This window comes from Schistocerca serialis, chromosome 3, assembly GCF_023864345.2.
Source record: "Schistocerca serialis cubense isolate TAMUIC-IGC-003099 chromosome 3, iqSchSeri2.2, whole genome shotgun sequence".
Lineage (NCBI taxonomy): Eukaryota > Metazoa > Arthropoda > Insecta > Orthoptera > Acrididae > Schistocerca > Schistocerca serialis.
The window spans coordinates 1,062,404,894-1,062,476,982 of NC_064640.1; positions in this window are offsets into that span (position 1 = coordinate 1,062,404,894).

The window sequence follows — 72,089 nt, forward strand, 5'->3', positions numbered from 1 at the left end:
CGCAATTTCTGTGTCAATTCGTCAATGTGAGGGTGCGAGAGATGCAGTAAAGAAGGAATAGTGCACAGGAAAGGAGATATTCGCCTCCCAAAAGAAAATCATATCGGTTACATAGAAACGTTACTCGATTTAGAAGGAGAAGTCATAGAAACCATAGTTTTTCATAGCGACGCAGTATCAGTGTTAATTCGTCAATGTGTGAGCAAGGGATGCAGTAAAGAAGGAATAGTGCATGGCAAAGGAGATACTCGAATCCGAAGAGAAAATCCTGTCGTATCCATAGAAACGTTACACGAATTAGAAGGAGAAGTCATAGAACACATAGTATTTAATAGCGACGCAATTTCTGTGTTAATTCGTCAATGTGAGGGAGCGAGGGATGCAGTAAAGAAGGAATAGTGCATCGGAAAGGAGATACTCGCCTCCCAAAAGAAAATACTGTCGTTGCCATAGAAACGTTACTCGATTTTGAATGAGAAGACATAGAACCCATAGTAGTTCATAGCGACGCAATTTCTGTGTTAATTTGTCAATGTTAGGGAGCCAGGGATGCAGTAAAGGAGGAATAGTGCATCGGAACGGATATACTCGCCTCCCATAAGAAAATCCTTTCGTTTCTATAAAACGCAACTCGATTTAAAAGGAGAAGTCATACAACCCATAGTATTACATAGCAACGCAATTTCTATGTAAATTTGTCAATGTGAGGGAGCGAGGGATGCTGTAAAGAAGGAATAGTGCATCGGAACGGAGATACTCACCTCCCTAAAGAAAATCCTGTCATTTCCATCGAAACGTTACTCGATATAGAAGGAGAAGTCACATTACACATAGTATTTCATGGCGACGCAAGTTCAGTTTTAATTCGACAAAGTGAGGGAGCGAGGAATGCAGTTAAGAAGGTATAGTGCATCGCAAAGGACATACTCGCCTCCCAAACGAAAATCCTTTCGTTTCCATAGAAACGTTACTCGATTTAGAAGGAGAAGTCATAGGAACCACAGTAGTTCATAGCGACTCAATTTCAGTGTTAATTCGTCAATGTGAGGGAGCTAGGGACGCAGTAATGAAGGAATAATGCATCGGAAAGGAGATATTCGCTTCCCAAACGAAAATTCTGTCGTTTCCATAGAAACGTTACTCGATTTTGAAGGAGAAGTCATATAACCCATAGTATTTGATAGCGACGCAATCTCAGTGTTAATTCGTCAATGTGAGGGTGCGAGGGATGCAGTAAAGAAAGAATAGTGCTTCGGAAAGGAGATACTCGCCTCACAAAAGACAATCTTCGCGTTTCCATAGAAACGTTACTTAATTTAGAAGGTGAAGTCATAGAACGCATAGTTTTTCATAGCGACGCAGTTTCTGTGTTAATTCGTCAATGTGACGGAGCGAGGGATGAGGTAAAGAAGGAATAAAGCATCGGAAAGGAGATACTCGCCTCTCAAAAGAAAATCCTGTTATTTCCATAGAAGCGTTACTTGATTTAGAAGGAGTGGTCATAGAACCTATAGTAATCCAAAGCGACGTAATTTCTGTGTTAATTCGTCAATGTGAGGGAGCGAGGGATGCAGTAAAGAAGGAATAGTGCACCGGAAAGGAGATACTTGTATCCCAAAAAAAAATCCTGTCGTTTCCATAGAAACGTTACTCGATTTAGAACGAGGAGTCATAGAACCCATAGTATTTCATAGCGACGCAATTTCTGTGTTAATTCGTCAATTTGAGGGAGCGAGGGATGCAGTAAAGAAGGAATAGTGCATCGGAAAGGAGATACTCGCCTCCAAAAAGAAAATCCTGTCGTTTCCATAGAAACGTTACTTGATTTAGAAGGAGAAGTCACATAACCCACAGTATATCATAGCGCGCTATTTCAGTTTTAATTCGACAAAAAGAGGGAACGAGGGATGCAGTAAAGAAGGAATAGTGCATCGCAAAGGAAATACACGCCTCCCAAAAGAAAATACTGTCGTTTCCATAGCAACGTTACTCGATTTGGAAGGAGAAGTCATAGTACCCAAAGTATTCCATAGCGACGCAATTTCTGTGTCAATTCGTCAATGTGAGGGTGCGAGAGATGCAGTAAAGAAGGAATAGTGCACAGGAAAGGAGATATTCGCCTCCCAAAAGAAAATCATATCGGTTACATAGAAACGTTACTCGATTTAGAAGGAGAAGTCATAGAAAACATAGTTTTTCATAGCGACGCAGTATCAGTGTTAATTCGTCAATGTGTGAGCAAGGGATGCAGTAAAGAAGGAATAGTGCATGGCAAAGGAGATACTCGAATCCGAAGAGAAAATCCTGTCGTATCCATAGAAACGTTACACGAATTAGAAGGAGAAGTCATAGAACACATAGTATTTAATAGCGACGCAATTTCTGTGTTAATTCGTCAATGTGAGGGAGCGAGGGATGCAGTAAAGAAGGAATAGTGCATCGGAAAGGAGATACTCGCCTCCCAAAAGAAAATACTGTCGTTGCCATAGAAACGTTACTCGATTTTGAATGAGAAGACATAGAACCCATAGTAGTTCATAGCGACGCAATTTCTATGTTAATTTGTCAATGTTAGGGAGCCAGGGATGCAGTAAAGGAGGAATAGTGCATCGGATCGGATATACTCGCCTCCCATAAGAAAATCCTTTCGTTTCTATAAAACGCAACTCGATTTAAAAGGAGAAGTCATACAACCCATAGTATTACATAGCAACGCAATTTCTATGTAAATTCGTCAATGTGAGGGAGCGAGGGATGCTGTAAAGAAGGAATAGTGCATCGGAAGTGGGATACTCACCTCCCTAAAGGAAATCCTGTCATTTCCATCGAAACGTTACTCGATATAGAAGGAGAAGTCACATTACACATAGTATTTCATGGCGACGCAATTTCAGTTTTAATTCGACAAAGTGAGGGAGCGAGGGATGCAGTTAAGAAGGTATAGTGCATCGCAAAGGAGATACTCGCCTCCCAAACGAAAATCCTTTCGTTTCCATAGAAACGTTACTCGATTTAGAAGGAGAAGTCGTAGGAACCACAGTAGTTCATAGTGACTCAATTTCAGTGTTAATTCGTCAATGTGAGGGAGCGAGGGATGCAGTAAAGAATGAATAGTGCATCGGAAAGGAAATACTCGCTCCCAAAAGACAATCCTGTCGTTTATATAAAAACGTACTCGATTTAGAAGGAGAAGTCAGAGAACACTCAGTATTTCATAGCGACTCAATTTCAGTGTTAATTCGTCAATGTTAGGGAGTGAGGGATGCAGTAAAGAAGGAATAGTGCATCGGAAAGGAGATACTCGCCTCCTAAAAGAGAATCCTCTCGTTTCCATAGAAACGTTACTCGATTTAGAAGGAGAATTAATAAAACCCATAGTATTTCATAACGACGCAATTTCAGTTTTAATTCGACAAAGTGAGGGAGCGAGTGATGCAGTAAAGAAGGAATAGTGCATCGCAAAGGAGATACTCGCCTCCCAAAAGGAAATTCCTGTTGATTCCCTAGAAAAGTTACTCGATTTAGAAGGAGAAGTCATAGAACCCATAGTATTTCATAGCGACGCAATTTTAGTGTTAATTCGTCAATGTGGGGGAGGGAGGGATACTGTAAAGAAGGAATAGTACATCGGAAAGGAAATACTCGCCTCACAAGATAAAATCTTGACGTTTAAATCGAAACGTTACTCCATTTAGAAGGAGAACTCATAGAGCGAATAGTATTTCATAGCGACGCAATTTCTGTGTTAATTCGTCATGTGAGGGAGCGAGGGATGAAATAAAGTAGGAATAGTGCATGGGAAAGGAGATACCCGCATCTCAAAAGATAATCCTGTCATTTCCACATAAATCTTACTCGATTTGGAAGGAGAAGTCATAGAACACATAGTATTTCATAGCGACGCAATTTCTGTGTTAATTCGTCAATGCGAGGGCGCGAGGGATGCAGTAAAGAAAGAATAGTGCTTCGGAAAGGAGATACTCGCCTCACAAAAGAAAATCTTGACATTCCCATCGAAACGTTATTCAATTTAGAAGGAGAAGTCATAGAACGAATAGTATTTTTAGCGACGCAATTTCTGTGTTAAATTGTCAATGTGAGGGAGCGAGGGATGCAGTAAAGAAGGAATAGTGCAGCGGAAACGAGATACTCGCCTCCCAGAAGAAAATCCAATCGGTTCCATAGAAACGTTACTCGATTTGGATGGAGAAGTCATAGAACCCATAGTATATCATAGCGCCGCAATTTCAGATTTAATTCGACAAAGTGAGGGAGCGAGGGATGCAGTAAGGAAGGAATAGTGCATCGCAAAGGTGATATTCGCCTCCCAAAAGAAAATCGAGTCGTTTCCATAGAAACGTTACTCGATTTAGAAGGAGAAGGCATAGAACCCATAGTATTTCATAGCGACGTAATTTCTGTGTTAATTCGTCAATGTGAGGGAGTGAGGGATGCAGATAAAAAGGAATAGTGCATCGGAAAAGTAATACTCGCCTCCAAAAAGAAAATCCTGACTTTTTCTTAGAAACGTTACTCGGTTTAGAAGGAGAAGTAATATAACCCACTGTATATCATAGCGCCGCAATTTCAGATTTAATTCGACAAAAAGAATGAGCGAGGGATGCAGTAAAGAAGGAATAGTGCATCGCAAAGGAAATACACGCTTCCCAAAAGAAAATTCTTGCGTTTCCGTAGCAACGTTACTCGATTTAGAAGGAGAAGTCATAGTACCCAAAGTATTCCATAGCGACCCAATTTCTGTGTCAATTCGTCAATGTGAGGGACCGAGGGATGCAGTAAAGAAGGAACAGTGCATCGGAAAGGAGATACTCGCCTCCAAAAAAAAAATCCTGTCGTTTCCATAGAAACGTTACTCGATTTAGAAGGAGAATTCATAAAACTCATAGTATTTCATAACGACGCAATTTCAGTTTTAATTCGACAAAGTGAGGGAGCGAGGGATGCAGTAAAGAAGGAACAGTGCATCGCAAAGGAAATACTCGCCTCCCAAAAGAAAATCCTTTCGTTTCCATAGAAACGTTACTCGATTTAGAAGGGGAAGTCATAGGAACCACAGTAGTTCATAGCGACACAATTTCAGTGTTAATTCGTCAATGTGAGGGAGCGAGGGATGAAGTAAAGAAGGAATAGTGCATCGGAAAGGAAATACTCGCCTTCCAAAAGACAATCCTGTCGTTTATATAAAAACGTACTCGATTATAAGGAGAACTCATAGAACACACAGTATTTCATAGCGACTAAATTTCAGTGTTACTTCGTCAATGTTAGGAAGCGAGGGATGCAGTAAAGAAGGAATAGTGCATCGGAAAGGAGATACTCGCCTCATAAAAGAGAATCCTTTCGTTTCCATAGAAACGTTACTCGATTTAGAAGGAGAATTCATAAAACCCATAGTATTTCATAGCGACGCAATTTCAGTTTTAATTCGACAAAGTGAGGGAGCGAGGGATGCAGTAAAGTAGGAATAGTGCAATGGAAAGGAGATACTCGCCTCTCAAACGAAAATTCTGTCGTTTCCATAGAAACGTTACTCGATTTAGAAGGAGAAGTCATATAACGAATAGTATTTCATACCGACGGAATTTCTGTGTCAACTAGTCAATGTGAGGGAGCGAGGGATGAAGTAGAGTAGGAATAGTGCATCGGAACGGAGATACTCGTATCCCAAAAGAAAGTCCTTTCGTTTCCATAGAAATGTCACTCGATTTAGAAGGAGAAGTCACAGAACCCATAGTATTTCATAGCGACGCAATTTCTGTGTTAATTCGTCAATGTGAGGGAGCGAGGGATGCAGTAAAGAAAGAATAGTGCATGGCAAAGGAGATACTCGTATCCCAAAAGAAAATCCTGTCGTTTCCATAGAAACGTTATTCGATTTAGAAGGAGAATTCATGAATTCACAGTATTTCGAAGCGACGCAGTTTCTGTGTTAATTCGTCAATGTGAGGAAGCGAGGGATGCAGTAAAGAAGGAATAGTGCATCACAAAGGCGATATACGCCTCCGAAAAAAAATCCTGTCGTTTCCATAGAAACGTTACTCGATTTAGAAGGAGAAGTCATAGAACCCATAGTTTTTCATAACGACGCAGTTTCTGTGTTAATTCGTCAATGTGAGGGAGCGAGGGATGCAGTAAAGAAGGAATAGTGCACCGGAAAGGAGATGCTCCCCTCCCAATAAAAAATCCAGTCGGTTCCATAGAATCGTTACTCGATTTAGGAGGAGATGTCATAGAACCTATAGTAATCCATAGCGACGCAATTTCTGCGTTAATTCGTCAATGTGAGGGAGCGAGGGATGCAGTAAAGAAGGAATAGTGCACCGGAAAGGAGATACTCGCCTCCCAAAAGAAAATCCATTCGGTTCCATAGAAACGTTACTCGATTTAGAAGGAGAAGTCATAGAACCTATAGTAATCCATAGCGACGCAATATCTGTGTTAAATCATCAATGTGAGGGGCGAGGGATGCAGTAAAGAAGGAATACTGCATCGGAAAAGAGATACTCGCCTCCCAAAAGAAAATCCAGTCGGTTCCATAGAAACGTTACTCGATATTGAAGGCGAAGGCATATAACCCATAGTATTTCATAGCGACGCAATTTCAGTTTTAATTCGTAAAAGTGAGGGAGCGAGGGATGCAGTAAAGAAGGAATAGTGCATCGGAAGGGAGCTATTCGCCACCCAAAAGAAAATCCTGTCGTTGCTGTGATACTCGATTGAGAAGGAGAAGTTATAGATCCCAAAGTATTCCATAGCGAAGCAATTTCAGTTTTAATTCGTAAAAGTGAGGGAGCCAGGGAAGCAGAAAAGAAGGAGTAGTGTATCGGAATGGAGATACTTGCCTCCCAAAAGAAAATCCTCTCGTTTACATAGAAACGTAACTCGATTTAGTAGGAGAAGTCATAGAACTCATAGTATTTCATAGCGACGCAATATCTGTGTCAAATCGTCAATGTGAGGGAGCTAGGGACGCAGTAATGAAGGAAAAGTACATTGGAAAGGAGATACTCGTTTCCCAAACGAAAATTCTGTCGTTTCCACAGGAACGTTACTCGATTTTGAAGGAGAAGTCATATAACCCATAGTATTTCTTAGCGACGCAATCTCAGTGTTAATTCGTAAAATGAGGGTGCGAGGGATGCAGTAAAGAAAGAATAGTGCTTCGGAAAGGAGATACTCGCCTCACAAAAGAAAATCTTGACATTTCCATCGAAACGTTATTCAATTTAGAAGGAGAAGACATAGACCGAATAGTATTTCATAGCGACGCAATTTCTGTGTTAATTTGTCAATGTGAGGGAGCCAGGGATGCAGTAAAGAAGGAATACTGCACCGGAAAGGAGATACTCGCCTCCCAAAAGAAAATCCAGTCGGTTCCATAGAAACGTTACTCGATTTCGAAGGAGAAGTCATAAAACCCATAGTATATCATAGCGACGCAATTTCAGATTTAATTCGACAAAGTGAGGGAGCGAGGGATGCAGTAAAGAGGGAATAGTGCATCGCAAAGGAAATATTCGACTCCCAAAAGAAAATCGTGTCGTTTCCATAGAAACGTTTCTCGATTTAGAAGGAGATGTCATAGAACCCATAGTATTTCATAGCGACGGAATTTCTGTGTTAAATCGTCAAGGTGAGGGAGCTAGGGACGCAGTAATGAAGGAATAGTGCATCGGAAAGGAGATACTCTCTTCCCAAACGAAAATTCTGTCGTTTCCATAGAAACGTTAGTCGATTTAGAAGGAGAAGCCATATAACCCATAGTATTTCATAGCGACGTAATCTCAGTGTTAATTCGTCAATGTGAGTGTGCGAGGGATGCAGTAATGAAAGAATAGTGCTTCGGAAAGGAGATACTCGCCTCACAAAAGAAAATCTTGACGTTTCCATCGAAACGTTATTCAATTTAGAAGGAGAAGTCATAGAACGAATAGTATTTCATAGCGACGCAATTTCTGTGTTAATTTGTCTGTGTGAGGGAGCGAGGGATGCAGTAAAGAAGGAATAGTGCATCGTAAAGGTAATACTCGCCTCCAAAAAGAAAATCCTGACTTTTTATTAGAAACGTTACTCGATTTAGAAGGAGAAGTCATATAACCCACAGTATATCATAGCGACGCTATTTCAGTTTTAATTCGACAAAAAGAGGGATCGAGGGATGCAGATAAGAAGGAATAGTGCATCGCAAAGGAGATGTTCACCTCCCAAAAGAAAATCGTGTTGTTTCCATAGAAACGTTACTCGATTTAGGAGAAGTCATAGAACCCATAGTATTTCATAGCGACGTAATTTCTGTGTTAATTCGTCAATGTGAGGGAACGAGGGTTGCAATTAAGAAGTAAGAGTGCATCGGAAAGGAGAAACTCGCCTCTCAAAAGAAAATCCTGTCGTTTCCATAGAAACGATACTTAATTTAGAAGGTGAAGTCATAGAACGCATAGTTTTTCATAGCGACGCAGTTTCTGTGTTAATTCGTCAATGTGAGGGAGCGAGGGATGCAGTAAAGAAGGAATAGTGCATCGTAAAGGTAATACTCGCCTCCAAAAAGAAAATCCTGACTTTTTCTTAGGAACGTTACTCAATTTAGAAGGAGACGTCATATAACCCACAATATATCATAGCGACGCTATTTCAGTTTTAATTCGACAAAAAGAGGGATCGAGGGATGCAGATAAGAAGGAATAGTGCATCGGAAAGGAGATACTCGCCTCCCAAAAGAAAATCCTCTCGTTTCCATAGAAACGTTACTCGATTTTGAAGGAGAAGTCATACAACCCAGAGTATATCATAGCGACGCTATTTCAGTTTTAATTCGACAAAAAGAATGAGCGAGGGATGCAGTAAAGAAGGAATAGTGCATCGCAAAGGAAATACACGCCTCCCAAAAGAAAATTCCGTCGTTACCGTAGCAACGTTACTTGATTTAGAAGGAGAAGTCATAGTACACAAAGTATTCCATAGCGACCCAATTTCTGTGTCAATTCGTCAATGTGAGGGAGCGAGAGATGCAGTAAAGAAGGAATAGTGCACAGTAAAGGAGATATTCGCCTCCCAGAAGAAAATCCATTCGGTTCCATAGAAACGTTACTCGATTTAGAAGGAGAAGCCATAGAAACCATAGTTTTTCATAGCGACGCAGTATCAGTATTAATTCGTCAATGTGTGCGAGCGAGGGATGCAGTAAAGAAGGAATAGTGCATGGCAAAGGAGATACTCGTATCCCAAGAGAAAATCCTGTCGTTTCCATAGAAACGTTACACGACCTAGAAGGAGAAGTGATAAAACACATAGTATTTAATAGCGACGCAATTTCTGTGTTAATTCGTCAATGTGAGGGAGCGAGGGATGCAGTAAAGAAGGAATAGTGCATCGGAAAGGAGATACTCGCCTCCCAAAAGAAAATCCTGTCGTTTCCATAGAAACGTTACTCGATTTTGAATGAGAAGACATAGAACCCATAGTATTTCATAGCGACGCAATTTCTGTGGAAATTCGTCAATGTGAAGGAGCGAAGGATGCTGCAAAGAAGGAATAGTGCATCGGAAGGGAGATACTCGCCTCCCAAAAGAAAATCCTATCGTTTGCATAAAATCGTTACTCCATTTAGAAGAAGATGCCAAAGAACCCATAGTATTCCATAGCGAATAAATTTGGGTTAATTCCTCAATGTGAGGGAGCGAGGGATGCAGTACAGAAGGAATAGTGCATCGGAAAGGAGATACTTGCTTCCCAAATGAAAATCCTGTAGTTTCCATAGAAACGTTACTCGATTTAGAAGGAGAGGTCATAGAACCCACAGTATCTCATAGCGACTCAGTGTCATTGTCAATTCGTCAATGTGAGGGAGCGAGGAATGCAGTAAAGAAGGAATAGTGCATCGGAATGGAGATACTCGCCTCCCAAAAGAAAATCCTGTCGTTTCCATAGAAACGTTACTAGATTTAGAAGGAGAAGTCATAGAAACCACAGTAGTTCATAGCGACTCAATTTCAGTGTTAATTCGTCAATGTGAGGGAGCGAGGGATGCAGTAACGAAGGAATAGAGCATCGGAGAGATATACTCGCCTCCCAAAAGATAATCCTGTCGTTTATATAAAAACGTACTCCATTTAGAATGAGAAGTCATTGAACACACAGTATTTCATAGCGACTCAATTTCAGTGTTACATCGACAATGTTAGGGAGCGAGGGATGCAGGAAACAAGGAATAGTGCATCGGAAAGGAGATTCTCGCCTCCCAAAAGAAATTCTGTTGTTTCCATAGAAACGTTACTAGATTTAGAAGGAGAAGACACAAAACCCATAGTATTTCATAGCGATGCAATTTCAGATTTAATTCGAAAAAGTGAAGGAGCGAGGGATGCAGTAATGAAGTAATAGTGCATCGGAAAGGAGATACTCGCCTCCCAAATGAAAATCCTGTTGTTTCCATTGAAACGTTACTCGATTTAGAAGGAGAAGTCATAGAACACACAGTATTTCATAGCGACTCAATGTCATTGTCAATTCGTCAATGTGAGGGAGCGAGGAATGCAGTAAAGAAGGAATAGTTCATCGGAAAGGATATACGCGCCTCCCAAAAGAAAATCCTGTCGTTTCCATAGAAACGTTACTCGATTTAGAAGGAGAAGCCATACATCCCATAGTATTCCATAGCGACGCGATTTCTGAGTTAATTCGTCAATGTGAGGGAGCAAGGGATGCAGAAAAGAAGGAATAGTGCATCGGAAAGGAGATACTCGCCTCCCAAAAGAAAATTCTGTCGTTTCCATAGAAACGTTACTAGATTTAGAAGGAGAAGACACAAAACCCATAGTATTTCATAGCGATGCAATTTCAGATTTTAATCGACAATGTGAGGGAGCGAGGGATGCAGTAAAGAAGGAATAGTGCATCGTAAAAGAGATACTCGCCTCCCAAAAGAAAATCCAGTCGGTTCCATAGAAACGTTACTCGATTTAGAAGGAGAAGTCATAGAACCCATAGTATATCATAGCGACGCAATTTGAGATTTAATTCGACAAAGTGAGGGAGCGAGGGATGCAGTAAAGAAGGAATAGTGCATCGCAGAAGAGATGTTCGCCTCCCAATAGAAAATAGTGTCGTTTCCATAGAAACGTTACTCGATTTAGAAGGAGAAGTCATAGAACCCATCGTATTTCATAGCGACGTAATTTCTGTGTTAATTCGTCAATGTGAGGGAACGAGGGATGCAGTGAAGAAGTAAGAGTGCATCGGAAAGGAGAAACTCGCCTCTCAAAAGAAAATCTTGTCGTTTCCATAGAATTGTCACTTAATTTAGAAGGTGAAGTCATAGAACGCATAGTTTTTCATAGCGACGCAGTTTCTGTGTTAATTCGTAAATGTGAGGGAGCGAGGTATGGAGTAAAGAAGGAATAGTGCATCGGAAAGGAAAAATGCGCTTCCCAAAAGAAAATCCTAACGCTTCCATAGAAACGTAACTCGATGTAGCAGGAGAAGACATAGAACCCATACAATTTCATAGCGACGCAATTTCTGTGTTAAATCGTCATTGTGAGGGTGCGAGGGATGCAGATAAGAAGGAATAGTACATCGGAAAGGTAATACTCGCCTCCAAAAAGAAAATCATGACTTTTTCTTAGAAACGTTACTCGATTTAGAAGGAGAAGTCATATAACCCACAGTATATCATAGCGACGCTATTTCAGTTTTAATTCGATAAAAAGACGGAGCGAGGGATGCAGATAAGAAGGAATAGTGCATCGGAAAGGAGATACTCGCCTCCCAAAAGAAAATCCTGTCGTTTCCATAGAAACGTTACTCAACTTAGAAGGAGAAGTCATATAACTCACAGTATATCATAGCGACGCTCTTTCAGTTTTTAATCGACAAAAAGAATAAGCGAGGGATGCAGTAAAGAAGGAATAGTGCATCGCAAAGGAAATACACGCCTCCCAAAAAAAAAATTCTGTCGTTTCCGTAGCAACGTTACTCGATTTACAAGGAGAAGTCATAGTACCCAAAGTATTCCATAGCGACCCAATTTCTGTGTCAATTCGTCAATGTGAGTTAGCGAGAGATGCAGTAAAGAAGGAATAGTGCACAGGAAAGGAGATATTCGCCTCCCAAAAGAAAATCCATTCGGTTCCATAGAAACGTTACTTGATTTAGGAGGAGAAGTTATAGAAAACATAATTTTTCATAGCGACGCCGTATCGGTGTTAATTCGTCAATGTGTGCGAGCGAAGGATGCAGTAACGAAGGAATATTGCATGGCAAAGGAAATACTCGTATCCCAAGAGAAAATCCTGTCGTTTCCATAGAAACGTTACACGAATTAGAAGGAGAAGTCATAGAACACATAGTATTTAATAGCGACGCAATTTCTGTGTTAATTCGTGAATGTGAGGGAGCGAGGGATGCAGTAAAGAAGGAATAGTGCATCGGATAGGAGATACTCGCCTCCCAAAAGAAAATCCTGTCGTTTCCATAGAAACGTTACTCGATTTTCAATGAGAAGACATAGAACCCATAGTATTTCATAGCGACGCAATTTCTGTGTTAATTTGTCAATGTGAGGAAGCCAGGGATGCAGTAAAGGAGGAATAGTGCATCGGAACGGATATACTCGCCTCCCATAATAAAATCCTGTCGTTTCTATAAAACGCAACTCGATTTAAATGGAGAAGTCATACAACCCATAGTATTACATAGCAACGCAATTTCTGTGTAAAATCGTCAATGTGAGGGAGCGAGGGATGCTGTAAAGAAGGAATAGTGCATCGGAGGGGAGATACTCACCTCCCAAAATAAAATCCTGTCGTTTGCATAAAATCGTTACTCGATTTAGAAGAAGAAGCCAAAGAACCCATAGTATTCCATGGCGACTCAATTTTGTGTTAATTCCTCAATGTGAGGGAGCGAGGGATGCAGTAAAGAAAGAATAGTGCTTCGGAAGGGAGATACTTGCTTCCCAAATGAAAATCCTGTAGTTTCCGTACAACCTTACTCGATTTAGAAGGAGAAGTCATAGAACCCACAGTATTTCATAGCGACTCAATTTCAGTGTTAAATCGTCAATGTTAGGGAGCGAGGGATGCAGTAAAGAAGGAATAGTGCATCGAAAAGGGGATACTCGCCTCCCAAAAGAAATTCCTGTCGTTTCCACAGAAACGTTACTCGAATTTGAATGAGAAGACATAGAACCCATAGTATTTCATAGCGACGCAATTTCTTTGTTAATTCGTCAATCTGAGGGAGCCAGGGATGCAGTAAGGAAGGAATAGTGCATCGGAAAGGAGATACTCCCCTCCCAAAAGAAAATCCTGTCGTTTCCATAGAAACGTTACTCGATTTTGAATGAGAAGACATAGAACCCATAGTATTTAATAGCGACGCAATTTCACTTTTAATTCGACAAAGTGAGGGAGCGAGGGATGCAGTTAAGAACGAATAGGGCATCGCAAAGGAGATACTCGCCTCCCAAAAGAAAATCCTGTCGTTTCCATATAATCGTTACACGATTTTGAAAGAGACGTCATAGAACCCATAGTATTTCATAGCGACGCAATTTCTGAGTTAATTCGTAAATCTGAGGAAGCGAGGGATGCAGTAAGGAAGGAATAGTGCATCGGAAAGGAGATACTCGCCTCCCAAAAGAAAATCCTGTCGTTTCCATAGAAACGTTACTCGATTTAGAAGGAGAAGTCATAGAAACCACAGTAGCTCATAGCGACTCAATTTCAGTGTTAATTCGTCAAAGTGAGGGAGCGAGGGATGCAGTAAAGAAGGAATAGAGCATCGGAAAGAAATACTCGCCTTCCAAAAGATAATCCTGTCGTTTATATAAAAACGTACTCGATTTAGAATGAGAAGTCATTGAACACACAGTATTTCATAGCGACTCAATTTCAGTGTTAAATCGACAATGTTAGGGAGCGAGGGATGGAGTAAACAAGGAATAGTGCATCGCAAAGGAGATACTCTCCTCCCAAAAGAAAATCCAGCCGTTTGCATAAAATCGTTACTCGATTTAGAAGAAGAAGCCAAAGAACCCATAGTATTCCATAGCGACTCAATTTCTGTGTTAATTCGACAATGTGAGGGAACGAAGGATGCAGTAAAGAAGGAATATTACATCGGAAAGGAGATACTCGCCTCCGAAATGAAAATCCTGTCGTTTCCATAGAAACGTTACTCGATTTAGAAGGAGAAGACACAAAACCCGTAGTATTTCATAGCGATGCAATTTCAGTTTTAATTCGACAAAGTGAGGGAGCGTGGGATGCAGTAAAGAAGCAATAGTGCATCGCATAGGACATACTCGCCTCCCAAAAGATAATCCTGTCGTTTCCATAGAAACATTACTCGATTTAGAAGGAGAAGCCATAGAACGCATAGTATTACATAGCGGCGCAATTTCTGTGTTAATTCGTCAATGTGAGGGAGCGAGGGATGCAGAAAAGAAGGAATAGTGCATCGGAAAAGAGATACTGGCCTCCCAAAAGTAAAAATCCTGTCGCTTCCATAGAAACGTTACTCGATTTAGAAGGAGAAGTCATAGAACCCACAGAATTTCATAGCGTCGCAATCTCAGTTTTAATTCGAAAAAGTGAGGGAGCGAGGGATGCTGTAAAGAAGGAATAGTGCATCGTAAAGGAGATACTCGCCTCCCAAAGGAAAATCCTGTCGTTTCCAGAGAAACGTTACTCGATTTACAAGGAGAAGTCATAGAACGAGTAGTATTTCAAAGCGACGCAATTTCTGTGTTAATACATCAATGTGAGGGAACGAGAGATGAAGTAAAGAAGGAATAGTGCATCGGAAAGGAAATACTCGTATCTCAAAAGAAAATCCTGTCGTTTCCATAGAAACGTTACTCGATTAAGAAGGAGAAGTCATAGAACCCATAGTATTCCATAGCGACGCAATTTCTGTGTTAATTGGTCAATGTGAGGGATCGAGGGATGAAGTAAAGAAGGAATAGTGCATCGTAAAGGAGATACTCGCCTCCCAAAGGAAAATCCTGTCGTTTCCAGAGAAACGTTACTCGATTTAGAAGGAGAAGTCATAGAACCCACAGTATTTCATAGCGACGAAATTTCTGTGTTAATTCGACAATGTGAGGGAGCGAGGGATGCAGCAAAGAAGGAATAGTGCATCGGAAAGGGGATACTCGACTACCAAAAGAAAATCCTCTCGTTTCCATAGAAACGTTACTCAATGTAGAAGGAGAAGTCATACAACCCACAGTAGTTCATAGCGACACAATTTCAGTGTTAATTTGTCAATGTGATGGAGCGAGGGATGCAGTAAAGAAGGAATAATGCATCGCAAAGGAGATACTCGCCTCCCAAAAGAAAATCCTGTAGTTTCCATTGAAACGTTACTCGATTTAGAAGGAGAAGTCATAGAACCCACAGTATTTCATAGCGACGAAATTTCAGTTTTAATTCGACAAAGTGTGGGAGCGAGGGATGCAGAAAAGAAGGAATAGTGCTTCGTAAAGGCGATACTGTCCTCCCAAAGAAAAACATTTCGTTTCCATAGGAAAGTTACTCGATTTAGAAGGAGAAGTCATAGAACCCATTGAATTTCATAGCGACGCAATTTCTGTGTTAAATCGTCAATGTGAGGGAACTGGGGATGCAGTAAAGAAGGAATACTGCATCGGATAGGAGATAGTTGCCTCCCAAAAGAAAATCCTGTCGTCTCCATTGAAACGACACTCGATTTTGAAGGAGAAGTCATAGAACCCAAACTATTTCATGGCGACGCAATTTCTGTGTTAATTCGTCATTGTGAGGGAGCGAGGGATGTAGTAAAGAAGGAATAGTGCATCGGAAAGGTGATACTAGCCACCCAAAAGCAAATCCTGTCGTCTCCATAGATACGTTACTCGATTTAGAAGGAGAAGTCATATAACCCATCGCATTTCATAGCAATGCAATTTCAGTTTTAATTCGACCACGTGGGGGAGCGAAAGATGCAGTAAAGAAGGAATACTGCATTGGAAAGGAGATATTCGCCTCTCAATAGAAAAACCTGTCGTATCCACAGAAACGTTACTCGATTTAGAAGGAGAAGTCATAGAACCCATAGTATTCCATAGCGACTCAATTTATGTGTTAATTCGTCAATGTGAGGGAGCGAGGGATGCAGTAAAGAAGGAATAGTGCATCGGAAAGGAGATACTCGCCTCCCAAAAGAAAATCCTGTCGTTTTCATGAAACGCAACTTGATTTAGAAGGAGAAGTCATAGAGCCCATAGTATTTCACAGCGACGCAATTTCTGTGTATAATTCGTAAATGTGAGGGATCGTGGGATGCAGTAAAGAAGGAATAGTGCATCGGAAGGGAGATACTCGCCTCGCAAAAGAAAATCCTGTCGTATCCATAGAAACGTTACTCGATTTAGAAGGCGAAGACGTAAAACCCAAAGTATTTCATAACGACGCAATTTCGGTTTTAATTCGACGAAGTGACGGAGCGAGGGATGCAGTAAAGAAGGAAAAGCGCATCGCAAAGGAGATAGTCGCCTCCCAAAAGAAAATGCATTCGTTTCCATAGAAACGTTACTCTATCTAGAAGAAGAAGTCATAGAACACATAGTATTCCATAGCGACTCAATTTATGTGTTAATTCGTCAATGTGAGGGAGCGAGGGATACAGTAAAGAAGGAATAGTGCATCGAAAGGGAGATATTCGCCTCCCCAAAGCAAATCCTGTCGTATCCATAGCATCGTTAATCGATTTAGAAGGAGAAGTCATAGAACACATAGTATTTCACAGCGACGCAAATTCTGTGTTAATTCGTCAATGTGAGCTAGCGAGGTATGCAGTAAAGAAGGAATAGTGCATCGGAAGGGAGATACTCGCCTCCCAAAAGAAAATCCTGTAGTTTCCATGGAAACGTTACTCGATTTAGAAGGGGAAGTCCTAAAACCCATAGTATTTCATAGCGATGCAATTTCAGTTTTCATTCGACAAAGTGAGGGAGCGAGGGCTGCAGTAGAGAAGGAATAGTGCATCGCAAAGGAGATACCCGCGTCCCAAAAGAAAATCCTGTCGTTTCCATAGCAACGTTAATCGATTTAGAAGGAGAAGTCATAGAACACATAGTATTTCACAGCGACGCAGTTTCTGTGTTAATTCGTCAATGTGAGGTAGCGAGGGATGCAGTAAAGAAGAAATAGTGCATCGGAAAGGAGATACTCGCCTCCCAAAGGGTAATCCTGTAGTTTCCATAGAAACGTTACTCGATATAGAAGGAGAAGTCGTAAGACCCATAGTATTTCATAGCGATGCAATTTCAGTTTTAATTTGACAAAGTGAGGGAGCGAGGAATGCAGTAAACAAGGAATTGTGCATCGGAAAGGAGATACTCGCCTTCCAAAAGAAAATCCTCTCGTTTCCATAGAAACGTTACTCGATTTTAGAAGGAGAAGTCCTAAAACCCATAGTATTTCATAGCGATGCAATTTCACTTTTCATTCGACAAAATGAGGGAGCAAGGGCTGCAGTAGAGAAGGAATAGTGCATCGCAAAGGAGGTACTCCCATCCCAAAAGAAAATCCTGTCGTTTCCATAGAAACGTTACCCAATTTAGGAGGAGAAGGCATTGAACGCATAGTATTTCATAGCGGCGCAATATCTGTGTTAATTCGTGAATGTGAGGCAGCGAGGTATGCAGAAAAGAAGGAATAGTGCATCGGGAAGGAAATACTCGCCTCCCAAAAGTAAAAATCCTGTCGTTTCCATAGAAACGTTACTCGATTTAGAAGGAGAAGTCATACAACCCACAGAATATCATAGCGACTGAATTTCAGAGTTAATTCGTCAATTTGAGGGAGCAAGGGATTCAGTAAAGAAGGAATATTGCACCGGAAACGAGATATCCGCCTCATAAAAGAAAATCCTGTCGTTTGCATAGAAACGTTACTCGTTTTGGAAGGAGAAGTCATAAAACCATAGTATTTCATAGCGACGCAATTTCAGTTTTAATGCGACAAAGTGAGGGAGTGAGGGATGCAGTGAAGAAGGAATAGTGCATCGCAAAGGAGATACTCGCCTTCCAAAAGAAAATCCTGTCGTTTCCATTGAAACGTTAAGCGATTTAGAAGGAGAAGTCATAGAACCCATACTATTTCATAGCGACGCAATTTCTGGGGTAATTCGTCATTGTGAGGAAGCGAGGGATGCAGTAAAGAAGGAATAGTGCATCGGAAAGGTGATAATCGCCTCCCAAAAGCTAATCCAGTCGTTTCCATAGAAACGTTACTCGATTAAGAAGGACAAGTCATATAACCCATAGTTGTTCATAGCGACGCAATATCAGCTTTAATTCGACGGAGTGAGAGAGCGAGGCATGCTGTAAAGAAGGAATAGCGCATCGCAAAGAAGATACCTGCGTCCCAAAAGAAAATCCTGTCGTTTCCATAGCAACGTTAAGCGATTTAGAAGGAGAAGTCATAGAACACATAGTATTTCACAGCGACGCAAATTCTGTGTTAATTCGTCAATGTGAGCTAGCGAGGTATGCAGTAAAGAAGGAATAGTGCATCGGAAGGGAGATACTCGCCTCCCAAAAGAAAATCCTGTAGTTTCCATGGAAACGTTACTCGATTTAGAAGGGGAAGTCCTAAAACCCATAGTATTTCATAGCGATGCAATTTCAGTTTTCATTCGACAAAGTGAGGGAGCGAGGGCTGCAGTAGAGAAGGAATAGTGCATCGCAAAGGAGATACCCGCGTCCCAAAAGAAAATCCTGTCGTTTCCATAGCAACGTTAATCGATTTAGAAGGAGAAGTCATAGAACACATAGTATTTCACAGCGACGCAGTTTCTGTGTTAATTCGTCAATGTGAGGTAGCGAGGGATGCAGTAAAGAAGAAATAGTGCATCGGAAAGGAGATACTCGCCTCCCAAAGGGTAATCCTGTAGTTTCCATAGAAACGTTACTCGATATAGAAGGAGAAGTCGTAAGACCCATAGTATTTCATAGCGATGCAATTTCAGTTTTAATTTGACAAAGTGAGGGAGCGAGGAATGCAGTAAACAAGGAATTGTGCATCGGAAAGGAGATACTCGCCTTCCAAAAGAAAATCCTCTCGTTTCCATAGAAACGTTACTCGATTTTAGAAGGAGAAGTCCTAAAACCCATAGTATTTCATAGCGATGCAATTTCACTTTTCATTCGACAAAATGAGGGAGCAAGGGCTGCAGTAGAGAAGGAATAGTGCATCGCAAAGGAGGTACTCCCATCCCAAAAGAAAATCCTGTCGTTTCCATAGAAACGTTACCCAATTTAGGAGGAGAAGGCATTGAACGCATAGTATTTCATAGCGGCGCAATATCTGTGTTAATTCGTGAATGTGAGGCAGCGAGGTATGCAGAAAAGAAGGAATAGTGCATCGGGAAGGAAATACTCGCCTCCCAAAAGTAAAAATCCTTTCGTTTCCATAGAAACGTTACTCGATTTAGAAGGAGAAGTCATACAACCCACAGAATATCATAGCGACTGAATTTCAGAGTTAATTCGTCAATGTGAGGGAGCAAGGGATTCAGTAAAGAAGGAATATTGCACCGGAAACGAGATATCCGCCTCATAAAAGAAAATCCTGTCGTTTGCATAGAAACGTTACTCGTTTTGGAAGGAGAAGTCATAAAACCATAGTATTTCATAGCGACGCAATTTCAGTTTTAATGCGACAAAGTGAGGGAGTGAGGGATGCAGTGAAGAAGGAATAGTGCATCGCAAAGGAGATACTCGCCTTCCAAAAGAAAATCCTGTCGTTTCCATTGAAACGTTAAGCGATTTAGAAGGAGAAGTCATAGAACCCATACTATTTCATAGCGACGCAATTTCTGGGGTAATTCGTCATTGTGAGGAAGCGAGGGATGCAGTAAAGAAGGAATAGTGCATCGGAAAGGTGATAATCGCCTCCCAAAAGCTAATCCAGTCGTTTCCATAGAAACGTTACTCGATTAAGAAGGACAAGTCATATAACCCATAGTTGTTCATAGCGACGCAATATCAGTTTTAATTCGACTGAGTGAGAGAGCGAGGCATGCTGTAAAGAAGGAATAGTGCATCGCAAAGAAGATACCTGCGTCCCAAAAGAAAATCCTGTCGTTTCCATAGCAACGTTAAGCGATTTAGAAGGAGAAGTCATAGAACCCATAGTTTTTCATAGCGACGCAGTTTCTGTGTTAATTCGTCAATGTGAGGGAGCTAGGGATGCAGTAAGGAAGGAATAGTGCACCGGAAAGGAGATGCTCGCCTCCCAATAGAAAATCCAGTCGGTTCCATAGAATCGTTACTCGATTTAGGAGGAGATGTCATAGAACCTATAGTAATCCATAGCGACGCAATTTCTGCGTTAATTCGTCATTGTGAGGGAGCGAGGGATGCAGTAAAGAAGGAATAGTGCACCGGAAAGGAGATACTCGCCTCCCAAAACAAAATCCATTCGGTTCCATAGAAACGTTACTCGATTTAGAAGGAGAAGTCATAGAACCCATAGTAATCCATAGCGACGCAATTTCTGTGTTAAATCATCAATGTGAGGGGCGAGGGATGCAGTAAAGAAGGAATACTGCATCGGAAAAGAGATACTCGCCTCCCAAAAGAAAATCCAGTCGGTTCCATAGAAACGTTACTCGATATTGAAGGCGAAGGCATATAACCCATAGTATTTCATAGCGACGCAATTTCAGATTTAATTCGACAAAGTGAGGGAGCGAGGGATGCAGTAATAAAGGAATAGTGCATCGCAAAGGAAATATTAGACTCCCAAAAGAAAATCGTTTCGTTTCCATAGAAACGTTACTCGATTTAGAAGGAGATGTCATAGAACCCATAGTATTTCATAGCGACGGAATTTCTGTGTTAAATCGTCAATGTGAGCGAGCTAGGGACGCAGTAAAGAAGGAATAGTGCATCGGAAAGGAGATACTCTCTTCCCAAACGAAAATTCCGTCGTTTCCATAGAAACGTTACTCGATTTAGAAGGAGAAGCCATATAACCCATAGTATTTCATAGCGACGTAATCTCAGTGTTAATTCGTCAATGTGAGGGTGCGAGGGATGCAGTAAAGAAAGAATAGTGCTTCGGAAAGGAGATACTCGTCTCACAAAAGAAAATCTTGACGTTTCCATCGAAACGTTATTCAATTTAGAAGGAGAAGTCATAGAACGAATAGTATTTCATAGCGACGCAATTTCTGTGTTAATTTGTCAATGTGAGGGAGCGAGGGATGCAGTAAAGAAGGAATAGTGCATCGTAAAGGTAATACTCGCCTCGAAAAAGAAAATCCTGACTTTTTATTAGAAACGTTACTCGATTTAGAAGGAGAAGTCATATAAACCACAGTATATCATAGCGACGCTATTTCAGTTTTAATTCGACAAAAAGAGGGATCGAGGGATGCAGATAAGAAGGAATAGTGCATCGCAAAGGAAATGTTCGCCTCCCAAAAGAAAATCGTGTTGTTTCCATAGAAACGTTACTCGATTTAGGAGAAGTCATAGAACCCATAGTATTTCATAGCGACGTAATTTCTGTGTTAATTCGTCAATGTGAGGGAACGAGGGTTGCAGTTAAGAAGTAAGAGTGCATCGGAAAGGAGAAACTCGCCTCTCAAAAGAAAATCCTGTCGTTTCCATAGAAACGTTACTTAATTTAGAAGGTGAAGTCATAGAACGCATAGTTTTTCATAGCGACGCAGTTTCTGTGTTAATTCGTCAATGTGAGGGAAGCGAGGGATGCAGTAAAGAAGGAATAGTGCATCGTAAAGGTAATACTCGCCTCCAAAAAGAAAATCCTGACTTTTTCTTAGGAAAGTTACTCGATTTAGAAGGAGAATTCATATAACCCACAGTATATCATAGCGACGCTATTTCAGTTTTAATTCGACAAAAAAGAGGGATCGAGGGATGCAGATAAGAAGGAATAGTGCATCGGAAAGGAGATACTCGCCTCCCAAAAGAAAATCCTGTCGTTTCCATAGAAACGTTACTCGATTTTGAAGGAGAAGTCATACAACCAAGAGTATATCATAGCGACGCTATTTCAGTTTTAATTCGACAAAAAGAATGAGCGAGGGATGCAGTAAAGAAGGAATAGTGCATCGCAAAGGAAATACACGCCTCCCAAAAGAAAATACTGTCGTTACCGTATCAACGTTACACGACCTAGAAGGAGAAGTCATAGTACACAAAGTATTCCATAGCGACCCAATTTCTGTGTCAATTCGTCAATGTGAGGGAGCGAGAGATGCAGTAAAGAAGGAATAGTGCACAGGAAAGGAGATATTCGCCTCCCAAAAGAAAATCCATTCGGTTCCATAGAAACGTTACTCGATTTAGAAGGAGAAGTGATAGAACACATAGTATTTAATAGCGACGCAATTTCTGTGTTAATTCGTCAATGTGAGGGAGCGAGGGATGCAGTAAAGAAGAAATAGTGCATCGGAAAGGAGATACTCGCCTCCCAAAAGAAAATCCTGTCGTTTCCATAGAAACGTTACTCGATTTTGAATGAGAAGACATAGAACCCATAGTATTTCATAGCGACGCAATTTCTGTGTTAATTTGTCAATGTGAGGGAGCCAGGGATGCAGTAAAGGAGGAATAGTGCATCGGAACGGACATACTCGCCTCCCATAAGAAAATCCTTTCGGTTCTTTAAAACGCAACTCGATTTAAATGGAGCAGTCAATCAAACCATAGTATTACATAGCGACGCAATTTCTGTGTTAATTCGCCAATGTGAGGGAGCGAGGGATGCTGTAAAGAAGGAATAGTGCATCGGAAGGGAGATACTCGCCTCCCAAAAGAAAATCCTGTCGTTTGCATAAAATCGTTACTCGATTTAGAAGAAGAAGCAAAAGAACCCATAGTATTCCATAGCGACTAAATTTGGGTTAATTCCTCAATGTGAGGGAGCGAGGGATGCAGTACAGAAGGAATAGTGCATCGGAAAGGAGATACTTGCTTCCCAAATGAAAATCCTGTAGTGTCTATAGAAACGTTACTCGATTTAGAAGGAGAAGTCATAGAACCCACAGTATCTCATAGCGACTCAATGTCATTGTCAATTCGTCAGTGTGAGGGAGCCAGGGATGCAGTAAAGGAGGAATAGTGGATCGGAAAGGAGATACTTGCCTCCCATAATAAAATCCTGTCGTTTCTATAAAACGCAACTCGATTTAAAAGGAGAAGTCATAGAACCTATAGTATTACATAGCAACGCAATTTCTGTGTAAATTCGTCAATGTGAGGGAGCGAAGGATGCTGTAAAGAAGGAATATTGCATCGGAAGGGCGATACTCCCCTCCCAAAAGAAAATCCTGTCTTTTCCATCGAAACGTTACTCGAAATAGTAGGAGAAATCATATAACCCATAGTATCTCATAGCGACGCAATTTCAGTTTTAATTCGACAAATTCAGGGAGCGAGGGATGCAGTTAAGAACGAATAGTGCATCGCAAAGGAGATACTCACCTCCCAAAAGAAAATCCAGTCGTTTCCATTGAAACTTACTCAATTTTGAAAGAGACGTCATAGAACGCATAGTATTTCATAGCGACGCAATTTCTAAGTTAATTCGTAAATGTGAGGAAGCGAGGGATGCAGTAAGGAAGGAATAGTGCATCGGAAAGAAGATACTTGCTTCCCAAATGAAAATCCTTTAGTTTCCATAGAAACGTTACTCGATTTAGAAGGAGAAGTCATAGAACCCACAGTATTTCATAGCGACTCAATGTCATTGTCAATTCGTCAATGTGATGGAGCCAGGGATGCAGTACAGAAGGAATAGTGCATCGGAAAGGAGATACTCGCCTCCCAAAAGAAAATCCAGTCGTTTCCATAGAAACTTAGTCGATTTAGAAGGAGAAGTCAATGAACCCACAGTATTTCATAGCGACTCAATTTCAGAGTTAAATCGTCAATGTTAGGGAGCGAGGGATCCAGTAAAGAAGGAATAGTGCATCGGAAAGGAGATACTCGCCTCACAAAAGAAAATCCTGTCGTTTCCATAGAAACGTTACCCGATTTTGAATGAGAAGACATAGAACCCATAGTATTTCATAGCGACGCAATTTCTGTGGAAATTCGTCAATGTGAGGGAGCCAAGGATGCTGTAATGAAGGAATAGTGCATCGGAAGGGAGATACTCGCCTCCCAAAAGAAAATCCTGTCGTTTGCATAAAATCGTTACTCGATTTAGAAGAAGAAGCCAAAGAACCCATAGTATTCCATAGCGACTAAATTTGGGTTAATTCCTCAATGTGAGGGAGCGAGGGATGCAGTACAGAAGGAATAGTGCATCGGAAAGGAGATACTTGCTTCCCAAATGAAAATCCTGTAGTTTCCATAGAAACGTTGCTCGATTTAGAAGGAGAAGTCATAGAACCCACAGTATCTCATAGCGACTCAATGTCATTGTCAATTCGTCAATGTGAGGGAGCGAGGAATGCAGTAAAGAAGGAATAGTGCATAGGAAAGGAGATACTCGCCTCCCAAAAGAAAATCCTGTCGTTTCCATAGAAACGTTACTCGATTTAGAACGAGAAGGCATAGAAACCACAGTAGTTCATAGCGACTCAATTTCAGTGTTAATTCGTCAATGTGAGGGAGCGAGGGATGCAGTAACGAAGGAATAGAGCATCGGAGAGAAATACTCGCCTACCAAAAGATAATCCTGTCGTTTATATAAAAACGTACTCGATTTAGAATGAGAAGTCATTGAACACACAGTATCTCATAGCGACTCAATTTCAGTGTTACATCGACAATGTTAGGGAGCGAGTGATGCAGGAAACAAGCAATAGTCGTTTCCATAGAAACGTTACTCGATTTAGAACGAGAAGGCATAGAAACCACAGTAGTTCATAGAGACTCAATTTCAGTGTTAATTCGTCAATGTGAGGGAGCGAGGGATGCAGTAACGAAGGAATAGAGCATCGGAGAGAAATACTCGCCTCCCAAAAGATAATCCTGTCGTTTGTATAAAAACGTACTCGATTTAGAATGAGAAGTCATTGAACACACAGTATCTCATAGCGACTCAATTTCAGTGTTACATCGACAATGTTAGGGAGCGAGGGATGCAGGAAACAAGGAATAGTGCATCGGAAAGGAGATACTCACCTATCAAAAGAAATTCTGTTGTTTCCATAGAAACGTTACTAGATTTAGAAGGAGAAGACACAAAACCCATAGTATCTCATAGCGATGAAATTTCAGATTTAATTCGAAAAAGTGAGGGAGCGAGGGATGCAGTAAAGAAGGAATAGTGCATCGGAAAGGAGATACTCGCCTCCCAAATGAAAATCCTGTTGTTTCCATAGAAACGTTACTCGATTTAGGAGAAGTCATAGAACCCATAGTATTTCATAGCGACGTAATTTCTGTGTTAATTCGTCAATGTGAGGGAACGAGGGTTGCAGTTAAGAAGTATGAGTGCATCGGAAAGGAGAAACTCGCCTCTCAAAAGAAAATCCTGTCGTTTCCATAGAAACGTTACTTAATTTAGAAGGTGAAGTCATAGAACGCATAGTTTTTCATAGCGACGCAGTTTCTGTGTTAATTCGTCAATGTGAGGGAGCGAGGGATGCAGTAAAGAAGGAATAGTGCATCGTAAAGGTAATACTCGCCTCCAAAAAGAAAATCCTGACTTTTTCTTAGGAAAGTTACTCGATTTAGAAGGAGAATTCATATAACCCACAGTATATCATAGCGACGCTATTTCAGTTTTAATTCGACAAAAAAGAGGGATCGAGGGATGCAGATAAGAAGGAATAGTGCATCGGAAAGGAGATACTCGCCTCCCAAAAGAAAATCCTGTCGTTTCCATAGAAACGTTACTCGATTTTGAAGGAGAAGTCATACAACCAAGAGTATATCATAGCGACGCTATTTCAGTTTTAATTCGACAAAAAGAATGAGCGAGGGATGCAGTAAAGAAGGAATAGTGCATCGCAAAGGAAATACACGCCTCCCAAAAGAAAATACTGTCGTTACCGTATCAACGTTACACGACCTAGAAGGAGAAGTCATAGTACACAAAGTATTCCATAGCGACCCAATTTCTGTGTCAATTCGTCAATGTGAGGGAGCGAGAGATGCAGTAAAGAAGGAATAGTGCACAGGAAAGGAGATATTCGCCTCCCAAAAGAAAATCCATTCGGTTCCATAGAAACGTTACTCGATTTAGAAGGAGAAGTGATAGAACACATAGTATTTAATAGCGACGCAATTTCTGTGTTAATTCGTCAATGTGAGGGAGCGAGGGATGCAGTAAAGAAGAAATAGTGCATCGGAAAGGAGATACTCGCCTCCCAAAAGAAAATCCTGTCGTTTCCATAGAAACGTTACTCGATTTTGAATGAGAAGACATAGAACCCATAGTATTTCATAGCGACGCAATTTCTGTGTTAATTTGTCAATGTGAGGGAGCCAGGGATGCAGTAAAGGAGGAATAGTGCATCGGAACGGACATACTCGCCTCCCATAAGAAAATCCTTTCGGTTCTTTAAAACGCAACTCGATTTAAATGGAGCAGTCAATCAAACCATAGTATTACATAGCGACGCAATTTCTGTGTTAATTCGCCAATGTGAGGGAGCGAGGGATGCTGTAAAGAAGGAATAGTGCATCGGAAGGGAGATACTCGCCTCCCAAAAGAAAATCCTGTCGTTTGCATAAAATCGTTACTCGATTTAGAAGAAGAAGCAAAAGAACCCATAGTATTCCATAGCGACTAAATTTGGGTTAATTCCTCAATGTGAGGGAGCGAGGGATGCAGTACAGAAGGAATAGTGCATCGGAAAGGAGATACTTGCTTCCCAAATGAAAATCCTGTAGTGTCCATAGAAACGTTACTCGATTTAGAAGGAGAAGTCATAGAACCCACAGTATCTCATAGCGACTCAATGTCATTGTCAATTCGTCAGTGTGAGGAAGCCAGGGATGCAGTAAAGGAGGAATAGTGGATCGGAAAGGAGATACTTGCCTCCCATAATAAAATCCTGTCGTTTCTATAAAACGCAACTCGATTTAAAAGGAGAAGTCATAGAACCTATAGTATTACATAGCAACGCAATTTCTGTGTAAATTCGTCAATGTGAGGGAGCGAAGGATGCTGTAAAGAAGGAATATTGCATCGGAAGGGCGATACTCCCCTCCCAAAAGAAAATCCTGTCTTTTCCATCGAAACGTTACTCGAAATAGTAGGAGAAATCATGTAACCCATAGTATCTCATAGCGACGCAATTTCAGTTTTAATTCGACAAATTCAGGGAGCGAGGGATGCAGTTAAGAACGAATAGTGCATCGCAAAGGAGATACTCACCTCCCAAAAGAAAATCCAGTCGTTTCCATTGAAACTTACTCAATTTTGAAAGAGACGTCATAGAACGCATAGTATTTCATAGCGACGCAATTTCTAAGTTAATTCGTAAATGTGAGGAAGCGAGGGATGCAGTAAGGAAGGAATAGTGCATCGGAAAGAAGATACTTGCTTCCCAAATGAAAATCCTTTAGTTTCCATAGAAACGTTACTCGATTTAGAAGGAGAAGTCATAGAACCCACAGTATTTCATAGCGACTCAATGTCATTGTCAATTCGTCAATGTGATGGAGCCAGAGATGCAGTACAGAAGGAATAGTGCATCGGAAAGGAGATACTCGCCTCCCAAAAGAAAATCCAGTCGTTTCCATAGAAACTTAGTCGATTTAGAAGGAGAAGTCAATGAACCCACAGTATTTCATAGCGACTCAATTTCAGAGTTAAATCGTCAATGTTAGGGAGCGAGGGATCCAGTAAAGAAGGAATAGTGCATCGGAAAGGAGATACTCGCCTCACAAAAGAAAATCCTGTCGTTTCCATAGAAACGTTACCCGATTTTGAATGAGAAGACATAGAACCCATAGTATTTCATAGCGACGCAATTTCTGTGGAAATTCGTCAATGTGAGGGAGCCAAGGATGCTGTAATGAAGGAATAGTGCATCGGAAGGGAGATACTCGCCTCCCAAAAGAAAATCCTGTCGTTTGCATAAAATCGTTACTCGATTTAGAAGAAGAAGCCAAAGAACCCATAGTATTCCATAGCGACTAAATTTGGGTTAATTCCTCAATGTGAGGGAGCGAGGGATGCAGTACAGAAGGAATAGTGCATCGGAAAGGAGATACTTGCTTCCCAAATGAAAATCCTGTAGTTTCCATAGAAACGTTGCTCGATTTAGAAGGAGAAGTCATAGAACCCACAGTATCTCATAGCGACTCAATGTCATTGTCAATTCGTCAATGTGAGGGAGCGAGGAATGCAGTAAAGAAGGAATAGTGCATAGGAAAGGAGATACTCGCCTCCCAAAAGAAAATCCTGTCGTTTCCATAGAAACGTTACTCGATTTAGAACGAGAAGGCATAGAAACCACAGTAGTTCATAGCGACTCAATTTCAGTGTTAATTCGTCAATGTGAGGGAGCGAGGGATGCAGTAACGAAGGAATAGAGCATCGGAGAGAAATACTCGCCTCCCAAAAGATAATCCTGTCGTTTATATAAAAACGTACTCGATTTAGAATGAGAAGTCATTGAACACACAGTATCTCATAGCGACTCAATTTCAGTGTTACATCGACAATGTTAGGGAGCGAGTGATGCAGGAAACAAGCAATAGTCGTTTCCATAGAAACGTTACTCGATTTAGAACGAGAAGGCATAGAAACCACAGTAGTTCATAGAGACTCAATTTCAGTGTTAATTCGTCAATGTGAGGGAGCGAGGGATGCAGTAACGAAGGAATAGAGCATCGGAGAGAAATACTCGCCTCCCAAAAGATAATCCTGTCGTTTGTATAAAAACGTACTCGATTTAGAATGAGAAGTCATTGAACACACAGTATCTCATAGCGACTCAATTTCAGTGTTACATCGACAATGTTAGGGAGCGAGGGATGCAGGAAACAAGGAATAGTGCATCGGAAAGGAGATACTCACCTATCAAAAGAAATTCTGTTGTTTCCATAGAAACGTTACTAGATTTAGAAGGAGAAGACACAAAACCCATAGTATCTCATAGCGATGAAATTTCAGATTTAATTCGAAAAAGTGAGGGAGCGAGGGATGCAGTAAAGAAGGAATAGTGCATCGGAAAGGAGATACTCGCCTCCCAAATGAAAATCCTGTTGTTTCCATAGAAACGTTACTCGATTTAGGAGAAGTCATAGAACCCATAGTATTTCATAGCGACGTAATTTCTGTGTTAATTCGTCAATGTGAGGGAACGAGGGTTGCAGTTAAGAAGTATGAGTGCATCGGAAAGGAGAAACTCGCCTCTCAAAAGAAAATCCTGTCGTTTCCATAGAAACGTTACTTAATTTAGAAGGTGAAGTCATAGAACGCATAGTTTTTCATAGCGACGCAGTTTCTGTGTTAATTCGTCAATGTGAGGGAGCGAGGGATGCAGTAAAGAAGGAATAGTGCATCGTAAAGGTAATACTCGCCTCCAAAAAGAAAATCCTGACTTTTTCTTAGGAAAGTTACTCGATTTAGAAGGAGAATTCATATAACCCACAGTATATCATAGCGACGCTATTTCAGTTTTAATTCGACAAAAAAGAGGGATCGAGGGATGCAGATAAGAAGGAATAGTGCATCGGAAAGGAGATACTCGCCTCCCAAAAGAAAATCCTGTCGTTTCCATAGAAACGTTACTCGATTTTGAAGGAGAAGTCATACAACCAAGAGTATATCATAGCGACGCTATTTCAGTTTTAATTCGACAAAAAGAATGAGCGAGGGATGCAGTAAAGAAGGAATAGTGCATCGCAAAGGAAATACACGCCTCCCAAAAGAAAATACTGTCGTTACCGTATCAACGTTACACGACCTAGAAGGAGAAGTCATAGTACACAAAGTATTCCATAGCGACCCAATTTCTGTGTCAATTCGTCAATGTGAGGGAGCGAGAGATGCAGTAAAGAAGGAATAGTGCACAGGAAAGGAGATATTCGCCTCCCAAAAGAAAATCCATTCGGTTCCATAGAAACGTTACTCGATTTAGAAGGAGAAGTGATAGAACACATAGTATTTAATAGCGACGCAATTTCTGTGTTAATTCGTCAATGTGAGGGAGCGAGGGATGCAGTAAAGAAGAAATAGTGCATCGGAAAGGAGATACTCGCCTCCCAAAAGAAAATCCTGTCGTTTCCATAGAAACGTTACTCGATTTTGAATGAGAAGACATAGAACCCATAGTATTTCATAGCGACGCAATTTCTGTGTTAATTTGTCAATGTGAGGGAGCCAGGGATGCAGTAAAGGAGGAATAGTGCATCGGAACGGACATACTCGCCTCCCATAAGAAAATCCTTTCGGTTCTATAAAACGCAACTCGATTTAAATGGAGCAGTCGATCAAACCATAGTATTACATAGCGACGCAATTTCTGTGTTAATTCGCCAATGTGAGGGAGCGAGGGATGCTGTAAAGAAGGAATAGTGCATCGGAAGGGAGATACTCGCCTCCCATAAGAAAATCCTGTCGTTTGCATAAAATCGTTACTCGATTTAGAAGAAGAAGCAAAAGAACCCATAGTATTCCATAGCGACTAAATTTGGGTTAATTCCTCAATGTGAGGGAGCGAGGGATGCAGTACAGAAGGAATAGTGCATCGGAAAGGAGATACTTGCTTCCCAAATGAAAATCCTGTAGTTTCCATAGAAACGTTACTCGATTTAGAAGGAGAAGTCATAGAACCCACAGTATCTCATAGCGACTCAATGTCATTGTCAATTCGTCAGTGTGAGGGAGCCAGGGATGCAGTAAAGGAGGAATAGTGGATCGGAAAGGAGATACTTGCCTCCCATAATAAAATCCTGTCGTTTCTATAAAACGCAACTCGATTTAAAAGGAGAAGTCATAGAACCAATAGTATTACATAGCAACGCAATTTCTGTGTAAATTCGTCAATGTGAGGGAGCGAAGGATGCTGTAAAGAAGGAATATTGCATCGGAAGGGCGATACTCCCCTCCCAAAAGAAAATCCTGTCTTTTCCATCGAAACGTTACTCGATATAGTAGGAGAAATCATATAACCCATAGTATCTCATAGCGACGCAATTTCAGTTTTAATTCGACAAATTCAGGGAGCGAGGGATGCAGTTAAGAACGAATAGTGCATCGCAAAGGAGATACTCACCTCCCAAAAGAAAATCCAGTCGTTTCCATTGAAACTTACTCAATTTTGAAAGAGACGTCATAGAACGCATAGTATTTCATAGCGACGCAATTTCTAAGTTAATTCGTAAATGTGAGGAAGCGAGGGATGCAGTAAGGAAGGAATAGTGCATCGGAAAGAAGATACTTGCTTCCCAAATGAAAATCCTTTAGTTTCCATAGAAACGTTACTCGATTTAGAAGGAGAAGTCATAGAACCCACAGTATTTCATAGCGACTCAATGTCATTGTCAATTCGTCAATGTGATGGAGCCAGGGATGCAGTACAGAAGGAATAGTGCAGCGGAAAGGAGATACTCGCCTCCCAAAAGAAAATCCAGTCGTTTCCATAGAAACTTAGTCGATTTAGAAGGAGAAGTCAATGAACCCACAGTATTTCATAGCGACTCAATTTCAGAGTTAAATCGTCAATGTTAGGGAGCGAGGGATGCAGTAAAGAAGGAATAGTGCATCGGAAAGGAGATACTCGCCTCACAAAAGAAAATCCTGTCGTTTCCATAGAAACGTTACCCGATTTTGAATGAGAAGACATAGAACCCATAGTATTTCATAGCGACGCAATTTCTGTGGAAATTCGTCAATGTGAGGGAGCCAAGGATGCTGTAATGAAGGAATAGTGCATCGGAAGGGAGATACTCGCCTCCCAAAAGAAAATCCTGTCGTTTGCATAAAATCGTTACTCGATTTAGAAGAAGAAGCCAAAGAACCCATAGTATTCCATAGCGACTAAATTTGGGTTAATTCCTCAATGTGAGGGAGCGAGGGATGCAGTACAGAAGGAATAGTGCATCGGAAAGGAGATACTTGCTTCCCAAATGAAAATCCTGTAGTTTCCATAGAAACGTTACTCGATTTAGAAGGAGAAGTCATAGAACCCACAGTATCTCATAGCGACTCAATGTCATTGTCAATTCGTCAATGTGAGGGAGCGAGGAATGCAGTAAAGAAGGAATAGTGCATAGGAAAGGAGATACTCGCCTCCCAAAAGAAAATCCTGTCGTTTCCATAGAAACGTTACTCGATTTAGAACGAGAAGGCATAGAAACCACAGTAGTTCATAGCGACTCAATTTCAGTGTTAATTCGTCAATGTGAGGGAGCGAGGGATGCAGTAACGAAGGAATAGAGCATCGGAGAGAAATACTCGCCTCCCAAAAGATAATCCTGTCGTTTATATAAAAACGTACTCGATTTAGAATGAGAAGTCATTGAACACACAGTATCTCATAGCGACTCAATTTCAGTGTTACATCGACAATGTTAGGGAGCGAGGGATGCAGGAAACAAGCAATAGTCGTTTCCATAGAAACGTTACTCGATTTAGAACGAGAAGGCATAGAAACCACAGTAGTTCATAGAGACTCAATTTCAGTGTTAATTCGTCAATGTGAGGGAGCGAGGGATGCAGTAACGAAGGAATAGAGCATCGGAAGGAAATACTCGCCTCCCAAAAGATAATCCTGTCGTTTGTATAAAAACGTACTCGATTTAGAATGAGAAGTCATTGAACACACAGTATCTCATAGCGACTCAATTTCAGTGTTACATCGACAATGTTAGGGAGCGAGGGATGCAGGAAACAAGGAATAGTGCATCGGAAAGGAGATACTCACCTATCAAAAGAAATTCTGTTGTTTCCATAGAAACGTTACTAGATTTAGAAGGAGAAGACACAAAACCCATAGTATCTCATAGCGATGAAATTTCAGATTTAATTCGAAAAAGTGAGGGAGCGAGGGATGCAGTAAAGAAGGAATAGTGCATCGGAAAGGAGATACTCGCCTCCCAAATGAAAATCCTGTTGTTTCCATTGAAACGTTACTCGATTTAGAAGGAGAAGTCATAGAACACACAGTATTTCATAGCGACTCAATGTCATTGTCAATTCGTCAATGTGAGGGAGCGAGGAATGCAGTAAAGAAGGAATAGTTCATCGGAAAGGAGATACGCGCCTCCCAAAAGAAAATCCTGTCGTTTCCATAGAAACGTTACTCGATTTAGAAGGAGAAGCCATACAACCCATAGTATTCCATAGCGACGCGATTTCTGTGTTAATTCGTCAATGTGAGGGAGCAAGGGATGCAGAAAAAAAGGAATAGTGCATCGGAAAGGAGATACTCGCCTCCCAAAAGAAAATTCTGTCGTTTCCATAGAAACGTTACTAGATTTAGATAGAGAAGACACAAAACCCATAGTATTTCATAGCGACGCAATTTCAGATTTAATTCGACAAAGTGAGGGAGCGAGGGATGCAGTAAAGAAGGAATAGTGCATCGCAAAGGAGATGTTCGCCTCCCAATAGAAAATCGTGTCGTTTCCATAGAAACGTTACTCGATTTAGAAGGAGAAGTCATATAACCCATAGTATTTCATAGTGACGTAATTTCTGTGTTAATTCGTCAATGTGAGGGAACGAGGGATGCAGTAAAGAAGTAAGAGTGCATCGGAAAGGAGAAACTCGCCTCTCAAAAGAAAATCTTGTCGTTTCCATAGAATTGTTACTTAATTTAGAAGGTGAAGTCATAGAACGCATAGTTTTTCATAGCGACGCAGTTTCTGTGTTAATTCGTCATTGTGAGGGAGCGAGGGATGCAGATAAGAAGGAATAGTGCATCGGAATGGAGATACTCGCCTCCCAAAAGAAAATCCTGTCGTTTCCATAGAAACGTTACTCGATTTAGAAGAAGAAGTCATATAACTCACAGTATATCATAGCGGCGCTATTTCAGTTTTTAATCGACAAAAAGAATGAGCGAGGGATGCAGTAAAGAAGGAATAGTGCATCGCAAAGGAAATACACGCCTCCCAAAAGAAAATTTTGTCGTTTCCGTAGCAACGTTACTCGATTTACAGGGAGAAGTCATAGTACCCAAAGCATTCCATAGCGACCCAATTTCTGTGTCAATTCGTCAATGTGAGTTAGCGAGAGATGCAGTAAAGAAGGAATAGTGCACAGGAAAGGAGATATTCGCCTCCCAAAAGCAAATCCATTCGGTTCCATAGAAACGTTACTTGATTTAGAAGGAGAAGTCATAGAAAACATAATTTTTCATAGCGACGCCGTATCAGTGTTAATTCGTCAATGTGTGTGAACGAAGGATGCAGTAACGAAGGAATAGTGCATGGCAAAGGAAATACTCGTATCCCAAGAGAAAATCCTGTCGTTTCCATAGAAACGTTACACGAATTAGAAGGAGAAGTCATAGAACACATAGTATTTAATAGCGACGCAATTTCTGTGTTAATTCGTGAATGTGGGGGAGCGAGGGATGCAGCAAAGAAGGAATAGTGCATCGGAAAGGAGATACTCGCCTCCCAAAAGAAAATCCTGTCGTTTCCATAGAAACGTTACTCGATTTTGAATGAGAAGACATAGAACCCATAGTATTTCATAGCGACGCAATTTCTGTGTTAATTTGTCAATGTGAGGAAGCCAGGGATGCAGTAAAGGAGGAATAGTGCATCGGAACGGATATACTCGCCTCCCATAATAAAATCCTGTCGTTTCTAAAAAACGCAACTCGATTTAAATGGAGAAGTCATACAACCCATAGTATTACATAGCAACGCAATTTCTGTGTAAAATCGTCAATGTGAGGGAGCGAGGGATGCTGTAAAGAAGGAATAGTGCATCGGAGGGGAGATACTCGCCTCCCAAAATAAAATCCTGTCGTTTGCATAAAATCGTTACTCGATTTAGAAGAAGAAGCCAAAGAACCCATAGTATTCCATGGCGACTCAATTTTGTGTTAATTCCTCAATGTGAGGGAGCGTGAGATGCAGTAAAGAAAGAATAGTGCATCGGAAGGGAGATACTGTCTTCCCAAATGAAAATCCTGTAGTTTCCATAGAAACGTTACTCGATTTAGAAGGAGAAGTCATAGAACCCACAGTATCTCATAGCGACTCAATGTCATTATCAATTCGTCAATGTGAGGGAGCGAGGGATGCAGTAAAGAAGGAATAGTGCATCGGAAAGGAGATACTCGCCTCCCAAAAGAAAATCCAGTCGTTTCCATAGAACCTTACTCGATTTAGAAGGAGAAGTCATGGAACACACAGTATTTCATAGCGACTCAATTGCAGTGTTAAATCGTCAATGTTAGGGAGAGAGTGTGGTGTCACCGCCAGACACCACACTTGCTAGGTGGTAGCTTAAATCGGCCGCGGTCCATTTAGTACATGTCGGACCCGTGTGTCGCCACTGTGTAATCGCAGACCTAGCGCCACCACCAAGGCAGGTCTCGTGATACGAGAGAGCACTCGCCCCAGTTGTACGAGAACCTAGCTACCGCCCAGTTGTACGAGAACCTAGCTACCGACCAGATGTACGAAGCCTTTCTCTCTCATTAGCCGAGAGACAGAATAGCCATCAGCTAAGTTAATGGCTACGAACTAGCAAGGCGCCATTAGCCATACAGTGATTGTAATTAAAGTCTCCTGTGTATCGTCAAGATCGATGTACCACAATGTTATTAAAGATAAGTATTAATACAGCTACGTACTTTTCTTAATAACATTAATTACGTAGCCTGTTCCAGTACTTCACGCCCGTCTGCGTTAGTCTAGCGTGCATTTTCAGCCATCTCAACTTCACGGTGTCGGCCCAGCTACCGACACAACATTGGCGACGAGATAAAAGAGTTCTTTCTGATTGCTTACATTTAATTGTGTCATGGCTTCGCCACATTCTCCAGATGTACTGTCCGAATTTTATCGCTTGCAGAATCAGCAGACGCAGGCGTTATTGGATGCCCTTGGACAGCTCGTCCAGGGTCAACGTGCGCTGCACACCGATGCGGCCGCCGCCGCTTCTTCGCTACCGTTGCCACTAAACGCTGTTGCACCTCCCTTTCGACCATACGTGGCAGCCGATGAGACCTGGCACGAGTGGTCTCGCCAGTTCAACTTTCATCTAGCAGCCTACAGAATTCAAGGTAAAGAGCGGCAGCCGTTTTTGCTTTCTTGTGTCGGTGTGTCCACATACCGTGTGATAGTGAAATTGTTTCCCCGACGCGACGTAGCAACTCTGTCCTACGAGGAAATTTTGTCTGCATTAGATGCCTATTTCAAAGAAACAGTTAATGTGGTTGCAAAACGGTATACGTTCTTTCGTACAAAACGTACGGCCGGTCAAACTAATGGGGAGTGGGTAGCAACATTGCAAGGACTTACTAGGGACTGTGCCTTTGAATGTGACTGTGGTCTTTCTTATTCAGATACAATGGTGCGTGATGCAATTGCACAGAACGTTTCTGATGTTCGCATACGGGAGCAAATTTTGAAACTAGTTAATCCCTCCCTTCAACAAGTGATAGACATATTGGATAGACAGGACACACTTGACTGTGCTCAGGAATCTTTTGAAACTTCGCCAGCCGTGTGTAACATTAACCGGCCCGCTGGACGCGCTGCGCGGCCCGGTAACCGGGCCTTGCGCACGTCGACACAGCGGCCGCCGCGTGCTAAGCCAGGTGTGCCGCGCCAGCACACAAATGCAGTGAAATCATGCCCGCGGTGTGCTACTAGACATTCGCGTGAACATTGCCCGTCACGCCAAGCTATTTGCTTTTTCTGCAATAAGAAAGGACATGTTCAAAGTGTTTGCCAGAAAAAGCTCAGATCAGACAATCACAATCATTCCAGGCCCTTTGCTTCGTGCCGGAATCCAACCAATGACACTCAGGCTCGTGGACCTTCGCCTATGGACATTCATGTCGTTAATTCCACTTCGTCCAGTGACACTTTCTCTAACAGTAACTGTGATCGTTCCACAAAAACTGTGCGTCGACGTCGCCGGAAATCACGTCAATTAGCAAGTGATTCTGTACCAGTGTCTATTCAAATTGCACAAAACAGTCGCTTTTGTCGTCAGCAGGACAATAAACTTTTTGTGGACTTAGAATTTGAAGGCAAAGTGATACCATTCCAGCTCGATACCGGAGCTGCAGTTTCATTGCTCAATCATGACACGTACAAACAACTGGGCAACCCTCCGTTGCGTTCCGCAAATGTTAAGCTAACTACATATTCCGGACAGAAAATTCCTGTGTTAGGACAGTGCAGCCTTCTTGCAACATACAAGGGACAAACAAAACTTGTGTCATTTTACGTTCTTCATTCTTCTTCTGCAGTGAATTTGTTTGGTCTAGATTTATTTCAGTTGTTTAACATGTCTATTGTAAATCAGGTCCTATCAGTGAATCAGACTGTGCCTACAGACAGTGTTTCTCGGCTGTGTGACGAATTTGCAGACATTTTTGCACCGGGCTTAGGTTGCGCTAAAAACTATGAAGCACATTTAGAACTGCAGGTAAACGCGCAACCGAAATTTTTCAGGGCGCGCAATGTTCCCCACGCATTGCGTGATGAGGTCGCAAGTACGTTACACGATCTCGAATCACAGGGTGTAATTGAACGTGTGCAAGCTTCTCTCTGGGCCTCACCCTTAGTAATTTTGCCAAAACCTTCCGGAAAATTGAGACTTTGCGTGGACTTCAAGGCCACAGTGAATCCACAGCTAGTGACTGCTACTTTTCCTTTGCCCCGCCCGGAAGATCTTTTTGCTAAACTGTGCCCGGGAAAATATTTTTCAAAGTTGGACCTAGCCGATGCGTACTTGCAAATACCGGTGGACGACGCATCCCAGCGCGTATTGGTGGTTAACACGCATCTTGGATTGTACCGCTTCAAAAGACTGCCATTCGGGTGTGCATCCGCCCCTGTCTTGTTTCAGCAATATTTACAAACTATTTGTGCGTCGGTCCCTACTGCAGCAAACTATCTGGACGATATAGTGATCTCCGGACAGACAGAAGAAGATCATCTTGCGAACTTACGAACATTATTTCAGGTCTTGCGGTAAAATGGTCTCCGCTTGAGGAAGGACAAATGTGTGTTTTTTGCTCGTGACTTACCATACCTGGGACATGTCATTAATGCCCAAGGCATACATCCGAGTCCAGAGCACCTCCGTGCCATACAAGAATTGCCTTCCCCTCAAAATGTGAAATAGCTACAGAGTGTGTTGGGTAAAATTAATTATTACAATAAATATGTGCGCAATGCCTCTTCCATTTCAGCTCCGCTTCATCGCTTACGCCGTAAAGGTGTTCCGTTCGTCTGGACGACGGAATGTGAACGCGCCTTTCGCCAGTTGAAATCGGCGTTGCTTTCTAATACTTGCCTTACGCCATTCGATCCCCAGAAACCCCTTTTGTTGATGGTAGATGCATCGGATTTCGGGATCGGTGCTGTGCTTGCGCACAAAGTTGGCTCCCATGATCGCCCTATTGCCTTTGCGTCCAAATTGCTCTCGTCTGCGCAAAGAAATTATTCACAGATAGAGAAAGAAGCTTTGGCTCTCGTGTTTGGTGTTACTAAGTTCCATGATTTCTTGTATGGTCGTCACTTTACCATCATCACAGACCACAAACCTTTGACATCGCTTTTTCATCCGAACAAGCCTGTACCTCCACGTACAGCGCAGAAATTCATTCGCTGGTCTATTTTCCTCTCGCAGTACCGCTACGATATCTTGTATCGGTCCACTGCTAAGCACGGAAACGCCGATGCGTTGTCCCGTTTGCCTGTTGCTGAGGATAAAGCATTCGATTCTTCCGAACTTGCTTGCATGTTCATTGATTCGGAAACCGATGAAGTGGTCGAATCGTTTCCGATTGATTTTCGTCGTGTAGCTACAGCCACAGCTGCTGACCCTGTCCTTGCTACTGTTTTACGTTTTGTTGCTACGCAATGGCCTTTGTCAAAGTCTCGGATCGAGGATCCATTGGTTCGCCAATTTTTTGCTCACAAGGAGGGACTTTTTGTTCGACGTGGTGTTTTGTTGTTGCGTTCTGATAATGATCAGTCCAGAGTCGTGGTCCCACGTTCGTTACAGTCCTCTGTTTTACGGCTTCTTCACCAAGGACATTGGGGTATAGTGCGAACGAAACAACTTGCTCGTCAGCACTGTACTTGGTTCGGAATCGATGCTGCGATTACGAATATGTGTTCTTCTTGCATGGCGTGTGCCGAACAACAGTCCGCACCGCCGCGGAAAGTCTTTGCGTGGCCAAAAGCCACTTCCCCTTGGCAACGCTTGCACATTGATTTTGCTGGTCCATTCTGGAATGCTCGATGGTTGGTTCTGGTCGATGCCTTCAGTAATTTTCCTTTTGTTGTCCGGATGTCTTCCACGACGTCCTCCGCCACCATCCAAGCGTTGTCTGCTATCTTTTGCATTGAAGGTCTTCCGCAGACTATTGTTTCCGACAATGGCCCACAATTCATGTCCGCAGAATTTCAGTCATTCTGCCAGGCCAATGGTATTCAACATCTGACATCCGCGCCGTTTTCGCCTCAGTCCAACGGTGCCGCTGAACGATTGGTCCGGACTTTCAAGTCACAGATGTTGCAATTGAAAGAGTCGCATTCTCGGGAAGACGCATTGTTGCTCTTTTTGTCTTCGTATCGCTCTCAGCCCCGAGATGGTCGCTCGCCGGCTGAGTTGCTCCACGGTCGTCCTCATCGCTCCTTGATGTCTTTGCTGCATCCGCCGCATCAGGTTCCTGTGCAGCGGCAGACTCCTGCTTTTGCTCCAGGCGACGTTGTATTTTATCGCAACTCTCGAGGTTCCCGGCGTTGGCTCGCAGGGCGCATTCTTCGCTGCCTCGGCCGCGCGATGTATTTGGTTTTGGGGGCCTCTGGTGAGGTGCGTCGGCATCTCAATCAGCTGCGCCTCTGTCGTCGCTCGGGTTCTGCCGCTCCCCGTCTGCTTTCAGCGACGATGCCGTCCGGTCAGCGCCCTGGGGACCCATCTACTGGCTCGCCTCATCCCCAGGTGTTACCGACGATGCCTTCCATTTTGCCCCATGGCGACGCGCCGCCGCCGCCGCCGCAGCAGCAGCAGCCGCCGCCGCCGCCGCCGCCGCTTGTTCTCCCGCCGGCGCCGCCCGCATTCGACGCTTCGTTGCAGCCACCAAGCGCCTCCCAGGGTCACGCGCCGCCGATCGCTTCCCGTGACCAGCTGTCCTCCGCCATGGAACTCCCGCCCGCTCCGGACCACATGACGTCATCGCGCGTCGGCTACCCCGACGCAATGGAGGTTGATCCTTGGGTCCCTCCTGTCTCTTTCCGGGCGCATACACCGCATGTTGACGTGCACCCTGGACTAGTTTTTCAGGCGTTTCCTAGCTCCCATCGGACCGAATGGCCGGATGCGGGTGGCACAGCCTCGCCTGTTGATAGGCTCCCCACCTCATCGCATACGTCAACATGTGGTCCTCCCCACGGCGGGCGGAAGCCTTATCACACGACCGTTCGACGATTTGCGGGGGAGGAATGTGGTGTCACCGCCAGACACCACACTTGCTAGGTGGTAGCTTAAATCGGCCGCGGTCCATTTAGTACATGTCGGACCCGCGTGTCGCCACTGTGTAATCGCAGACCTAGCGCCACCACCAAGGCAGGTCTCGTGATACGAGAGAGCACTCGCTCCAGTTGTACGAGAACCTAGCTACCGCCCAGTTGTACGAGAACCTAGCTACCGACCAGATGTACGAAGCCTTTCTCTCTCATTAGCCGAGAGACAGAATAGCCATCAGCTAAGTTAATGGCTACGAACTAGCAAGGCGCCATTAGCCATACAGTGATTGTAATTAAAGTCTCCTGTGTATCGTCAAGATCGATGTACCACAATGATATTAAAGATAAGTATTAATACAGCTACGTACTTTTCTTAATAACATTAATTACGTAGCCTGTTCCAGTACTTCACGCCCGTCTGCGTTAGTCTAGCGTGCATTTTCAGCCATCTCAACTTCACGGTGTCGGCCCAGCTACCGACACAACAGAGAGGGATGCAGTAAAGAAAGAATAGTGCATCGAAAAGGAGATACTCGCCTCCCAAAAGAAATTCCTGTCGTTTCCACAGAAACGTTACTCGAATTTGAATGAGAAGACATAGAACCCATAGTATTTCATGGCGACGCAATTTCTGTGTTAATTCGTCAATCTGAGGGAGCCAGGGATGCAGTAAGAAAGGAATAGTGCATCGGAAAGGAGATACTCCCCTCCCAAAGAAAATCCTGTCGTTTCCATAGAAACGTTACTCGATTTTGAATGAGAAGACATAGAACCCATAGTATTTCATAGCGACGCAATTTCAGTTTTAATTCGACAAAGTGAGGGAGCGAGGGATGCAGTTAAGAACGAATAGTGCATTGCAAAGGAGATACTCGCCTCCCAAAAGAAAATCCTGACGTTTCCATAGAATCGTTACTCGATTTTGAATGAGACGTCATAGAACCCATAGTATATCATAGCAACGCAATTTCTGAGTTAATTCGTAAATCTGAGGAAGCGAGGGATGCAGTAAGGAAGGAATAGTGCATCGGAAAGGAGATACTCGCCTCCCAAAAGAAAATCCTGTCGTTTCCATAGAAACGTTACTCGATTTAGAAGGAGAAGTCATAGAAACCACAGTAGCTCATAGCGACTCAATTTCAGTGATAGTTCGTCAATGTGAGGGAGCGAGGGATGCAGTAAAGAAGGAATAGAGCATCGGAAAGAAATACTCGCCTTCCAAAAGATAATCCTGTCGTTTATATAAAAACGTACTCGATTTAGAATGAGAAGTCATTGAACACACAGTATTTCATAGCGACTCAATTTCAGTGTTAAATCGGCAATGTTAGGGAGCGAGGGATGCAGTAAACAAGGAATAGTGCATCGCAAAGGAGATACTCTCCTCCCAAAAGAAAATCCAGCCGTTTGCATAAAATCGTTACTCGATTTAGAAGAAGAAGCCAAAGAACCATAGTATTCCATAGCGACTCAATTTCTGTGTTAATTCGTCAATGTGAGGGAACGAGGGATGCAGTATAGAAGGAATATTACATCGGAAAGGAGATACTCGCCTCCGAAATGATAATCCTGTCGTTTCCATAGAAACGTTACTCGATTTAGAAGGACAAGACACACAACCCGTAGTATTTCATAGCGATGCAATTTCAGTTTTAATTCGACAAAGTGAGGGAGCGTGGGATGCAGTAAAGAAGCAATAGTGCATCGCATAGAACATACTCGCCTCCCAAAAGATAATCCTGTCGTTTCCATAGAAACATTACTCGATTTAGAAGGAGAAGCCATAGAACGCATAGTACTACATAGCGGCGCAATTTCTGTGTTAATTCGTCAATGTGAGGGAGCGAGGGATGCAGAAAAGAAGGAATAGTGCATCGGAAAAGAGATACTCGCCTCCCAAAAGTAAAAATCCTGTCGCTTCCATAGAAACGTTACTTGATTTAGAAGGAGAAGTCATAGAACCCACAGAATTTCATAGCGTCGCAATCTCAGTTTTAATTCGAAAAAGTGAGGGAGCGAGGGATGCTGTAAAGAAGGAATAGTGCATCGTAAAGGAGATACTCGCCTCCCAAAGGAAAATCCTGTCGTTTCCAGAGAAACGTTACACGATTTACAAGGAGAAGTCATAGAACGAGTAGTATTTCAAAGCGACGCATTTTCTGTGTTAATACGTCAATGTGAGGGAACGAGAGATGAAGTAAAGAAGGAATAGTGCATCGGAAAGGAAATACTCGCATCTCAAAAGAAAATCCAGTCGTTTCCATAGAAACGTTACTCGATTAAGAAGGAGATGTCATAGAACCCATAGTATTCCATAGCGACGCAATTTCTGTGTTAATTGGTCAATGTGAGGGAACGAGGGATGAAGTAAAGAAGGAATAGTGCATCGGAAAGGAAATACTCGCATCTCAAAAGAAAATCCTGTCGTTTCCATAGAAACGTTACTCGATCTAGAAGGAGAAGTCATAATTTCAGTTTAAATTCGACAAAGTGAGGGTGCGAGGAATGGAGTAGAAAACTAATAGTGCATCGGAAAGGAGATACTCGTATCCCAAAAGAAAATCCTGTCGTTTCCATAGAAATGTTACTCGATTTAGAAGGAGAAGTCATGGAGCCCAAAGAATTTCATAGCGACGCAATTTCAGTGTTATTTCGTCAATGTGAGGGAGCGAGGGATGCAGTAAAGAAGGAATAGTGCATCGCAAAGGGGATACTCGCCTCCCAAATGAAAATCCTGTCGTTTCCATTGAAACGTACTCGATTTAGAAGGAGTAGTCATAGAACCCACAGTATTTCATAGCGACGCAATTTCGGAATCAATTCGAACAAGTGAAGGAGCGAGGGAAGCAGTAAAGAAGAATAGTGCATCGGAAAGGGGATACTCGCCTCCCAAAAGAAGATGCTGTCGTTTCCATAGCAACGTTACTCGATTTAGAAGGAGAAGTCATAGAACCCATAGTATTTAATAGCGACGAAATATCTGAGTTAATTCGTCAGTGTGAGGGAGCGCGGGATGCAGTAAAGAAGGAATAGTGCATCGCAAGGGAGATACTCGCTCCCATAAGAAAATCCTTTCGTTTCTGTGAAACGCAACTCGATTTAGAAGGTAAAGTCATAGAGCTTTTAGTATTTCACAGCGACGCAATTACTGTGTTAATTCGTAAATGTGAGGGAGCGCGGGATGCAGTAAAGAAGGAATAGTGCATCGCAAGGGAGATACTCGCTCCCATAAGAAAATCCTGTCGTTTCTGTGAAACGCAACTCGATTTAGAAGGAGAAGTCATAGAACCCATAGTATTTCATAGCGACGCAATTTCTGTGTTTAATCGTCAATGTGAGGGAGCTAGGGACGCAGTAATGAAGGAATAGTGCATCGGAAAGGAGATACTTGCGTCCCAAACGAAAATTCTGTCGTTTCCATAGAAACGTTACTCGATTTAGAAGGAGAAGTAATATAATCCATAGTATTCCATAGCGACGCAATCTCAGTGTTAATTCCTCAATGTGAGGGTGCGAGGGATGCAGTAAAGAAAGAATAGTGCTTCGGAAAGGAGATACTCGCCTCACAAAAGAAAATCTTCGCGTTTCCATAGAAACGTTACTTAATTTAGAAGGTGAAGTCATAGAACGCATAGTTTTTCATAGCGACGCAGTTTCTGTGTTAATTCGTCAATGTGACGGAGCGAGGGATGAGGTAAAGAAGGAACAGTGCATCGGAAAGGAGATACTCGCCTCTCAAAAGAAAATCCTGTTATTTCCATAGAAGCGTTACTTGATTTAGAAGGAGCAGTCATAGAACCTATAGTAATCCAAAGCGACGCAATTTCTGTGTTAATTCGTCAATGTGAGGGAGCGAGGGATGCAGTAAAGAAGGAATAGTGCATCGGAAAGGAGATACTCGCCACCCAAAAGAAAATCCTGTCGTTTCTGTGATGCTCGATTGGGAAGGAGAAGTTGTAGACCCCAAAGTATTCCATAGCGACGCAGTTTCTGTGTTAATTCGACAATGTGAGGGAGCGAGGTATGCAGTAAAGAAGGAATAGTGCATCGGAACCGAGATACTCGCATCCCAAAAGAAAATCCTTTCGCTTCCATACAAATGTTACTCGATTTTGAAGGAGATGTCATAGAACCCATAGTATTTCATTGCGACGCAATTTCTGTGTTAATTCGTCAATGTGAGGGAGCGAGGGATGCAGTAAAGAAGGAATAGTGCATCGGAAAGGAGATACTCGCTTTCCAAACGAAAATTCTGTCGTTTCCATAGAAACGTTACTCGATTTTGAAGGAGAAGTCGTAGAACCCATAGTTTTTCAAGGTGACGCAGTTTCTGTCTTAATTCGTCAATGTGAGGCAGCGAGGGATGCAGTAAAGAAGGAATAGTGCACCGAAAAGGAGATGCTCGCATCCGAATAGAAAATCCAGTCGGTTCCATAGAATCGTTACTCGATATAGAAGGAGATGTCATAGAACCAATAGTAATCCATAGAGACGCAATTTCTGTGTTTATTCGTCAATGTGAGGGAACGAGGGATGCAGTAAAGAAGGAATAGTGCACCGGAAAGGAGATACTCGCCTCCCAAAAGAAAATCCAGTCGGTTCCATAGAAATGTTACTCGATATAGATGGCGAAGTATTATAACCCATAGTATTTCATAGCAACGCAATTTCAGTTTTAATTCGTAACAGTGAGGGAGCGAGGGATGCAGTAAAGAAGGAATAGTGCATCAGAAAGGAGATACTCGCCACCCAAAAGAAAATCCTGTCGTTTCTGTGATGCTCGATTGGGAAGGAGAAGTTGTAGACCCCAAAGTAATCCATAGCGACGCAATATCTGTGTTAATTCGACAATGTGAGGGAGCGAGGGATGCAGTAAAGAAGGAATAGTGCATCGGAACGGAGATACTCGCATCCCAAAAGAAAATCCTTTCGCTTCCATACAAATGTTACTCGATTTAGAAGGAGATGTCAGAGAACCTATAGTATTTCATAGCGACGCAATTTCTGTGTTATTTTCGTCAATGTGAGGGAGCCAGGGATGCAGAAAAGAAGGAGTAGTGTATCGGAATGGAGATACTTGCCTCCCAAAAGAAAATCCTTTCGTTTCCATAGATACGTAACTCCATTTAATAGGAGAAGTCATAGAACCCATAGTATTTCATAGCGACGCAATTTCTGTGTTAAATCGTCAACGTGAGGGAGCTAGGGACGCAGTAATGAAGGAATAGTGCATCGGAAAGGAGATACTCGCTTTCCAAACGAAAATTCTGTCGTTTCCATAGAAACGTTACTCGATTTTGAAGGAGAAGTCATCTAACCCATAGTATTTCATAGCGACGCAATCTCAGTGTTAATTCGTCAATGTGAGGGTGCGAGGGATGCAGTAAAGAAAGAATAGTGCTTCGGAAAGGAGATACTCGCCACACAAAAGACAATCTTCGCGTTTCCATAGAAACGTTACTTAATTTAGAAGGTGAAGTCATAGAACGCATAGTTTTTCATAGCGACGCAGTTTCTGAGTTAATTCGTCAATGTGACGGAGCGAGGGATGAGGTAAAGAAGGAATAAAGCATCGGAAAGGAGATACTCGCCTCTCAAAAGAAAATCCTGTTATTTCCATAGAAACGTTACTCGATTAAGAAGGAGAAGTCATAGAACCCATAGTATTTCATAGCGATGCAATTCCTGTGTTAATTCGTGAACGTGAGATAGCGAGGGATGCAGTAAAGAAGGAATAGTGCATCGGAAAAGAGACACTTGTATCCCAAAAAAAAATCCTGTCGTTTCCATAGAAACGTTACTCGATTTAGAACGAGGAGTCATAGAACCCATAGTATTTCATAGCGACGCAATTTCTGTGTTAATTCGTCAATTTGAGGGAGCGAGGGATGCAGTAAAGAAGGAATAGTGCATCGGAAAGGAGATACTCGCCTCCAAAAAGAAAATCCTGTCGTTTCCATAGAAACGTTACTTGATTTAGAAGGAGAAGTCACATAACCCACAGTATATCATAGCGCGCTATTTCAGTTTTAATTCGACAAAAAGAGGGAACGAGGAATGCAGTAAAGAAGGAATAGTGCATCGCAAAGGAAATACACGCCTCCCAAAAGAAAATACTGTTGTTTCCATAGCAACGTTACTCGATTTCGAAGGAAAAGTCATAGTACCCAAAGTATTCCATAGCGACGTAATTTCTGTGTCAATTCGTCAATGTGAGGGTGCGAGAGATGCAGTAAAGAAGGAATAGTGCACAGGAAAGGAGATATTCGCCTCCCAAAAGAAAATCATATCGGTTACATAGAAACGTTACTCGATTTAGAAGGAGAAGTCATAGAAACCATAGTTTTTCATAGCGACGCAGTATCAGTGTTAATTCGTCAATGTGTGAGCAAGGGATGCAGTAAAGAAGGAATAGTGCATGGCAAAGGAGATACTCGAATCCGAAAAGAAAATCCTGTCGTATCCATAGAAACGTTACACGAATTAGAAGGAGAAGTCATAGAACACATAGTATTTAATAGCGACGCAATTTCTGTGTTAATTCGTCAATGTGAGGGAGCGAGGGATGCAGTAAAGAAGGAATAGTGCATCGGAAAGGAGATACTCGCCTCCCAAAAGAAAATACTGTCGTTGCCATAGAAACGTTACTCGATTTTGAATGAGAAGACATAGAACCCATAGTAGTTCATAGCGACGCAATTTCTGTGTTAATTTGTCAATGTTAGGGAGCCAGGGATGCAGTAAAGGAGGAATAGTGCATCGGAACGGATATAATCGCCTCCCATAAGAAAATCCTTTCGTTTCTATAAAACGCAACTCGATTTAAAAGGAGAAGTCATACAACCCATAGTATTACATAGCAACGCAATTTCTATGTAAATTCGTCAATGTGAGGGAGCGAGGGATGCTGTAAAGAAGGAATAGTGCATCGGAAGGGAGATACTCACCTCCCTAAAGAAAATCCTGTCATTTCCATCGAAACGTTACTCGATATAGAAGGAGAAGTCACATTACACATAGTATTTCATGGCGACGCTATTTCAGTTTTAATTCGACAAAGTGAGGGAGCGAGGGATGCAGTTAAGAAGGTATAGTGCATCGCAAAGGAGATACTCGCCTCCAAAACGAAAATCCTTTCGTTTCCATAGAAACGTTACTCGATTTAGAAGGAGAAGTCATAGGAACCACAGTAGTTCATAGCGACTCAATTTCAGTGTTAATTCGTCAATGTGAGGGAGCGAGGGATGCAGTAAAGAAGGAATAGTGCATCGGAAAGGAAATACTCGCTCCCAAAAGACAATCCTGTCGTTTATATAAAAACGTACTCGATTTAGAAGGAGAAGTCAGAGAACACTCAGTATTTCATAGCGACTCAATTTCAGTGTTAATTCGTCAATGTTAGGGAGTGAGGGATGCAGTAAAGAAGGAATAGTGGTTCGGAAAGGAGATACTCGCCTCATAAAAGAGAATCCTCTCGTTTCCATAGAAACGTTACTCGATTTAGAAGAAGAATTAATAAAACCCATAGTATTTCATAACGACGCAATTTCAGTTTTAATTCGACAAAGTGAGGGAGCGAGTGATGCAGTAAAGAAGGAATAGTGCATCGCAAAGGAGATACTCGCCTCCCAAAGGAAAATCCTGTTGATTCCATAGAAAAGTTACTCGATTTAGAAGGAGAAGTCATAGAACCCATAGTATTTCATAGCGACGCAATTTTAGTGTTAATTCGTCAATGTGAGGAAGGGAGGGATGCTGTAAAGAACGAATAGTACATCGGAAAGGAAATACTCGCCTCACAAGAGAAAATCTTGACGTTTAAATCGAAACGTTACTCCATTTAGAAGGAGAACTCATAGAACGAATAGTATTTCATAGCGACGCAATTTCTGTGTTAATTCGTCATGTGAGGGAGCGAGGGATGAAATAAAGTAGGAATAGCGCATGGGAAAGGAGATACTCGCAACTCAAAAGATAATCCTGTCATTTCCATATAAATCTTACTCGATTTGGAAGGAGAAGTCATAGAACACATAGTATTTCATAGCGACGCAATTTCTGTGTTAATTCGTCAATGCGAGGGCACGAGGGATGCAGTAAAGAAAGAATAGTGCTTCGGAAAGGAGATACTCGCCTCACAAAAGAAAATCTTGACATTCCCATCGAAACGTTATTCAATTTAGAAGGAGAAGTCATAGAACGAATAGTATTTTTAGCGACGCAATTTCTGTGTTAAATTGTCAATGTGAGGGAGCGAGGGATGCAGTAAAGAAGGAATAGTGCAGCGGAAACGAGATACTCGCCTCCCAGAAGAAAATCCAATCGGTTCCATAGAAACGTTACTCGATTTGGATGGAGAAGTCATAGAACCCATAGTATATCATAGCGCCGCAATTTCAGATTTAATTCGACAAAGTGAGGGAGCGAGGGATGCAGTAAGGAAGGAATAGTGCATCGCAAAGGTGATATTCGCCTCCCAAAAGAAAATCGAGTCGTTTCCATAGAAACGTTACTCGATTTAGAAGGAGAAGACATAGAACCCATAGTATTTCATAGCGACGTAATTTCTGTGTTAATTCGTCAATGTGAGGGAGCGAGGGATGCAGATAAAAAGGAATAGTGCATCGGAAAAGTAATACTCGCCTCCAAAAAGAAAATCCTGACTTTTTCTTAGAAACGTTACTCGGTTTAGAAGGAGAAGTAATATAACCCACTGTATATCATAGCGCCGCAATTTCAGATTTAATTCGACAAAAAGAATGAGCAAGGGATGCAGTAAAGAAGGAATAGTGCATCGCAAAGGAAATACACGCTTCCCAAAAGAAAATTCTTGCGTTTCCGTAGCAACGTTGCTCGATTTAGAAGGAAAAGTCATAGTACCCAAAGTATTCCATAGCGACCCAATTTCTGTGTCAATTCGTCAATGTGAGGGACCGAGGGATGCAGTAAAGAAGGAACAGTGCATCGGAGAGGAGATACTCGCCTCCAAAAAGAAAATCCTGTCGTTTCCATAGAAACGTTACTCGATTTAGAAGGAGAATTCATAAAACTCATAGTATTTCATAAGGACGCAATTTCAGTTTTAATTCGACAAAGTGAGGGAGCGAGGGATGCAGTAAAGAAGGAACAGTGCATCGCAAAGGAAATACTCGCCTCCCAAAAGAAAATCCTTTCGTTTCCATAGAAACGTTACTCGATTTAGAAGGGGAAGTCATAGGAACCACAGTAGTTCATAGCGACACAATTTCAGTGTTAATTCGTCAATGTGAGGGAGCGAGGGATGAAGTAAAGAAGGAATAGTGCATCGGAAAGGAAATACTCGCCTTCCAAAAGACAATCCTGTCGTTTATATAAAAACGTACTCGATTATAAGGAGAAGTCATAGAACACACAGTATTTCATAGCGACTAAATTTCAGTGTTACTTCGTCAATGTTAGGAAGCGAGGGATGCAGTAAAGAAGGAATAGTGCATCGGAAAGGAGATACTCGCCTCATAAAAGAGAATCCTTTCGTTTCCATAGAAACGTTACTCGATTTAGAAGGAGAATTCATAAAACCCATAGTATTTCATAACGACGCAATTTCAGTTTTAATTCGACAAAGTGAGGGAGCGAGGGATGCAGTAAAGAAGGAATATTGCATCGGAAGGGAGATACTCGCTTCCCAAAAGAAAATTCTGTCGTTTGCATAAAATCGTTACTCGATTTAGAAGAAGAAGCCAAAGAACCCATAGTATTCCATAGAGACTCAATTTCTGTGTTAATTCGTCAATGTAAAGGAGCGAGGGATGCTTTAAAGAAGGAATAGTGCATCGGAAAGGAGATACTTGCCTCCCAAAAGAAAATCCTGTAGTTTCCATGAAAACGTTACTCGATATAGATGGAGAAGCCATAGAACATACAGTATATCATAGCCACTCAATTTCAGTGTCAATTCGTCAATGTGAGAGGGCGAAGGATGCAGTAAAGGAGGAATAGTGCATCGGAAAGGAGATACTCGCCTCCCAAAAGAAAATCCATTCGGTTCCGTAGAAACGTTACTCGATATAGAAGGAGAACTCATAGAACCCATAGTATTTCGAAGCGACGCAATTTCAGTGTTAATTCGTCAATTTGAGGGAGCCAGGGATGAAGTAAAGATTGAATAGTGCATCGGAAAGGAGATACTCGCCTCCCAAAAGAAAATCCTGACGTTTCCATAGAAATGTCACTCGATTTAGAAGGAGAAGTCACAGAACCCATAGTATTTCATAGCGACGCAATTTCTGTGTTAATTCGTCAATGTGAGGGAGCGAGGGATGCAGTAAAGAAAGAATAGTGCATGGCAAAGGAGATACTCGTATCCCAAAAGAAAATCCTGTCGTTTCCATAGAAACGTTATTCGATTTAGAAGGAGAATTCATGAATTCACAGTATTTCGAAGCGACGCAATTTCTGTGTTAATTCGTCAATGTGAGGGAGCCAGGGATGCAGTAAAGGAGGAATAGTGCACCGGAAAGAAGATACTCGCCTCCCAAAAGAAAATCCATTCGGTTCCATAGAAACGTTACTCGATTTAGAAGGAGAAGTCATAGAACCTATAGTAATCCATAGCGACGCAATTTCTGTGTTAAATCATCAATGTGAGGGGCGAGGGATGCAGTAAAGAAGGAATAGTGCATCACAAAGGCGATATACGCCTCCGAAAAAAAATCCTGTCGTTTCCATAGAAACGTTACTCGATTTTGAAGGAGAAGTCATAGAACCCATAGTTTTTCATAACGACGCAGTTTCTGTGTTAATTCGTCAATGTGAGGGAGCGAGGGTTGCAGTAAAGAAGGAATAGTGCACCGGAAAGGAGATGCTCGTCTCCCAATAGAAAATCCAGTCGGTTCCATAGAATCGTTACTCGATTTAGGAGGAGATGTCATAGGACCTATAGTAATCCATAGCGACGCAATTTCTGCGTTAATTCGTCAATGTGAGGGAGCGAGGGATGCAGTAAAGAAGGAATAGTGCACCGGAAAGGAGATACTCGCCTCCCAAAAGAAAATCCATTCGGTTCCATAGAAACGTTACTCCATTTAGAAGGAGAAGTCATAGAACCTATAGTAATCCATAGCGACGCAATTTCTGTGTTAAATCATCAATGTGAGGGGCGAGGGATGCAGTAAAGAAGGAATACTGCATCGGAAAAGAGATACTCGCCTCCCAAAAGAAAATCCAGTCGGTTCCATAGAAACGTTACTCGATATTGAAGGCGAAGGCATATAACCCATAGTATTTCATAGCGACGCAATTTCAGTTTTAATTCGTAAAAGTGAGGGAGCGAGGGATGCAGTAAATAAGGAATAGTGCATCGGAAAGGAGCTATTCGCCACCCAAAAGAAAATCCTGTCGTTGCTGTGATACTCGATTGAGAAGGAGAAGTTATAGATCCCAAAGTATTCCATAGCGAAGCAATTTCAGTTTTAATTCGTAAAAGTGAGGGTGCCAGGGATGCAGAAAAGAAGGAGTAGTGTATCGGAATGGAGATACTTGCCTCCCAAAAGAAAATCCTCTCGTTTCCATAGAAACGTAACTCGATTTAGTAGGAGAAGTCATAGAACTCATAGTATTTCATAGCGACGCAATATCTGTGTCAAATCGTCAATGTGAGGGAGCTAGGGACGCAGTAATGAAGGAAAAGTACATTGGAAAGGAGATACTCGTTTCCCAAACGAAAATTCTGTCGTTTCCACAGGAACGTTACTCGATTTTGAAGGAGAAGTAATATAACCCATAGTATTTCATAGCGACGCAATCTCAGTGTTAATTCGTAAAATGAGGGTGCGAGGGATGCAGTAAAGAAAGAATAGTGCTTCGGAAAGGAGATACTCGCCTCACAAAAGATAATCTTGACATTTCCATCGAAACGTTATTCAATTTAGAAGGAGAAGACATAGAACGAATAGTATTTCATAGCGACGCAATTTCTGTGTTAATTTGTCAATGTGAGGGAGCGAGGGATGTAGTAAAGAAGGAATAGTGCACCGGAAAGGAGATACTCGCCTCCCAAAAGAAAATCCAGTCGGTTCCATAGAAACGTTTCTCGATTTAGAAGGAGATGTCATAGAACCCATAGTATTTCATAGCGACGGAATTTCTGTGTTAAATCGTCAAGGTGAGGGAGCTAGGGACGCAGTAATGAAGGAATAGTGCATCGGAAAGGAGATACTCTCTTCCCAAACGAAAATTCTGTCGTTTCCATAGAAACGTTACTCGATTTAGAAGGAGAAGCCATATAACCCATAGTATTTCATAGCGACGTAATCTCAGTGTTAATTCGTCAATGTGAGTGTGCGAGGGATGCAGTAATGAAAGAATAGTGCTTCGGAAAGGAGATACTCGCCTCACAAAAGAAAATCTTGACGTTTCCATCGAAACGTTATTCAATTTAGAAGGAGAAGTCATAGAACGAATAGTATTTCATAGCGACGTAATTTCTGTGTTAATTTGTCTGTGTGAGGGAGCGAGGGATGCAGTAAAGAAGGAATAGTGCATCGTAAAGGTAATACTCGCCTCCAAAAAGAAAATCCTGACTTTTTATTAGAAACGTTACTCGATTTAGAAGGAGAAGTCATATAACCCACAGTATATCATAGCGACGCTATTTCAGTTTTAATTCGACAAAAAGAGGGATCGAGGGATGCAGATAAGAAGGAATAGTGCATCGCAAAGGAGATGTTCGCCTCCCAAAAGAAAATCGTGTTGTTTCCATAGAAACGTTACTCGATTTAGGAGAAGTCATAGAACCCATAGTATTTCATAGCGACGTAATTTCTGTGTTAATTCGTCAATGTGAGGGAACGAGGGATGCAGTAAAGAAGGAATAGTGCATCGGAAAGGAGATACTCGCCTCCCAAAAGAAAATCCTGTCGTTTCCATAGAAACGTTACTCGATTTTGAATGAGAAGACATAGAACTCATAGTATTTCATAGCGACGCAATTTCTGTGTTAATTTGTCAATGTGAGGGAGCCAGGGATGCAGTAAAGGAGGAATAGTGCATCGGAACGGACATACTCGCCTCCCATAAGAAAATCCTTTCGTTTCTATAAAACGCAACTCGTTTTAAATGGAGAAGTCAATCAAACCATAGTATTACATAGCGACGCAATTTCTGTGTAAATTCGCCAATGTGAGGGAGCGAGGGATGCTGTAAAGTTTCCATAGAAACGTTACTAGGTTTAGAAGGAGAAGACACAAAACCCATAGTATTTCATAGCGATGCAATTTCAGATTTAATTCGAAAAAGTGAGGGAGCGAGGGATGCAGTAAAGATGTAATAGTGCATCGGAAAGGAGATACTCGCCTCCCAAATGAAAATCCTGTTGTTTCCATTGAAACGTTACTCGATTTAGAAGGAGAAGTCATAGAACACACAGTATTTTATAGCGACTCAATGTCATTGTCAATTCGTCAATGTGAGGGAGCGAGGAATGCAGTAAAGAAGGAATAGTTCATCGGTAAGGATATACGCGCCTCCCAAAAGAAAATCCTGTCGTTTCCATAGAAACGTTACTCGATTTAGAAGGAGAAGCCATACATCCCATAGTATTCCATAGCGACGCGATTTCTGAGTTAATTCGTCAATGTGAGGGAGCAAGGGATGCAGAAAAGAAGGAATAGTGCATCGGAAAGGAGATACTCGCCTCCCAAAAGAAAATTCTATCGTTTCCATAGAAACGTTACTAGATTTAGAAGGAGAAGACACAAAACCCATAGTATTTCATAGCGATGCAATTTCAGATTTAATTCGACAAAGTGAGGGAGCGAGGGATGCAGTAAAGAAGGAATAGTGCATCGTAAAAGAGATACTCGCCTCCCAAAAGAAAATCCAGTCGGTTCCATAGAAACGTTACTCGATTTAGAAGGAGAAGTCATAGAACCCATAGTATATCATAGCGACGCAATTTGAGATTTAATTCGACAAAGTGAGGGAGCGAGGAATGCAGTAAAGAAGGAATAGTGCATCGCAAAAGAGATGTTCGCCTCCCAATAGAAAATCGTGTCGTTTCCATAGAAACGTTACTCGATTTAGAAGGAGAAGTCATAGAATCCATAGTATTTCATAGCGACGTAATTTCTGTGTTAATTCGTCAATGTGAGGGAACGAGGGATGCAGTGAAGAAGTAAGAGTGCATCGGAAAGGAGAAACTCGCCTCTCAAAAGAAAATCTTGTCGTTTCCATAGAATTGTCACTTAATTTAGAAGGTGAAGTCATAGAACCCATAGTTTTTCATAGCGACGCAGTTTCTGTGTTAATTCGTAAATGTGAGGGAGCGAGGGATGGAGTAAAGAAGGAATAGTGCATCGGAAAGGAAAAATGCGCCTCCCAAAAGAAAATCCTAACGCTTCCATAGAAACGTAACTCGATTTAGAAGGAGAAGACATAGAACCCATTCAATTTCATAGCGACGCAATTTCTGTGTTAATTCGTCATTGTGAGGGAGCGAGGGATGCAGATAAGAAGGAATAGTACATCGGAAAGGTAATACTCGCCTCCAAAAAGAAAATCATGACTTTTTCTTAGAAACGTTACTCGATTTAGAAGGAGAAGTCATATAACCCACAGTATATCATAGCGACGCTATTTCAGTTTTAATTCGATAAAAAGACGGAGCGAGGGATGCAGATAAGAAGGAATAGTGCATCGGAAAGGGTGATACTCGCCTCCCAAAAGAAAATCCTGTCGTTTCCATAGAAACGTTACTCGATTTAGAAGGAGAAGTCATATAACTCACAGTATATCATAGCGATGCTCTTTCAGTTTTTAATCGACAAAAAAAATAAGCGAGGGATGCAGTAAAGAAGGAATAGTGCATCGCAAAGGAAATACACGCCTCCCAAAAAAAAATTCTGTCGTTTCCGTAGCAACGTTACTCGATTTACAAGGAGAAGTCATAGTACCCAAAGTATTCCATAGCGACCCAATTTCTGTGTCAATTCGTCAATGTGAGTTAGCGAGAGATGCAGTAAAGAAGGAATAGTGCACAGGATAGGAGATATTCGCCTCCCAAAAGAAAATCCATTCGGTTCCATAGAAACGTTACTTGATTTAGAAGGAGAAGTTATAGAAAACATAATTTTTCATAGCGACGCCGTATCGGTGTTAATTCGTCAATGTGTGCGAGCGAAGGATGCAGAAACGAAGGAATAGTGCATGGCAAAGGAAATACTCGTATCCCAAGAGAAAATCCTGTCGTTTCCATAGAAACGTTACACGAATTAGAAGGAGAAGTCATAGAACACATAGTATTTAATAGCGACGCAATTTCTGTGTTAATTCGTGAATGTGAGGGAGCGAGGGATGCAGTAAAGAAGGAATAGTGCATCGGATAGGAGATACTCGCCTCCCAAAAGAAAATCCTGTCGTTTCCATAGAAACGTTACTCGATTTTGAATGAGAAGACATAGAACCCATAGTATTTCATAGCGACGGAATTTCTGTGTTAATTTGTCAATGTGAGGAAGCCAGGGATGCAGTAAAGGAGGAATAGTGCATCGGAACGGATATACTCGCCTCCCATAATAAAATCCTGTCGTTTCTATAAAACGCAACTCGATTTAAATGGAGAAGTCATACAACCCATAGTATTACATAGCAACACAATTTCTGTGTAAAATCGTCAATGTTAGGGAGCGAGGGATGCAGTAAAGAAGAAATAGTGCATCGGAAAGAGGATACTCGCAACCCAAAAGAAATTCCTGTCGTTTCCACAGAAACGTTACTCGAATTTGAATGAGAAGACATAGAACCCATAGTATTTCATAGCGACGCAATTTCTTTGTTAATTCGTCAATCTGAGGGAGCCAGGGATGCAGTAAGGAAGGAATAGTGCATCGGAAAGGAGATACTCCCCTCCCAAAAGAAAATCCTGTCGTTTCCATAGAAACGTTACTCGATTTTGAATGAGAAGACATAGAACCCATAGTATTTAATAGCGACGCAAATTCAGTTTTAATTCAACAAAGTGAGGGAGCGAGGGATGCAGTTAAGAACGAATAGTGCATCGCAAAGGAGATACTCGCCTCCCAAAAGAAAATCCTGTCGTTTATATAAAAACGTACTCGATTTAGAATGAGAAGTCATTGAACACACAGTATTTCATAGCGACTCAATTTCAGTGTTAAATCGACAATGTTAGGGAGCGAGGGATGGAGTAAACAAGGAATAGTGCATCGCAAAGGAGATACTCTCCTCCCAAAAGAAAATCCAGCCGTTTGCATAAAATCGTTACTCGATTTAGAAGAAGAAGCCAAAGAACCCATAGTATTCCATAGCGACTCAATTTCTGTGTTAATTCGTCAATGTGAGGGAACGAGGGATGCAGTAAAGAAGGAATATTACATCGGAAAGGAGATACTCGCCTCCGAAATGAAAATCCTGTCGTTTCCATAGAAACGTTACTCGATTTAGAAGGAGAAGACACAAAACCCGTAGTATTTCATAGCGATGCAATTTCAGTTTTAATTCGACAAAGTGAGGGAGCGTGGGATGCAGTAAAGAAGCAATAGTGCATCGCATAGGACATACTCGCCTCCCAAAAGATAATCCTGTCGTTTCCATAGAAACATTACTCGATTTAGAAGGAGAAGCCATAGAACGCATAGTATTACATAGCGGCGCAATTTCTGTGTTAATTCGTCAATGTGAGGGAGCGAGGGATGCAGAAAAGAAGGAATAGTGCATCGGAAAAGAGATACTGGCCTCCCAAAAGTAAAAATCCTGTCGCTTCCATAGAAACGTTACTCGATTTAGAAGGAGAAGTCATAGAACCCACAGAATTTCATAGCGTCGCAATCTCAGTTTTAATTCGAAAAAGTGAGGGAGCGAGGGATGCTGTAAAGAAGGAATAGTGCATCGTAAAGGAGATACTCGCCTCCCAAAGGAAAATCCTGTCGTTTCCAGAGAAACGTTACTCGATTTACAAGGAGAAGTCATAGAACGAGTAGTATTTCAAAGCGACGCAATTTCTGTGTTAATACGTCAATGTGAGGGAACGAGAGATGAAGTAAAGAAGGAATAGTGCATCGGAAAGGAAATACTCGTATCTCAAAAGAAAATCCTGTCGTTTCCATAGAAACGTTACTCGATTAAGAAGGAGAAGTCATAGAACCCATAGTATTCCATAGCGACGCAATTTCTGTGTTAATTGGTCAATGTGAGGGATCGAGGGATGAAGTAAAGAAGGAATAGTGCATCGGAAAGGAAATACTCGCATCTCAAAAGAAAATCCTGTCGTTTCCATAGAAACGTTACTCGATCCAGAAGGAGAAGTCATAATTTCAGTTTAAATTCGACAAAGTGAGGGTGCGAGGAATACAGTAGAGAACTAATAGTGCATTGGAAAGGAGATACTCGTATCCCAAAAGAAAATCCTGTCGTTTCCATAGAAATGTTACTCGATTTAGAAGGAGAAGTCATGGAGCCCAAAGTATTTCATAGCGACGCAATATCTGTGTTATTTCGTCAATGTGAGGGAGCGAGGGATGCAGTAAAGAAGGAATAGTGCATCGGAAAGGAGATACTCGCCTCCCAAAAGAAAATCCTGTCATTTCCATTGAAACGTACTCGATTTAGAAGGAGTAGTCATAGAACCCACAGTATTTCATAGCGACGCAATTTCGGAATCAATTCGAACAAGTGAAGGAGCGAGGGAAGCAGTAAAGAAGAATAGTGCATCGCAAAGGGGATACTCGCCTCCCAAAAGAAGATGCTGTCGTTTCCATAGCAACGTTACTCGATTTAGAAGGAGAAGTCATAGAACCCATAGTATTTAATAGCGACGAAATATCTGAGTTAATTCGTCAGTGTGAGGGAGCGCGGGATGCAGTAAAGAAGGAATAGTGCATCGCAAGGGAGATACTCGCTCCCATAAGAAAATCCTGTCGTTTCTGTGAAACGCAACACGATTTAGAAGGAGAAGTCATAGAGCCTTTAGTATTTCACAGCGACGCAATTACTGTGTTAATTCGTAAATGTGAGGGAGCGTGGGATGCAGTAAAGAAGGAATAGTGCATCGGAATGAAGATACTCGCCTCCCAAAAGAAAATCCTGTCGTTTCCATAGAAACGTACTCGATTTAGGAATAGTCATAGAACCCACAGTATTTCATAGCGACTCAATTTCAGTGTTAGGTCGTCAATTTTAGGGAGCGAGGGATCCAGAAAAGAAGGAATAATGCATCGGAAAGGAGGTACCCGCTTCATAAAAGGAAATCCTGTCGTTTCCATAGAAACGTTACTCGATTTAGAAGGCGATGTCATAAAACACATAAAATTTCATTGCGACGCAATTTCAGTGTTAATTCGACCAAGTGAGAGAGTGCGGGCTGCAGTAAAGAAGGAATAGTGCATCACAAAGGAGATACTCGCCTCCCAAAAGGAAATCCCGTAGCTTCCATAGCAACGTTACTCGATTTAGAAGGAGAAGTCATAGAACCCACAGTATTTCATAGCGACGAAATTTCTGTGTTAATTCGACAATGTGAGGGAGCGAGGGATGCAGCAAAGAAGGAATAGTGCATCGGAAAGGAGATACTCGCCTACCAAAAGAAAATCCTCTCGTTTCCATAGAAACGTTACTCAATGTAGAAGGAGAAGTCATACAACCCACAGTAGTTCATAGCGACACAATTTCAGTGATAATTTGTCAATGTGATGGAGCGAGGGATGCAGTAAAGAAGGAATAATGCATCGCAAAGGAGATACTCGCCTCCCAAAAGAAAATCCTGTAGTTTCCTTTGAAACGTTACTCGATTTAGAAGGAGAAGTCATAGAACCCACAGTATTTCATAGCGACGAAATTTCAGTTTTAATTCGACAAAGTGTGGGAGCGAGAGATGCAGAAAAGAAGGAATAGTGCTTCGTAAAGGCGATACTGTCCTCCCAAAAGAAAAACATTTCGTTTCCATAGGAAAGTTACTCGATTTAGAAGGAGAAGTCATAGAACCCATTGAATTTCATAGCGACGCAATTTCTGTGTTAAATCGTCAATGTGAGGGAACTGGGGATGCAGTAAAGAAGGAATACTGCATCGGATAGGAGATAGTTGCCTCCCAAAAGAAAATCCTGTCGTCTCCATAGAAACGACACTCGATTTTGAAGGAGAAGTCATAGAACCCAAACTATTTCATAGCGACGCAATTTCTGTGTCAATTCGTCATTGTGAGGGAGCGAGGGATGTAGTAAAGAAGGAATAGTGCATCGGAAGGGTGATACTAGCCACCCAAAAGCAAATCCTGTCGTCTCCATAGATACGTTACTCGATTTAGAAGGAGAAGTCATATAACCCATCGCATTTCATAGCAATGCAATTTCAGTTTTAATTCGACCACGTGGGGGAGCGAAAGATGCAGTAAAGAAGGAATACTGCATTGGAAAGGAGATATTCGCCTCTCAATAGAAAAACCTGTCGTATCCACAGAAACGTTACTCGATTTAGAAGGAGAAGTCATAGAACCCATAGTATTCGATAGCGACTCAATTTATGTGTTAATTCGTCAATGTGAGGGAGCGAGGGATGCAGTAAAGAAGGAATAGTGCATCGGAAAGGAGATACTCGCCTCCCAAAAGAAAATCCTGTCGTTTCCATGAAACGCAACTTGATTTAGAAGGAGAAGTCATAGAGCCCATAGTATTTCACAGCGACGCAATTTCTGTGTTAATTCGTAAATGTGAGGGATCGTGGGATGCAGTAAAGAAGGAATAGTGCATCGGAAGGGAGATACTCGCCTCCCAAAAGAAAATCCTGTCGTATCCATAGAAACGTTACTCGATTTAGAAGGCGAAGAAGTAAAACCCATAGTATTTCATAACGACGCAATTTCGGTTTTAATTCGACGAAGTGACGGAGCGAGGGATGCAGTAAAGAAGGAAAAGCGCATCGCAAAGGAGATAGTCGCCTCCCAAAAGAAAATCCTGTCGTATCCATAGAAACGTTACTCGATTTAGAAGGAGAAGTCACAGAAAATATAGTAATTCATAGCGACACAATTTCAGTGTTAATTCGTCAGTGTGAGGGAGGGAGTGATGCAGTAAAGAAGGAATAGTGCATCGGAAAGGAGATACACGCCTCCGAATATAAAATCCTGTCGTTCCATAGAAACGTTACTCGATTTTGAAGGAGAAGTCATATAACCCACAGTATTTCATTGCGACGCAATTGTAGTTTTAATTCGACAAAGAGAGGGAACGAGGGATACAGTAAAGTAGGAATAGTGCATCGCAAAGGAGATACTCTCCTCCCAAAAGAAAATGCAGTCGTTTCCATAGAAACGTTACTCTATCTAGAAGAAGAAGTCATAGAACACATAGTATTTCATAGCGACTCAAATTCTGTGTTAATTCGTCAATGTGAGGGAGCGAGGGATGCAGTAAAGAAGGAATAGTGCATCGGAAAGGAGATACTCCCCCACAAAAGAAAATCCAGTCATATCCATAGAAACGTTACTCGATTTAGAAGGAGAAGTCATATAACCCATAGTATTTCACAGCGACGCAATTTCAGTATTAATTCGACCAAGTGAGGGAGCGCGGGATGCAGTAAAGATGGAATAGTGCATCACAAAGGAGATACTCGCCTCCCAAAAGGTAATCCTGTCGCTTCCACAGCAACGTTACTCGATATAGAAAGAGAAGTCATAGAACCCATAGTATTTCATAGCGACGAAATTTCTGTGTTAATTCGACAATGTGAGGGAGCGAGGGATGCAGTAAAGTAGGAATAGTGCATCGGAAAGAAGATACTCGCCTTCCAAAGGAAAATCCTCTCCTTTCCATAGAAACGTTACTCGATGTAGAAGGAGAAGTCATACAAACCACAGTAGTTCATAGCGACACAATTTCAGTGTTAATTTGTCAATGTGATGGAGCGAGGGATGCAGTAGAGAAGGAATAGTGCATCGTAAGGGAGATACTCACCTCCCAAAAGAAAATCCTGTCGTTTCCATTGAAACGTTACTCGATGTAGATGGAGAAGCCATAGAACGCATAGTCTTTCATAGCGACGCAATTTCTGTGTTAATTCGTCAATGTGAGGGAACGAGGGATGCCAAAAAGTAGGAATAGTGGATCAGAAAGGAGATACTCGCCTCCAAAAGAAAATCAAACGTTTCCATAGAAACGTTACTAGATTTAGAAGGAGAAGTCATAGAACCCATAGTACTCCTTAGGACGCAATTCTTGTGTTAATTCGTGAATGTGAGGGAGCGAGGGATACAGTAAAGAAGGAATAGTGCATCGAAAGGGAGATATTCGCCTCCCTAAAGCAAATCCTGTCGTATCCATAGCATCGTTACTCGATTTAGAAGGAGAAGTCATTGAAACTTAGTATTTCTTAGCGACGCAAATTCTGTGATAATTCGTCAATGTGAGCTAGCGAGGTATGCAGTAAAGAAGGAATAGTGCATCGGAAGGAAGATACTCGCCTCCCAAAAGAAAATCCTGTAGTTTCCATGGAAACGTTACTCGATTTAGAAGGAGAAGCCGTAAGACCCATAGTATTTCATAGCGATGCAATTTCAGTTTTCATTCGACAAAGTGAGGGAGCGAGGGCTGCAGTAGGGAAGGAATAGTGCATCGCAAAGGACATACCCGCGTCCCAAAAGAAAATCCTGTCGTTTCCATAGCAACGTTAATCGATTTAGAAGGAGAAGTCATAGAACACATAGTATTTCACAGCGACGCAGTTTCTGTGTTAATTCGTCAATGTGAGGTAGCGAGGGATGCAGTAAAAAAGAAATAGTGCATCGGAAAGGAGATACTCGCCTCCCAAAGGGTAATCCTGTAGTTTCCATAGAAACGTAACTCGATATAGAAGGAGAAGCCGTAAGACCCATAGTATTTCATAGCGATGCAATTTCAGTTTTAATTTGACAAAGTGAGGGAGCGAGGAATGCAGTAAAGAAGGAATTGTGCATCGCAAAGGAGATACTCGCCTCCCAAAAGAAAATCCTTTCGTTTCCATTGAAATGTTACTCGATTTAGAAGGAGATGTCATAGAACCCATAGTATTTCATAGCGACTAAAATTCTGTGTTAATTCGTCAATGTGAGGGACCGAGGGATGCACTAAAGAAGGAATAGTGCATCGGAAAGGAGATACTCGCCCCCCAAAAGAAAATCCTGTCATTTCCATAGAAACGTTACTCGATTTAGAAGGAGAAGTCATATAACCCATTGTATTTCATAGCGACGCAATTTCAGTATTAATTCGACCAAGTGAGGGAACGCGGGATGCAGTAAAGAAGGAATAGTGCATCACAAAGGAGATACTCGCCTCCCAGAAGGAAATCCTGTCGCTTCCATAGCAACGTTACTCGATTTAGAAGGAGAAGTCATAGAACACATAGTATTTCATAGCGACGAAATTTCTGTGTTAATTCGACAATGTGAGGGAGCGAGGAATGCTGTAAAGAAGGAATAGTGCATCGGAAAGGAGATACTCGCCTTCCAAAAGAAAATCCTCTCGTTTCCATAGAAACGTTACTCGATTTTAGAAGGGGAAGTCCTAAAACCCATAGTATTTCATAGCGATGCAATTTCAGTTTTCATTCGACAAAATGAGGGAGCAAGGGCTACAGTAGAGAAGGAATAGTGCATCGCAAAGGAGGTACTCCCATCCCAAAAGAAAATCCTGTCGTTTCCATAGAAACGTTACCCAATTTAGGAGGAGAAGGCATTGAACGCATAGTATATCATAGCGGCGCAATATCTGTGTTAATTCGTGAATGTGAGGGAGCGAGGTATGCAGAAAAGAAGGAATAGTGCATCGGGAAGGAAATACTCGCCTCCCAAAAGTAAAAATCCTGTCGTTTCCATAGATACGTTACTCGATTTAGAAGGAGAAGTCATACAACCCACAGAATATCATAGCGACTGAATTTCAGAGTTAATTCGTCAATGCGAGGGAGCAAGGGACTCAGTAAAGAAGGAATAGTGCACCGGAAACGAGATATCCGCCTCATAAAAGAAAATCCTGTCGTTTGCATAGAAACGTTACTCGTTTTGCAAGGAGAAGTCATAAAACCATAGTATTTCATAGCGACGCAATTTCAGTTTTAATGCGACAAAGTGAGGGAGTGAGGGATGCAGTGAAGAAGGAATAGTGCATCGCAAAGGAGATAGTCGCCTTCCAAAAGAAAATCCTGTCGTTTCCATTGAAACGTTAAGCGATTTAGAAGGAGAAATCATAGAACCCATACTATTTCATAGCGACGCAATTTCTGGGGTAATTCGTCATTGTGAGGAAGCGAGGGATGCAGTAAAGAAGGAATAGTGCATCGGAAAGGTGATAATCGCCTCCCAAAAGCTAATCCAGTCGTTTCCATAGAAACGTTACTCGATTAAGAAGGACAAGTCATATAACCCATAGTTGTTCATAGCGACGCAATATCAGTTTTAATTCGACTGAGTGAGAGAGCGAGGCATGCTGTAAAGAAGGAATAGTGCATCGCAAAGAAGATACCGGCGTCCCAAAAGAAAATCCTGTCGTTTCCATAGCAACGTTAAGCGATTTAGAAGGAGAAGTCATAGAACCCATAGTTTTTCATAGCGACGCAGTTTCTGTGTTAATTCGTCAATGTGAGGGAGCGAGGGATGCAGTAAGGAAGGAATAGTGCACCGGAAAGGAGATGCTCGCCTCCCAATAGAAAATCCAGTCGGTTCCATAGAATCGTTACTCGATTTAGGAGGAGATGTCATAGAACCTATAGTAATCCATAGCGACGCAATTTCTGCGTTAATTCGTCAATGTGAGGGAGCGAGGGATGCAGTAAAGAAGGAATAGTGCACCGGAAAGGAGATACTCGCCTTTCAAAACAAAATCCATTCGGTTCCATAGAAACGTTACTCGATTTAGAAGAAGTCATAGAACCCATAGTAATCCATAGCGACGCAATTTCTGTGTTAAATCATCAATGTGAGGGGCGAGGGATGCAGTAAAGAAGGAATACTGCATCGGAAAAGAGATACTCGCCTCCCAAAAGAAAATCCAGTCGGTTCCATAGAAACGTTACTCGATATTGAAGGCGAAGGCATATAACCCATAGTATTTCATAGCGACGCAATTTCAGTTTTAATTCGTAAAAGTGAGGGAGCGAGGGATGCAGTAAAGAAGGAATAGTGCATCGGAAAGGAGCTACTCGCCTCACAAAAGAAAATCTTGACGTTTCCATCGAAACGTTATTCAACTTAGAAGGAGAAGTCATAGAACGAATAGTATTTCATAGCGACGCAATTTCTGTGTTAATTTGTCAATGTGAGGGAGCGAGGGATGCAGTAAAGAAGGAATAGTGCACCGGAAAGGAGATACTCGCATCCCAAAATAAAATCCAGTCGGTTCCATAGAAACGTTACTCGATTTCGAAGGAGAAGTCATAGAACCCATAGTATATCATAGCGACGCAATTTCAGATTTAATTCGACAAAGTGAGGGAGCGAGGGATGCAGTAAAGAAGGAATAGTGCATCGCAAAGGAAATATTCGACTCCCAAAAGAAAATCGTGTCGTTTCCATAGAAACGTTAATCGATTTAGAAGGAGATGTCATAGAACCCATAGTATTTCATAGCGACGGAATTTCTGTGTTAAATCGTCAATGTGAGCGAGCTAGGGACGCAGTAAAGAAGGAATAGTGCATCGGAAAGGAGATACTCTCTTCCCAAACGAAAATTCCGTCGATTCCATAGAAACGTTACTCGATTTAGAAGGAGAAGCCATATAACCCATAGTATTTCATAGCGACGTAATCTCAGTGTTAATTCGTCAATGTGAGGGTGCGAGGGATGCAGTAAAGAAAGAATAGTGCTTCGGAAAGGAGATACTCGCCTCACAAAAGAAAATCTTGACGTTTCCATCGAAACGTTATTCAATTTAGAAGGAGAAGTCATAGAACGAATAGTATTTCATAGCGACGCAATTTCTGTGTTAATTTGTCAATGGGAGGGAGCGAGGGATGCAGTAAAGAAGGAATAGTGCATCGTAAAGGTAATACTCGCCTCCAAAAAGAAAATCCTGACTTTTTCTTAGAAACGTTACTCGATTTAGAAGGAGAAGTCATATAACCCACAGTATATCATAGCGACGCTATTTCAGTTTTAATTCGACAAAAAGAGGGATCGAGGGATGCAGATAAGAAGGAATAGTGCATCGCAAAGGAAAAGTTCGCCTCCCAAAAGAAAATCGTGTTGTTTCCATAGAAACGTTACTCGATTTAGGAGAAGTCATAGAACCCATAGTATTTCATAGCGACGTAATTTCTGTGTTAATTCGTTAATGAGAGGGAACGAGGGCTGCAGTTAAGAAGTAAGAGTGCATCGGAAAGGAGAAACTCGCCTCTCAAAAGAAAATCCTGTCGTTTCCATAGAAACGTTACTTAATTTAGATGGTGAAGTCATAGAACGCATAGTTTTTCATAGCGATGCAGTTTCTGTGTTAATTCGTCAATGTGAGGGAGCGAGGGATGCAGTAAAGAAGGAATAGTGCATCGTAAAGGTAATACTCGCCTCCAAAAAGAAAATCCTGACTTTTTCTTAGGAAAGTTACTCGATTTAGAAGGAGAATTCATATAACCCACAGTATATCATAGCGACGCTATTTCAGTTTTAATTCGACAAAAAGAGGGATCGAGGGATGCAGATAAGAAGGAATAGTGCATCGGAAAGGAGATACTCGCCTCCCAAAAGAAAATTCTGTCGTAACCGTATCAACGTTACACGACCTAGAAGGAGAAGTCATAGTACACAAAGTATTCCATAGCGACCCAATTTCTGTGTCAATTCGTCAATGTGAGGGAGCGAGAAATGCAGTAAAGAAGGAATAGTGCACAGGAAAGGAGATATTCGCCTCCCAAAAGAAAATCCATTCGGTTCCATAGAAACGTTACTCGATTTAGAAGGAGAAGTCATAGAAACCATAGTTTTTCATAGCGACGCAGTATCAGTGTTAATTCGTCAATGTGTGCGAGCGAGGGATGCAGTAAAGAATGAATAGTGCATGGCAAAGGAGATACTCGTATCCCAAGAGAAAATCCTGTCGTTTCCATAGAAAAGTTACACGACCTAGAAGGAGAAGTGATGGAACACATAGTATTTAATAGCGACGCAATTTCTGTGTTAATTCGTCAATGTGAGGGAGCGAGGGATGCAGTAAAGAAGGAATAGTGCATCGGAAAGGAGATACTCGCCTCCCAAAAGAAAATCCTGTCGTTTCCATAGAAACGTTACTCGATTTTGAATGAGAAGACATAGAACCCATAGTATTTCATAGCGACGCAATTTCTGTGTTAATTTGTCAATGTGAGGGAGCCAGGGATGCAGTAACGGAGGAATAGTGCATCGGAACGGACATACTCGCCTCCCATAAGAAAATCCTTTCGGTTCTATAAAACGCAACTCGATTTAAATGGAGAAGTCAATCAAACCATAGTATTACATAGCGACGCAATTTCTGTGTTAATTCGCCAATGTGAGGGAGCGAGGGATGCTGTAAAGAAGGAATAGTGCATCGGAAGGGAGATACTCGCCTCCCAAAAGAAAATCCTGTCGTTTGCATAAAATCGTTACTCGATTTAGAAGAAGAAGCCAAAGAACCCATACTATTCCATAGCGACTAAATTTGGGTTAATTCCTCAATGTGAGGGAGCGAGGGATGCAGTACAGAAGGAATAGGGCATCGGAAAGGAGATACTTGCTTCCCAAATGAAAATCCTGTAGTTTCCATAGAAACGTTACTCGATTTAGAAGGAGAAGTCATAGAACCCACAGTATCTCATAGCGACTCAATGTCATTGTCAATTCGTCAGTGTGAGGGAGCCAGGGATGCAGTAAAGGAGGAATAGTGGATCGGAAAGGAGATACTTGCCTCCCATAATAAAATCCTGTCGTTTCTATAAAACGCAACTCGATTTAAAAGGAGAAGTCATAGAACCTATAGTATTACATAGCAACGCAATTTCTGTGTAAATTCGTCAATGTGAGGGAGCGAAGGATGCTGTAAAGAAGGAATATTGCATCGGAAGGGCGATACTCCCCTCCCAAAAGAAAATCCTGTCTTTTCCATCGAAACGTTACTCGATATAGAAGGAGAAATCATATAACCCATAGTATCTCATAGCGACACAATTTCAGTTTTAATTCGACAAACTCAGGGAGCGAGGGATGCAGTTAAGAACGAATAGTGCATTGCAAAGGAGATACTCACCTCCCAAAAGAAAATCCAGTCGTTTCCATTGAAACTTACTCGATTTTGAAAGAGACGTCATAGAACGCATAGTATTTCATAGCGACGCAATTTCTAAGTTAATTCGTAAATGTGAGGAAGCGAGGGATGCAGTAAGGAAGGAATAGTGCATCGGAAAGAAGATACTTGCTTCCCAAATGAAAATCCTTTAGTTTCCATAGAAACGTTACCCGATTTTGAATGAGAAGACATAGAACCCATAGTATTTCATAGCGACGCAATTTCTGTGGAAATTCGTCAATGTGAGGGAGCGAAGGATGCTGTAAAGAAGGAATAGTGCATCGGAAGGGAGATACTCGCCTTCCAAAAGAAAATCCTGTCGTTTGCATAAAATCGTTACTCGATTTAGAAGAAGAAGCCAAAGAACCCATAGTATTCCATAGCGACTAAATTTGGGTTAATTCCTCAATGTAAGGGAGCGAGGGATGCAGTACAGAAGGAATAGTGCATCGGAAAGGAGATACTTGCTTCCCAAATGAAAATCCTGTAGTTTCCATAGAAACGTTACTCGATTTAGAAGGAGAAGTCATAGAACCCACAGTATCTCATAGCGACTCAATGTCATTGTCAATTCGTCAATGTGAGGGAGCGAGGAATGCAGTAAAGAAGGAATAGTGCATAGGAAAGGACATACTCGCCTCCCAAAAGAAAATCCTGTCGTTTCCATAGAAAAGTTACTCGATTTAGAACGAGAAGGCATAGAAACCACAGTAGTTCATAGCGACTCAATTTCAGTGTTAATTCGTCAATGTGAGGGAGCGAGGGATGCAGTAACGAAGGAATAGAGCATCGGAGAGAAATACTCGCCTCCCAAAAGATAATCCTGTCGTTTATATAAAAACGTACTCGATTTAGAATGAGAAGTCATTGAACACACAGTATCTCATAGCGACTCAATTTCAGTGTTACATCGACAATGTTAGGGAGCGAGGGATGCAGGAAACAAGCAATAGTCGTTTCCATAGAAACGTTACTCGATTTAGAACGAGAAGGCATAGAAACCACAGTAGTTCATAGCGACTCAATTTCAGTGTTAATTCGTCAATGTGAGGGAGCGAGGGATGCAGTAACGAAGGAATAGAGCATCGGAGAGAAATACTCGCCTCCCAAAAGATAATCCTGTCGTTTGTATAAAAACGTACTCGATTTAGAATGAGAAGTCATTGAACACACAGTATCTCATAGCGACTCAATTTCAGTGTTACATCGACAATGTTAGGGAGCGAGGGATGCAGGAAACAAGGAATAGTGCATCGGAAAGGAGATACTCGCCTCCCAAAAGAAATTCTGTTGTTTCCATAGAAACGTTACTAGATTTAGAAGGAGAAGACACAAAACCCATAGTATTTCATAGCGATGAAATTTCAGATTTAATTCGAAAAAGTGAGGGAGCGAGGGATGCAGTAAAGAAGGAATAGTGCATCGGAAAGGAGATACTCGCCTCCCAAATGAAAATCCTGTTGTTTCCATTGAAACGTTACTTGATTTAGAAGGAGAAGTCATAGAACACACAGTATTTCATAGCGACTCAATGTCATTGTCAATTCGTCAATGTGAGGGAGCGAGGAATGCAGTAAAGAAGGAATAGTTCATCGGAAAGGAGATACGCGCCTCCCAAAAGAAAATCCTGTCGTTTCCATAGAAACGTTACTCGATTTAGAAGGAGAAGCCATACAACCCATAGTATTCCATAGCGACGCGATTTCTGTGTTAATTCGTCAATGTGAGGGAGCAAGGGATGCAGAAAAGAAGGAATAGTGCATCGGAAAGGAGATACTCGCCTCCCAAAAGAAAATTCTGTCGTTTCCATAGAAACGTTACTAGATTTAGATAGAGAAGACACAAAACCCATAGTATTTCATAGCGATGCAATTTCAGATTTAATTCGACAAAGTGAGGGAGCGAGGGATGCAGTAAAGAAGGAATAGTGCATCGTAAAAGAGATACTCGCCTCCCAAAAGAAAATCCAGTCGGTTCCATAGAAACGTTACTCGATTTAGAAGGAGAAGTCATAGAACCCATAGTATATCATAGCGACGCAATTTCAGATTTAATTCGACAAAGTGAGGGAGCGAGGGATGCAGTAAAGAAGGAATAGTGCATCGCAAAGGAGATGTTCGCCTCCCAATAGAAAATCGTGTCGTTTCCATAGAAACGTTACTCGATTTAGAAGGAGAAGTCATATAACCCATAGTATTTCATAGTGACGTAATTTCTGTGTTAATTCGTCAATGTGAGGGAACGAGGGATGCAGTAAAGAAGTAAGAGTGCATCGGAAAGGAGAAACTCGCCTCTCAAAAGAAAATCTTGTCGTTTCCATAGAATTGTTACTTAATTTAGAAGGTGAAGTCATAGAACGCATAGTTTTTCATAGCGACGCAGTTTCTGTGTTAATTCGTCAATGTGAGGGAGCGAGGGATGCAGTAAAGAAGGAATAGTGCATCGGAAAGGAAAAATGCGCCTCCCAAAAGAAAATCCTAACGCTTCCATAGAAACGTAACTCGATTTAGAAGGAGAAGTCATAGAACCCATACAATTTCATAGCGACGCAATTTCTGTGTTAATTCGTCATTGTGAGGGAGCGAGGGATGCAGATAAGAAGGAATAGTGCATCGGAAAGGTAATACTCGCCTCCAAAAAGAAAATCATGACTTTTTCTTAGAAACGTTACTCGATTTAGAAGGAGAAGTCATATAACCCACATTATATCATAGTGACGCTATTTCAGTTTTAATTCGACAAAAAGACGGAGCGAGGGATGCAGATAAGAAGGAATATTGCATCGGAAAGGAGATACTCGCCTCCCAAAAGAAAATCCTTTCGTTTCCATAGAAACGTTACTCGATTTAGAAGGAGAAGTCATATAACTTACAGTATATCATAGCGACGCTATTTCAGTTTTTAATCGACAAAAAGAATGAGCGAGGGATGCAGTAAAGAAGGAATAGTGCATCGCAAAGGAAATACACGCCTCCCAAAAGAAAATTTTGTCGTTTCCGTAGCAACGTTACTCGATTTACAGGGAGAAGTCATAGTACCCAAAGCATTCCATAGCGACCCAATTTCTGTGTCAATTCGTCAATGTGAGTTAGCGAGAGATGCAGTAAAGAAGGAATAGTGCACAGGAAAGGAGATATTCGCCTCCCAAAAGCAAATCCATTCGGTTCCACAGAAACTTTACTTGATTTAGAAGGAGAAGTCATAGAAAACATAATTTTTCATAGCGACGCCGTATCAGTGTTAATTCGTCAATGTGTGTGAGCGAAGGATGCAGTAACGAAGGAATAGTGCATGGCAAAGGAAATACTCGTATCCCAAGAGAAAATCCTGTCGTTTCCATAGAAACGTTACACGAATTAGAAGGAGAAGTCATAGAACACATAGTATTTAATAGCGACGCAATTTCTGTGTTAATTCGTGAATGTGGGGGAGCGAGGGATGCAGCAAAGAAGGAATAGTGCATCGGAAAGGAGATACTCGCCTCCCAAAAGAAAATCCTGTCGTTTCCATAGAAACGTTACTCGATTTTGAATGAGAAGACATAGAACCCATAGTATTTCATAGCGACGCAATTTCTGTGTTAATTTGTCAATGTGAGGAAGCCAGGGATGCAGTAAAGGAGGAATAGTGCATCGGAACGGATATACTCGCCTCCCATAATAAAATCCTGTCGTTTCTAAAAAACGCAACTCGATTTAAATGGAGAAGTCATACAACCCATAGTATTACATAGCAACGCAATTTCTGTGTAAAATCGTCAATGTGAGGGAGCGAGGGATGCTGTAAAGAAGGAATAGTGCATCGGAGGGGAGATACTCGCCTCCCAAAATAAAATCCTGTCGTTTGCATAAAATCGTTACTCGATTTAGAAGAAGAAGCCAAAGAACCCATAGTATTCCATGGCGACTCAATTTTGTGTTAATTCCTCAATGTGAGGGAGCGAGAGATGCAGTAAAGAAAGAATAGTGCATCGGAAGGGAGATACTTTCTTCCCAAATGAAAATCCTGTAGTTTCCATAGAAACGTTACTCGATTTAGAAGGAGAAGTCATAGAACCCACAGTATCTCATAGCGACTCAATGTCATTGTCAATTCGTCAATGTGAGGGAGCGAGGGATGCAGTAAAGAAGGAATAGTGCATCGGAAAGGAGATACTCGCCTCCCAAAAGAAAATCCAGTCGTTTCCATAGAACCTTACTCGATTTAGAAG